We start from the raw sequence: 60,948 nt of genomic DNA, 5'->3' as shown, positions 1-60,948 counted from the left end.
CACTACTTTTGGCAAAAGAAAACACAAGATAGAATAAAATGGTAGGGATGAAGTCATAAATTGGATTAGTATTTCCCTTCTAGTAGGAAAAGAATTTGGTTATTCCATCCTTGAACTCTCTTTGCAACATTTTATGTGATATTCTTCCTTAGTAATTCTTCATCAAGGCACTTCTCTAGGGCTCTAATTTTTAAATCATCATCTCTCATTTGGGGATCATTTTGAGCTCCCATTAAGGCATCCTACACTTTATGAATATTTTGGATGATATTCCCAAAAGCATCCTTATTTCATTTCTTCATGGCCAAGCCAAAGTTTTTTATTTTTCTTACCAAATTGTACATTATAAAAAGCCTAGGTTTCCATTGTTTGAGTGGGAACACCATGCCTGTTTAAATCTAAAAGGCCTTGGTTTCCATAAATTTGTAATCAGAGTCCAACAAGATTGGGGTATAGTCTAACTTGAATTTGTTGGAAGGGTTAGGAATCAGAAATGTTTAAAATTTTTAAAAGTTTAAGATTGAGGTATAGTCTAGATCTAGTGATTGGCCGAATTTTTAAATTTTTTCTAACCCAACTCGAGAACTGATTTTTCAGTAATTTTGAAATCTGAAATTTCAAGATCTTTTGCACTAAACCAGAATAAATTTGAAACTCAAATTAATTTTTGATTATACCTGATACGAAATCCACAAACACAACTCCCAAAGTGGTAGTTCATGCCCAATGTCATACCCGAATTGGCCTCGCATTGAAGATGGTGCAACAATGAAGTGAAGTTGATTCATCAATACAACCTTTAACTGAATGAACCTCCAACTTCCTTGGGATTGATGTAGCTGTGTGAACCTTCTTAGGAATGTTGTTTTTCCTCTAAAAACTCAATTAAGAACTAAAGGAAATCAATCCCTAATAGGGCTGGAATGAACTAGGGTTTATGGGAGCAGTGGAGGTGATAGAGAGAGTTTAGAACAACTTGGTTCACCCATCCCTCTCTTCCCTTATATAGAGCACTCACCTAGTCCTACTAGGAGTTGAGTTCAAATCATATTTGAATTAGGGTTTATCCTTATCAAATAAACTAGTGTTGTCAACGGGTCGGATCTGGGTCAGGACCAACTAGAACAGGAACTGACCCGATAGGAAATACTGAGGACCCGAAACCGAACTAGACTCGATCGGTTCTCAGGATAACTGGGTTTGACCCAATGGACCTGATTATAATAAATAAATAAATATGTTTAATATATATTAAATATTAAATATTATACATTATATATTATATATATTTTTTTAATATGTATGTATGTATTATATGAATATAGCTCGAGTCAGGTTTGAATTGGTTTGGGTCTAGGTGGAACTAGTTCCGAAGCGATAATAATCGGTATAATATACTAGGACCTAGAACTGACCCATCGGTTCTAGTTCCAGGAACTAGAACCGGCCCAATAGGTTTAGGTCCATTGGGTTTGAGCTGACCCATTGACAACCCTAAGATAAACTCTATCTTATTAAAGGAATGGGTGCTCCATACCCATATGCATAACCCAAATTTTCCCTAGTCACATGTGACATGTGCATGCCTACTTAACTAATCGTATTAGTAATAGGCCTTAGGTCCATTTTCTTTAATGGCTTACTTTCTTATGCATTGCAAGGCCATGTAGTGGGACCCACAAAGGTCACACACAAGTCCACAAAAATTTGATCCCACCTTTGGAAGAAGTTTGGCTGAATTCACTACCCAAGGGTAGTGAACCCCTAATCCAATCAGCTTAGGCTCAGTTGGGGCCAACATTTACATATAAATGATCCTTGGATTTAGCCACCATATGAAGAGCCAAGGACAATGGACTTATGTAAGATAATTCCCATTAGATAATCAACTTCATAATGGTCTCTTACACCTAATCCTTAGCCCATAATCATCAAAAACACTACTCCTAGGGAAGGACCTCTTCCCTGACTGCAAAATGCAACGTTACACTCTCTACTTGGATGGATCTCGGGATTAAAACCTTTTTTTAAACATTTTTCATAAAATAGTAATATAACATATAAATATATTTATGCAAATTAGATTTCAAATACAAATGAAATCTACTATCAATAATTTAGGTTTCTATTAGAGAGAATGTAAACTCTAATATCCACTTTGTTTAACAAAGGGTCCTATTTTGTCACTATGATGACCTATTGGGGAGATTTCCTAAACTACCCCCACATTTCTAGATATTTGACCCAAGGTTCAAAGTATCGATATGTATCGGCCCATATCAGCCAATATGTATCGTGCCAATGGCTTCCTGATACACCCCTCCAGGGGTTGTATTGGGTCAGACACTAATTCAGAGGGTGGTCAGGCCTTAAATTGACCCCTCTAAACCAGCTTGAAAAAAATAAATAAAACCTAGAAAAAGTATTGATACTTTGAACATTGATTTGACCCTTAATGGATCTCACTAGTTAGCACATCAAAGACAATTTAGTCCAAAATAGTGTAGTATGATAATCAAGTTTGGGGTTAAGTGCAACATTCCAATTTTGTCCATCTTTCTCTAACGTATAGAACATAAATAGAAATTGGTTCAGGTTCAATGTTTCTTCCAAACACCCACTGGTCGTGTTTGGGTTCTAACCTAAGCAATTGAGACAAGCTGCTTCACCAATTAGATAGCACATCAGTGTAAGCCTTGTCAAGATAAACTCCCAAAGTCTATCCAATGGCTGAAGACATTTTAAATTAACACAAATCTCATAAGTGTCTAGTTTAAGGAGTAATTCACAAAAAAATACCAAATGTGATCAAGAAATAATAATGTACTTATATTATTCATAAATGTTTATATACATCAATCTGATTGGAGCTAAGGGCATACTGCATACACAGTGCAACAAAGTTTGATGAAGTGAACTACTAAAGAATTTTCAAATTTTAAGAGCCACTATATATTAGCATAAGCTTTGTCCAATCTTTTCCAAACCAAAACCCATTTCTAATCACATGCCAAGTGAAGGATACCTTTGGAAAACAAATACTAGAGACAATAGTAATATGCAAAAGAACAAGATTCCAAAACTACATTTTCACTAAGAACTCTTCCACCATCTTTTTCACCATTACTATCAAAAAATTCCAATCACCTACCAAAATCCACAGGCTTTGAATTATGTCAGCCCAGCTTCTCATTTGCTTAAACAATAACCATCTCCTTCTTTGTTTAGGGCCTCCATAAACAAAAGACCTAAACCATTCAAAACCATTGGGCCCTTTGACAACTACATGGAAAAACTAGAGATTTGAGAATAGTGAAAACAACATGAGGATTCCAAGCCAACAATAACCACCTGATCTTCCATGGACAAATTTAACATGCAAAAAACATATTTGGTTAGGCATGCCTGTACCTAATTTTGCTTTTGGTGTTAAACATTTCACTTACTTAATATTTGATATCAAGATATGCAAATTATTTCTCCTATGCAATATAAACACCATAGTATCAAAAATCCACTTGGAGAGTGTGTTGGACTCAGGTAATAGTAATCCTTGTGCATGATGATAGTAAATCTCATGGGACATGTACCTCTAAGAGTAGCATTGCTATTCAACCAATCGTGCACTAGAGTGACCTTGTGTCAGTATGAATTATGGACTAAATATGTGAGTCGGGCTAGGCCCATACTACGCCTGAAATATTAGGCATAGGCTTGTGTCTATAGCCCTAAAATTTGCAGGCTTAGGCCTAGGCCTAGGTAGGCCTCAAGTATTAGGCTCAAGGTTGGCCTTGAAATTTGTGGGCTCGATAAGGGCTTGGGCTAGACTTGGCTGAAAATTATCACCCCTAAGGCCCTATTTGGCAACATTCCGCAAGAACGTTTTGTGTGTTCCTGCTATTCTCATGGAGCAGAAGTGTATTTGGTACAAAAAAAAAAGGTGTTCTCGCATGAGAACACCCAAAGAATGTGTTCTTTGGGAGTGAAAAATTGATGCTCCCAGAGAACACATTCCCAGGGAACATATGTTGACGACTCCCACATAAGAGAAGGGGTACTTTGGGTATTTCGCACTAAATGATAGAAAGAAGCCCTACCAAACATTTTTCGTTCGACAATGAATTCCCCCAACTTGACACTACAAATCTCAGAAGTAGAAATGACTCCCTTGGCTTCAACCAAACAGCGAGCGAATAGTAGAAAGCATTGACGACATTTTTTGCCAGAAACGCATCAATAAGTATGTTGTCTCATCATTGTACTTGGTTTTCTATTGTGTGCTCTATTTTAAACTCACCCTTTCTCTGGCCAAATTCACCTAAATTCGTTTTTGCTCCCACCGCAAAGATGAGTTTTAAACAAACTATAACCGATGCAATCTAAAATCATTTTTCTTATATTATTTCGTTTACATTTGTTATATGTTATGTCGAATGGGTGTAGTTTCTTCTCTAATACCATCGATGATTATATGTTATGCCAAATGGGTGGGGATTCTTCTCTAATCCCATCGTTGTGTTTTTTTGTCTTTTGGTATGTGTTGAATATCATGAAGATTGTCCTTTGTTATGTGTTATAAACCATTGCAAAATTTATATTAAGAAATAGTTTAATTATCCAAATGCTATTTTTGTTCCTATAGAACAAAACTTCATTCCTGAAGAACAATTTGCCAAACATAGCTATTACTCCTGAAGAGCAAGAAATAAAATTCTTGTTCTAGAACAAGAATTTCTAAAAGAACAGGAACATATGGGAACAATGCCAAAAAGGGCCTAAGTTTCTAGCTTTGCAAGGTGGGCCCTATTGGTAAGCCTAGAAGAATCTATGTTTCAAGCCCATGTCAGGCCTAAAGTGTTAGGCCCACGCCCTTGTCTAGCCCTAAAACTTGCAGGCTTGGGTCATGTAGGGTTGAAAATGATCATTCCTCGGTGTTTAGCTTTGCAAGGGGGGCCCATAATAAATTGACTTTTTGGTAAAACTAATTTCAATAGGTTCTTCAATGGCTCAAAGTCAAAGATGAAGCCCTCACAAATAGGCTTATAAATTGCCACTTCATTTTGGAGGTGGAGACTTTGGCTGTCCAATTAGATTGCTCCATGGTGTTGGCTATTGGAAGAGGCAACTACATTATTAAATTGGATGCCCAACAAGTTATTGTAGAGGCATAATAAAAAAATTGACATAGTTTTCAGCTCCCTTGCTTGTCACTACCACTTTTGACAATTGTCAAAATATTTATCAAGTGCTCATTGAACATCCTTACTATATTGTGCCTACTAGATCTAGCCTTTAGTCAAAAAGGGGTTTTAGGTGAAATGGAACCGATTAGGTGATCTTTCTCGGTTTTTCTAATCTGACCCAGTTTTGAAAACCATGGGTTGAGCTATTGATATCAGTTCTCATTTAACAAGAAAAAAAAGAAAAAACAAGAAATTGATCAATTTTGGACTAAATGACTTTTCTTTTTTTTTCAAGTGACAAAGCAAAGAATGAATATGATTTATAGCTCCTTTTCTGTTGTACACTTGCACTTAAAACAAAGGAAAATGAATCATTCTTGAAAATTGTTAATTTCCTTTTTATTGAGCTACTAGTTGAGATGGTTGAATCATGCATGCACCCCCTCTATTTAGGAGGCACAAGATTAAAGCCGTGAATAGGAAAGCTCTCCATGTATTGACCAATGGGCCTCAAGGGCACCCTGATCTGCCCCATCTCCAATTCCTCCTCTATACCCAAGCTTGGGCTATATTTTTTTACAACAAGAGCTACATAAAGAACACTAAACAACAAGACAAACACAACCAAGCAAAATAGCTGAGCCATGGACTGAAAAGGCCGGAAAAACCAAGTCCAAGAGGCTATCTTTAGCCAAAGAAGCCAAATGGTAGGCTATGACATTTTTCCCTTCTCCTAACGTGCTTGAAATCACGATCACCACAACTGGGGACTAGATCTAGTATGCACAATATAGTAAGCATGTTCAATGAGCACTTGATAAATATGCTAACAATTGTCAAAAGTGGGTTTTAATGTTTTTCAAGGGTAAACTGGGGGTATTTTAAGGGACAGGTGTCAAAATATTTTCTTAGTGCTCATTGAACGTGTTCATAATGTTGCGCTTACCTGATCCAGACTGAATTGGAGACAGGGCATATCATAGTGCATTTGAGGCCCATTGGAAAATACATGGAGAGTTTGCCCATTCATGGCTTTAATCCTAAGTCTCCTAAATAGAGGGGCTGCATGCATGATTCATCCATTTCAAATAGTGGCTCATTGAAAAAGAAATTAACAATTTTCAAGAATGATTCATTTTCCTTCCTTTTAAGTGCAAGTGTACAGTAGAAAAGAAGCCATAAATCCATTATCATTCTTTTCTTTGTCACTTGAAAAAAAAAAGAAATCATTTAACCCAAAATTGATCAATTTATTGTTTTTTCTTTTTTCTTTCTTGTTAATTCAACAAGAACCAATATCATGAGCTTAATCCATGGTTTTCAAGACTGGATAGGATTGGAAAAATTGGGAACAATCACTTGACTAGTTCCATTTCACCCTAAAACGCTTTTTGGCCAAAAACCATTGATTTGGTCAACGAGCCTTTGACTTGAGTAGTCAAACAGTTGAACCATCAACCCGGACAACGGTTTTTGACCGTTTTTTATTTTTCAGTCAGAATGGGTCGTCTATTCAAACTAGATGGTTGGACCGTTCGACCCAGGAACCAGTCCTAGAATCTTCCATGTCCGGTTCAATTTTAAAAACCTTGGCTCAACCATTGCTAGTTTTTTTCCAAATTTTGCAACAAAAAAAGCCACCTTTATCGAATAGAGGTTGAGCCAAGGTTTTTAAAATTGAACCACCCACAATTAGTGTGGTTTGGTTGGGAGAAAATATTAGATCAAATAAAAAAAAGTATAATTTGAGAAATGCTCAAATCAGAACAAACCATTTTAGTATAAAAACCAAACTTAAATCAATCTGTCTAATCCTGTTTTGTTTGGGGCATTTTATTTAGCTTAATCAAATAGCATAGCACAAATAACATGCATAGCTACATAAATCACAATCTATATATATATATATATATATATATATATAAACCTAGAAGCAAATTGTTGTGCATTTCCAAATAGAATCTTTTTTTTGTATAAACTAAATGAAATTTTATAATCTTATAATCTTTCCCTTTTCGTGCTTTTAACCATTACCATTATAAATTTAATTAATTACAATGATTCCATTAAATAAAACAAAAAACCATAACTTGTTCTTTCTGCTTTTCCTCTTTCATATTTGATACTAAACACGTAATTATTTAAAATGGTATGATTACTAACTTTTTACAATGATGCCACTAAATTTTTACCTTTTCATATTTGTTAAAGTTTGTCATTATTTCTCATTTTATTTACATTCGGGTTGTGCTTCCCTCCCTTGGGATACTTTAGGGGGTCGGCCTAGCACAACCCTTGACCCGAGCCCGCGCAGGCTTATGTCGTTTCGCAGGTCGAGCTGGTCCACAGGCCAGGTTAGGCCACAAACTGGACTAATCTATGTTTTTTAAAAATTTTGACAAAAATAATGAAAAGTTAATATAAATTAAAATAGATAAAAAATTATAAAAGATCTTAAAATTTTATTTTATATGAATTTTGATGTATACAATTGTTTATATATGCAATAATAAAAAGAAATAATATAATAAATTAAAAATAAAATTATATATTATATAATTATTGTATATATTATACAGCACGACTCGGCATGGCGGCAATGGTGTCAATGAAAAGTTTGGATTGGACCCCATCCGAACCATAACTATTTGATCAATTTGAACGATTCGAACTGTTATATCGGACTAGACTAGTCCAAAATTTGATTGTCCAGTAAATTAGTGGACTAAAACAAATTAGTCCAAATACCCAATGGTCCGTTCAATTGTTCACTATCTCCCTCCGTTTCTGTCGAAGCATAAGAGAGAGGGTTATTTCTAGCAATGATTCCTTTAGTTTGAGGTGTCTTCTCTCTATCTCTCCGTTGGTATTTCAGAGAGCGTACTCAGACTTCTTTAACCGATGGCATGTACAACTTTTTCAGACTTCTTTAACCGATGGCATGTACAACTTTTTCAGACTTCTTTAACCGATGACATATTACAAACTCTCTTTCTCTCTGTCCAATAGTATTTCAGAGAGCGTTTTCAAAAGAAACGATCTCTCTTTCTATGTTACATAGGATTTATCTCTGGCAATGATTCCAGTCTGAGGTGCTCTCTCTCTCCCTCCGGCAGTATATCAGAGAGTGTTTTTAGACGATCTCATCTTTAATCACGAAAGACATATTACAGAGAAATCCAACAAGTTGGTAAGACTAATTATTATTCCCTTTTTTCTCTTTTTTTTTTTTTGTTAATTTTTTCAACTGAAGCAAAAATTGAATCCCACCTCAATGCATCTGGTTTTATGAGGAGGAATTTATTGTAGAAGTTTTGAATTTCAGTATGGTTTATTGTGATTTGCGAAAATTTATTTTCTTTTAATCTTTTTATTTTCTATTTTGATAATTTTTTTTATTTTGTGAAATATAAACTACAACAAGCCAGAACCAGAATCACTTTGGCCACCGATATTTGGGTCAGCAGTTTGACCATTTGGTTTGATTGGATGGTCCATTCCAATGTAAAAAAAATAAAATAAAATAAAAAAATAATGTAAATAAAAATTACCAAAAAGCATTGTTCAGGTTAAACGGGTTGACAGTTCAACCGCTTGGGTCAATGGATTGTTGACCAGGTCAACAATTTTTTGCCAAGATGAATTAAGGGTGAAATAGTACCACTCATGGTTTTAAAAAACAACCCAGAAACGAAACCATTCTGGCCACTGGTTTCCAGGTTAACGGTTTGACCATCCAATTTGAACGGATGGCCCGTTCTAACAACAAAAATAAAAAATAAATTAAAAATAAAAACATGACCAAAAACCGTTGAACGGGTTGATGGTTCAACTACCCAGGTCAATGAGTCATTGACTGATTCAACAGTTTTTTGCCAAGGACCATGTTTGGGGTAAAACTGAACTAGTTGCATGGACGGTTCCCGAGCCAAATGATCTGACTGTTCAGGTCAACGACGTTTTGAAAACCATGGTACAAGTTGCCTTGTCCAACCATCTGGGTCAACGACAGTTCGAAAACCATGGTTTTAATATATTTCTATAATTTTTTATATTTTTTAAATTTTTTAAATTTTATATAATTTTGTTTATGTTTCATTCAATTTGACTGAACTGGACCAAATCCGATCCATTTGCATTTAATGGGATTGCAATAGGTGTTGTAGTTTTTTATATATTTTTTTGGATTTCTCATGTTATTTTGGTGTTTGATTCAATTTGGATTGGATTGGACCCAATCCGGTCCATTTGCATTTAATTGGATTGGATTGGATTACAACTGGTGTTGTAGTTTTTTATATATTTTCTGGATTCTGCATGTTCTTTTGGTGTTTGATTCAATTTGGATTGAATTGGACCCAATTCGATTCATTTGCATTTAATTGGATTGGATTGGATTCCAAAAGGTGTTGTAATTTTTTATATATTTTTTGGATTTCTCATGTGTATTTTGGTATTTAATTCAATTTGGATTGGATGGACCCAATTTGGTTCGTTTGCATTTTAATTGGACTAGATTGAATTGCAACAAGTGTTGTAGTTGTTATATATTTTTCTGGATTTCCCATGTTATTTTGGTGTTTGATTCAATTTGGATTGGATTGGACCCAATCCGATGCATTTGCATTTTAATTGGATTGGATTAGATTGCAGCAGGTGTTGTAGTTTTTTTATATGTTTTTTTTTTGTGGATTTCTCATGTTACTTTGGTGTTTAGTTCAATTGGATAGGATTGGACCCAATCTAGTCTATTTGCATTTTAATTGGATTGAATTGAATTGCAGTTGGTGTTGTAATTTTTCTATATATATTTTTGGATTTCTCATGTTATTTTGGTGTTTGATTCAATTTGGATTGGATTGGATCCAATGCGATCCATTTGCATTTTAATTGGATTGCAGTAGATGTTGTAGTTTTCTTTATATATATTTCTGGACTCTCATGTTATTTTGGTATTGGGTTCAATTTGGATTGGATTGGACCCAATCCGGTTCATTTGCATTTTATTTGGACCAAATTGGATTGCAATAGGTGTTGTAGTATTTTATATATTTTTCTAGATTTTTTCATGTTATTTTGGTATTTGATTCAATTTGGATTGGATTGGATCCAAATTGATCCATTTGCATTTTATTTGGACCAGATTGGACTTGGTTTGTATGGATTTGGACTAGATTTGGTCCAATCCATTTATAAATGGACCAATATTGGATTGGACCAGATTGGACCAAATCCAGTCCAATTGATAGCCTTACGCATGGGCCTGTGCTGTGCCATGCACCAAGCCTTAGGCTAGGCTAAGCCACGAACCTGGTTAAGCCATGTTTTTTAAAAATTTTGAAAAAGAATAATGAAAATTTTAACATAAATTAAAATAAATGGACAAAAAATTTAAAAATATCTTAAATTTTTGTTTATATGAATCTTGATGTATACGATTGCAAATAAAATTATAAATATATTAATATATTATATAATTATTATTGAGCCACAAGCCGAGCTAAGCATTGCTTTTATAAATTAAAAAATAGATAAAAAATTAAAAAGATCTTAAATTTTATTTTATATGAATTTTGATGTGTACAATTGTTTATATATGCAATAAAAATATTATAAAATTGAAAATAAAATTCTATAATGATATATTATATAATTATTGTATATAATATACGACCTAAGTTCACGCAGGCCCATGCCATGCCATAGGCCAGGCTGGTCCGCGAGCCAAGTTTAGGCTAGGTCGGGCCACGAACTGGGCTAAGCCATGTTTTTTAAAATTAAAAAAAATGAAAATTTTAAACTAAATTAAAAAATAGACAAAAATGAAAGATCTTAAAATTTTATTTTAGTCTGAGTCCGCACGGGCCCGTGCAATGCCATGGGCGGGGCTGATCTGTGGGCCAAGTCTTTGGCTAGGTCGGGTTACAAGGTGTTGTAGTTTTTTTATATATTTTTCTAGATTTTTCATGATATTTTGGTATTTGATTCAATTTGGATTGGATTGGACCCAATCTGGTCCATTTGCATTTTGTTTGGACTGGATTGGATTTGGTTTGTATGGATTTGGACTAGATATGGTCCAGTCCATTTATAAATGGACAAATATTGGATTGGACCAGATTGGACCAAATCGAGTCCAATTGAAAACCCTACACATGGGGCAGTGCTGTGCCATGGGCCAAGTCTTAGGCCAGGCTAAGCCATGAACCAGGTTAAGCCATGTTTTTTTTTTTAATTTTGAAAAAAAATAATGAAAATTTTAACATAAATTAAAATAAATAGACACAAAAATTAAAAGTATCTTAAATTTTTGTTTTATATGAATTTTGAAGTATAGAGTTGCAAATAAAATTACAAATATATTAATATATTATATAATTATTATCAAGCCACGAACTGAGCTAAGCATTGTTTTTATAAATTAAAAAATAGATAAAAAATTAAAAATATCTTAAAAATTTATTTTATATGAATTTTGATGTGTACAATTGTATATATATGCAATAAAAATATCATAAAATTGAAAATAAAATTCTATAACGATATATTATATAATTATTGTATATAATATACGACCTGAGCCTGCGCTGGCCCATGCCATGCCACAGGCCAGTCTGGTCTGCGAGCCAAGTCTTAGGCTAGGTCGGGCCACGAATTGGGCAAAGCCATGGTTTTTAAAATTTTTGAAAAAAAAATTATAATTTTAACATAAATTAATAAATAGACAAAAATTAAAGATTTTAAAATTTTATTTTAGTCTGAGTCTGCACGGGCCTGTGCAATGCCATTGGCAGGGCTGATCTATGGGCCAAGTCTTTGGCTAGGTTGGGCTACAAACCGGGCTAAGCCTATTCATGGGCTCGGTAGCCCAATAGTTCAACCCAACCCATTAATAATGCTAAATTAATCATTGCTAGCAAAGTACGACATAGAATCATATATATATATATATATATACATATATATATATATTCTCTCACTTGATTGTCTATTTATCTCATTTATTTCATACAATTATTTATTTATTAAATTAAATTAATTATTATTTAACTATTTGAAATTATTCCACTATATAAAACAAAAAAAAAATTCATTTTAGTACCCTGAAACTTTAGTGTCAAGTTAGTAATAGAAATTTAAAATGTGTCACTATATTACCCAAACTTTTGAAAACCGTCAAGTCAGTCCTTGTCATTAGTACTCGGTTAGGTTTGTTACTCACATGATGACATGTGATGACTTAAATTTTTCAATATGTCTGAAATACCTTTTAAGCATAATTTAGAACCATTTTACCATTTTCAAATCGGTTTAATATTCCCCAAATATACGGTTGGTTGAAGCTGAAGGGTGAAGACTGGGTGCCGCCGCTGTTGCAGTAGCAAAAGTTGTGGACTTCCGATGGTTCCGACGGCGTGTATCACCTCGCCTCCGCTACGTATTATGGCATGGTGGTGCTGCCCAATTTTATCTCGATAAATGACACCAATCGCCACTTGTTTCAGACCTTGGTGCGCCTGCCGGAAAACTAAAGAGAGAGTGCGCCTGCAGGAAAACCAAAGATAGGAAAACTAGAGAGAGTGTGTGCACCTATGGGAAAACCAAAGAAAGAGATTGAGAGATTACCAGTAACAAAGCCACCATTAGCGTGGAGAGCGACCCTAATGTTGGATGAAGTGGAGTGAGTGAGATAAGGGAGGCGGAAGTGTTCTACATATGTAATCAATCAATAACAAAGCCACTATTTCCGAGGTAAAGCTTATTGTTATTGTTAATTTACCACCTATACTTCCTCTTGTTTCTTTAATTCTTTCCACTATGCTTTTTCACTTATTATTTATTCGTCTATGGATCTTCATCTTCAACTCTGCCTTTTCACTTCCCAGGTTATATGCTCAATGCTATGAAAAAAGCTCCTTTTTTTCCCTGCAAGGTCCCTGTTCTTTTTTTTTTTTTCTTGTTTTAGTTGTTCAACTGCAACTCTAAACAAATTGGATTAGTTTTCTGTTTGGTGAGTAGATTTGTGGATTTCATTGGCTTTTGGCTCCACTTAGAGAACACATATGGTTGTGAAAATTTGAGAGTGGTTTAAGAGATTCTTCTTCTTCTTTCTTTTCTTATCTCTTTGTCCACTCTTGTGCTGTCGGGTTTGGGTTTTCAAGTGTTCATTTGGGAACTCATATGGTTAAATCTTATCTAGGTTTAGTCACGAACTTCACCACCATGTTCTAACTGTCAATGTCATGATAGAGTTTTAAGGCTTCTATTTGTTCTCCAATCAGCATATCCTATTGAACAACAAATCTAACCAAGAACTGATGCTATGGAGGACTGTTGTTTATGTAAGATGTCTATAATAGAATATTTTTTACCGATGTGAATATGCTTGTAGATGATTAGAAATCTGTGTTAGAAATAGAGTGAGAAATAAGACTTGAGCTATATCATTCGATTCTACTCCACCTTACTTGAATGGTTCACCCACAACATAATGGATGGATTTTTTTTGAGTTTCCTTGGTAGTTCTACTTTGAGGACTGCTTGTTAGACAACGAGTGGAAATGAATGAGTATGTTATGTTTACTCTAACAATTTAGACCAATTAGATCTCTGTCAAGCACTCTGTTGAAAGAGAACGAGACCTGCGGAAGGTAAGAGTAACAATAGAACACACCGGGATTTTATGAAGGATAAGAGCAACCCTTCTCTGGAGAGGTTTCTCTCCGGCAACGATCAAACACACCAGGATTTCTCTTCGATAACGATTCTCAAGATGAACTCGTTGGCAGCGAACACTACAACTTCGAATAGGACCTCTGGTGTTTGTTGTTAACAGAGGTTCTCGGTCTAAATCAACAAGGGTTTGAAAGGGGTAATTTTGACATTTAAAAAATCATTCTCTCTTTTGTGGACCTCTTGGGGTATTTTTGTCATTCCATTTGTCTGTTAAAGTCAATTAACGGTTTGAGACCAAATTGACAGTTTTCGAAAATATGGATATTGCAGTAAGACGTTTTAACGTTCGATTGCTAACTTGACACTACCTTGGGTAAAAAAGTAAAATTTTCCCAAACAAAAATACAATGACAAAAGTCATCTCTCCCTCGTTCACATTTTTTCAATAATTTTTTTTAAAATATTTACCTTTCAAAATTTTTTTTTTTCCATTGGCAGCCACTTAACATCATGTTTTGCCATAAGAGGGCCTCCATTAGTATGGACAGGCCCATTATAGATTTCTGAATTCTACTTTAGATCTATAAAAATTCAAAATGTCAAATACCCCTATTTTATACATCATTGCCCATCCGTGAATTGACATCAATTCCCATATGGCACTGCTGGTGTCAATCAACCGGTTTTGGTTTGGATCTAGTCCGATCCAAACCTTATCAAATCGGATTTGGACGATCCATTATAATTATTGGATTGGGCCAATTCAAAATAAATTAGTCCATATTCTTATTGGTTTGAATTAGACCTAAACCAAATTTTCAATAATCCGATCATGAGGCCAAACCCTTGTCCAATTTGAAATCAATCAAAACTGAAAATAACATAAAATCACTTTTATGAAAATATTTTTATAAAATCACTTTTATAAAAATACTTTTACGAAAAATACTTTTACGAAAGCACTTTTATAAAAATACTTTTGTACAAAAGTACTTTTATAAAAGCACTTTTATGAAAATAAGTTGATAAAAGTACTTTTATGAAAGTACATTGATAAAAGTACCTTTACAAAAGCACTTCTACAAGTACTTTTATAAAAGTCTATAGAAGTATTTTTCAAAAAATGCTTTTACAAAAATACTTTTACGAAAGCACTTTTACAAAAGTACTTTCTACAAAAATATTTTTATAAAAGTCTATAAAATACTTTTACAAAAGTAATTTTCCAAAGAATAAAATGCTTTTATAAAAACACTTTTATGAAAATATTTTTATCAAAGTACTTTTATAAAAACACTTTTATGAAAATATTTTATTCAGTTTGGATTGGATCCAACCCTATCCATTTACATTTTAATAGATTGTATTTAGACCGGATTAGATCCATTCCATTTTTTGGTGTTCTCACATCGGACTGGATCGAGTTAGACCAAAAATCCGTCCAATTGACACCTCTCCACCACCCCAACTGTACTTTGCGCCCAACAATAACAATTCTGATCGTAGGCTGAACCGTCATTCTCCCTAAAAATACCTAGATAAATCACAAGATTCAAACATCAAAATCACTACACAACGAACTCTTTCACTTCAACTGTTCGTGCTTGGTCGATGGGAAGCTTAGCCAACAAAAACAGAGTATTGGCTTCTCACTCTCCCTGTACGAGAACTAACCAGATTGGGGCACTAGCTTTGGTAGTGACGACGTTCTTCATCACGAGGATCTTTGATCAATCCTTCAGTTCCTGTAGTTTCTCCTCCAGTGACGTTAGGAGATCTCAAGATCTCCTCTTACCCAGCAATGGGGGTTCCCTTTCTTGGCCTAATCGAGGCTATGGTTCGCATCTATCTCTCAAAATTTATGTCTACGATGAACACGAGATTGATGGGTTGAAGGAGTTGATGTACGGAAGGGACGGTAAGATCTCCGCGGATTCGTGCGTAAAAGGGCAGTGGGGAACGCAGGTGATTGTTTAGTTGCTAGAAAGTTTTTGTAGAATTCTGGGTTTTTCTCCATTTTTATTTTTGTTGAGAAAGTATTCTCATTTTGGGCGAAATTCGAGAGCATTTCATTGTTTTTCTTGAATATAATTGCTCATTGTGAAAAAGAAACACATTCTTCCTTTCATGATGAATTTAAGTGAACGTGTTGGTTTTTCTTTGAAATGCTCTTTTCTCTGCTTTTTAGGTCAAAATTCACAGGCTCCTTCTGAAATCGAAGTTTCGGACATTGAAGAAAGAGGATGCGGATCTGTTTTTTGTTCCGGCTTATGTCAAATGTGTTAGGATGATGGGGGGTCTCAATGATAAGGAGATAAACCAGACATATGTGAAGGTAAAATCTTTCTCTCTATACAAATGATAGAGGTGCATATTTCATTAAAATGTAGTTCATGTAGGTCTGTATGTCAACCAACATATTTAGACTTTTAGACTTTTGCATTCACATGATTGCTTTCCATGTCTTTGACAATAATTCCAGCTGCTTCAACTAGAATAGTTAAGGAACTGGTTTGTTCTATGTCGGATACTTTGCATCGTTAAGTGGGGGATCTAAATATTTGAAAGGATGTTTTACTTTTTGTTACTTTGAAACAACTTTTGTAGTTTCTCTTGCATTTGTTTTGAGAATTTCATTTGAGGGTAAAAAGAAATTCCGTTGGTTTTGATTCTCTGTTCAGTTTCTGCTTTCAGATTCTAAGTCAAATGCCATATTTCCGTCTATCAGGTGGCCGCAACCATATATTCATCTTCCCAAGGTATACTTTTCTTTCTTTGTTGATGGAATTTGCGGTTTCATTGTGAAATATGAAAATCACTAGATAGGTAGTTTTTAATCATTTGAAAGGATGGGAAAATGTAAGGGCTGGGCCTTTATTTTTAGTTCTTCTGTAGTGGATATGCAGTATGCTGTGTTTGTTCTGTTTTGGTATTGGAATAGTATTTGTACGTCATTGCCTGCTGCCTCCTTAGTGAGGTAGTGAAGAGATTTTTTATTTTTTTTCTAATGAAATGTTACTTATCAAAAGAAGAAAAGGATGGGAAAATGGTATCTTTTAGATATGACCCTTACACCAGTCAAAGCCAACTAGTACGAGATTATGTGTAATAACTGAAGCTTTTATGATAGAAGAAGGTTTAGACAAGGTTGCCCCCAATACCTGCTATCCCAAAATTTGACCATTTAACTCCTTAAGGCATTATGCCTATAGAGATATAACTGCCTCATTTGAACACAAGACTGAATAGTGAAATGGCTTCTATCCCAAAAAAAAAAAATATTTTTTTCTTCTCTTTTCTATATACAAATGTGAATAGATTCCAGAAAATATGATACATTTTGCTAAAACCTTTAGTTGGTCATGACCATATTAGTTCTTTAAATCTGGGAATGCATGCATGTCAAACAAGTCGCTGGCATGATACCAAATTTGAAGGGGGGGGGTGAGGGCTGGAAATAAGGGAATGAATTAGAGACCTACTCCTTTTGATCCTTGTGAATAAGGCACATATTCCACATTACTATCTTTCTAGATAACAAAGACATAGTAAGACTCTTCCCCTCTGCTCCTAGACAGTCAAGTAGTTAGTTGGGTACCTCTGCCTATGGGACATCTAAAACATAACTTTGATGGGTGCAGTCTCGGTAACCCTGGTCCCTCAAGCATAGGTGGAGTAATTGGATGAACGTGGCAAATTGTTAATATTCTAGAACTATTCTCAGGTCCGTTGAGGGTTGGAAATGCAATTTGGGCAGAGACTTCAGCAGCACTCACAGGCCTGAGGAGACTAAAAGGTTTGAACTGGAATATTGATTAAGAAAAGGTTTGAACTGGAAAGAGGTGGAAGTGGAAGGAGACTCAAGAATAGTCATAGCTTGGCTAAAAGATGATCAAAAGGTGACTTGGAGCTATAGATATGTGTACCGAGAGCTGAAAAAAACTATTAGAGGACCTGCATGCACAAGTAATGTTGACTCTGAGAGCAGCCAATGGAATAGCTGATGTATTAGCAAAACAAGGGGTTTCAAGGGACCAGTTGAATTGGGTCCAACTCATTTGAGTTTCTTGTTTCTTTGGGTGGTTATCTGAGGCTATCCTCCTATTTTGGGTTCTCCCTTCCTGATGTATCCTTACTTCTTTTATAACTAATAAACCATTTACCGTTACTCAACAAAAATTTATTTGTATATTGTTATATTTCTCTCTGTTTAAACTTGATGACCTGTATGAGAATTCCATCAGTTATACTTTGTTCCTCAACTTCTTCAATAAAAACTCTGGAAACAAGTTTTTCATTGATTTCTTGTTTCCTTTCTTTCTTTTTTCCTATAAATCTTCTGATCCTTTGGTTGGGAAATAGATATACTGGAGCTTTAGAACAGTGTAGAAAACCTAGAAGGTTGAATTGTAGGGGAATCTAATTCTCTTAGCATTTCCCTAAGTGACATTTTATATGTTAAGATAGCTGTTGAATATTTCATAAGAAACATAACAATCTGCAGGTTCTTTGCTTAGACATTTTTTTTCTTAAATTTTTAAGTATCAGTAGGTAGATCAACTAGACAGAGATGTAAGGCCAGCTATGCTGTATGGAGCAGAGTGTTGTGTAGTCAAGAAACATGTCCATAAAATGAGTGGGACAGAAATGCGTGTGCTGGGGTGGATGAGTGGAAAAATTAGAGAGGACAGGATCAGAAACGAAGTCATTTGAAGGAACCTACAAGTAGCTTCAGTAAGTGGTAAAATGAGAGACTGTAGACTAGGATGGTCTGGTCATAGAAGACCATCAGTGGCACTTGTAAGAAGTGATATTGCAAGTTGAAGGGGCTAGAAGGACTAGGGTAGACCAAAAAGGACATGGTAGAAGTAGTAAGAATTGATTTAACTGCTGTTAGAGTCAAATAAACAGGGGTAGTTTAGTCTTTGTATATCTCTTACATAGACAGGGGCATTTCTGTCTTTGTATGCCTGTTTACTAATTAAAAATGAATGGTCGACTGTGTAGGACTTTTAGACTACTCAGTTCGACATTGTTCTTTTTCTTCCTCCTCCTCCTTCTTCTTCTTCTCTCCTCTCTCTCTCTCTCTCTCTTCTTCCTTCTCAGTGCGGCTGAATACAAACTTGGAATCAGAGCACCACTGATAAAGGTCCATTGCAGCCTTCTTCCTTCTCCCTTCCTTCTCCTTTCTTCGTTTTTTTTTCTTCTTTTTTTCTGGTGTGTGAAACCTGGGTTACAAGACTGCGGCAAACCCAGGTTTCTGCTGCAACTTCTAGGGTTTTGATGGGTTGACCTCTGGTGACAGTGGACAAGTACAACAGTTGAGTGAACAGAAAAAAAGTTTTTTTTTTTTTTTTTCATGTGGACTGCTGTCACCATGCGTGACAGCCATGGTGGTCGAGTAGGTGCAGTGGTGGTGGTCTGAACCTTTGAATGAGTTGTTTCAAGGGGGATTTTCTGTTTTTTTTTTTTTTTCTTAAATCTGCTTGTTCGCAGTACAGTAGTGCTCAAAGTGGCCAAATGCATGTTAGGGCAAACTCTGCTTCTTCTTGTGTTTGTGACGGGCAGAACCAGTTTCGCAGACTGAAATGGCGTCGGCAGGTGATTTGAGTGGTGACCAGAAATCAAGTGTGATGATCTCCTCTGATTTTTTGAGTGTCCAGATGACATCCATCAAACTCAATGGTGAAAACTATGTTCCGTGGGCCAAGTCGGTGGAAATGTTTTTGAAGGCTAAGAAGAAAGCGAAACATGTACAGGAGGAGAAACCGGGTATTGAATCCTTGGGTTTTAGTGATTGGGAGCAAGAGGATGCTCAAATCATGGCGTGGCTATGGAACATTATGTTGCCTAAAATCAGTATTAATTTCATGTTTTTAGATACAACAAGGGATATATGGGAACATGCCAAGAAACTCTATTCTGGACAAGACAACACTACAAGGGTTTATCAGCTTTATTAGGAATACTCCAGTTTGCAGTAGGGAAATCAGACTCTTGAAGAATATTATGCCAGTATGAAAAATCTTTGGAATGAACTTAATGTCTATCATCCCTTAACTCCTAACGTCAAAGTTTAACAGCAACAAAGGGAACAACTAGATATTACACGGTTCTTGGTGGGACTCAAAGTAGAATATGAACCTGTCAGAGCACAAATATTGGGGGGATCTGCTCTCCCTACTCTAGAAGAAGTGTTTGCCTGTCTTCGCAGGATATCTCTTAGCCCCATAGAGAGTAACACAACTTCCGATAGATCAGCACTTGTTAGCTCTCAAGGTGGTTCTTATGGGCACAGAGGAGATGGTCATATAGTTAAGGGAGGCTATGGTAACTCTATGGGTGGTCATAGTAGTGGAGGAGGTCGTGATTCAGGGGGAGGCCATGGTAGAGGAAGGGGGAGCACAACTAGGAAGTGCACACATTGTGGGAGAGAAGGGCACATGGTTAACTTCTGCTATGATCTGCATGACCCACCATCCACATGGGCTAATCATGTAGCTGTTGGTAGTAGTGAAGTCAGTGGTACTCAACCAGTTGATCCAGTATCTTCTAACATGACCGGGACTCCAGGTTTGTTTTCTTCTCTTTCACCAATCTCTACATCAAATAATGTTACCTTTGCTAATGGATCTACTTCCCTCATTTACGTTGTTGGTAATGTGACCACAACATCTCATTCTTTATCTTCTGTTTTACACGTTTCCAAGTTTCCTTTTAATCTTATGTCTGTTAGTAAACTAACAAAGTCCCTCAATTGTTTTATCACATTTTGCCATTCCTCTTGTGTTTTTTAGGATCTAACAACAGGGAAGAAGAATGGTGGAGGGCATGAAGCTGGTGGATTGTATTATCTTGATGGGGGTGATCTACGGTTGCACTTCAAACCTCTTTGACTCCTCTTTAGTGGCGTTGTAGACTCGACCATCCATCTCTTAAAGCTCTCAAGCTTCTTGTTCCGTCATTGAGTCGTCTGTCGTCTTTAATGTGTGAGTCGTGTCAATGTGGGAAACACCATCGGGTTTCCTTCCGTCCTAGAGTTGATAGTCGTATGTTGAGTCCTTTTGACATTCAGATGTTTGGGGTCCAATTAAAATTGAGTCGTACAGTGGTTACAAATATTTTGTTATCTTTGTTGATGACTGTTCAAGAATGACATGGCCTTATTTAATGAAAGAAAGAAGTGAATTATTTTCCATTTTCAAAAAATTTCATGTTGAAGTGCATACACAATTTGGTGTTTCACTTAAAATTCTTCGTTCTGACAATGGTAGAGAGTATTTTCTTTCTTCATTTCAGCAATACTTGGAACAACATGGTATTATTCATCAGACATCTTGTGCCCACACCCCTCAGCAAAATGGGGTGGCTGAGAGGAAGAACCGACATCTACTTTAAGCTCGGCCTCTTCTTCATCATATGAATGTTCCTAAATGGTTCTGGAGTGATGTAGTACTTACTACTTGTTTTCTTATTAATTTCATGCCCACGTTCATTCTTGATGGTTGTTTTTCGTTCTCTACCTTATTTCCCACTTTGTCTCTATATCCCCCGACTCCCAGGATCTTCGGGTGTGTGTGCTTTGTTCAGAATCTTGGTCCTGGTTTAGACAAGTTGGATGCTCGCTTCATTAAATGCATCTTCCTTGGCTACTCTAGGACTCAGAAAGGGTTTAAATGTTACAATATTATTACTCAAAAATCCTTTGTTTGTCATGATTTTACATTTTTTGAATCGGTGCCATACAGGTTCCTCTTCCTCTTCCGGTGATTTCCATTATGCCCGAGTCTCCACCTTTTCCAATGCGGGAGCGTACTGAAAGGCCACCAATTCGTCAAGTGTATACTCATTGACAGAGACCAGCACCTCCACTATCTTCTATTCTGGCAACAGATTCAACTCCTTCCACAATTGGATTGCCTTCTGATCTTGACATTCCTATTGCATTGTAGAAAGGTAAACATAGTTGCACACTACATCCCGTATCCAATTATGTATTTGTATCTAACCTTTCTGCTTCCCATCGCAAGTTTATTACCCTGTTGTCCTCTGTATCCATACCTAAAGATGTTCAAGAGGCTTTTACCTTGCCAGGGTGGCAAAAAGTTATGGAAGAGGAACTCTTTGCTCTTCATCAGAATTATACATGGGAACTCACCAATCTTTCCCTAGGTAAGCATGTTGTTGGTTGTAAATTGGTGTATGCTGTTAAGTATCTACCAGATGGGAGAGTGGAACATCTGAAAGCCCGTTTAGTTGCAAAAGGGTACTCTCAACTTTATGGTGTAGACTATGTCGAAACCTTTTCTCCAGTTGCAAAGATTGGGTCAGTACATGTGTTGATTTCCATAGCTGTCATGCATGATTGGCCTCTATTTTAGCTTGATATTAAAAATGCCTTTTTCCATGGTGATCTCCTAGAGGAAGTGTACATGGAGCAACCACCTGGTTTTATTGCCCAGGGGGAGGATGGTAAGTTGTGTAAGCTTAAGAAAGCAATCTATGGGCTCAAAAAGTATCCCCGTGCTTGGTTTGGCAAATTTAGTGAAGTAGTGAAGGGGTTTGGAATGAGACAATGTCAGGTTGACCATTCAGTATTTAGCTATGACTCTGTCACCGGGAAGATCTTACTAGTAGTTTATGTGAATGACATAGTCATAACTGGCAGTGATAGTGTTGGGGTTGATAGATTGAAGACTTTTCTTCAAGATCACTTTCAGACAAAAGATCTTGGGAAGTTGAAGTATTTCCTTGGTATAGAAGTTGCTAGATCAAAGCAAGGTATAAACCTTTGTCGACAGAAATATGACCTTGACCTATTGGAAGAAACAAGGTTACTAGGTGCTAAACCAGCTGAAACTTCCATGGAATTGAATGTGAAGTTGGGAAGTGACACAGGTGAATTGTTTGATAATCCTATAAGGTATAAAAGGCTAGTGGGAAAATTGAATTATCTAATTATTAGTAGGCCTGATATCTCATTTGCTGTCAGTGTGATAAGCTAGTTTATGCAGAGTCCTCGGGTACTTCACTGGAATGTGGTTCTTAGGATTGTGCGGTATTTGAAAGGGGCTCCAGGTCGTGGATTATTGTACAAGCCAAGAGGTGATCTTGAAATAGTTGGATACACTGATGCAGACTGGGCTGGCTCTTTATTAGACAGAAGATCCACTACAGGTTATTGCACCTTTCTTAGAGGAAACTTTGTGACATGGAAGAGCAAGAAGCATACTGTGGTAGCAAGGAGCAGTGTAGAAGCATAATATAGGGCCATGGCACACACTGCATGTGAACTAGTGTGGTTGAAGAATCTATTGCAAGAAATCGGGTTCTCAATATGCAAACCCATGAATCTATACTGTGACAACCAGGTTGCAATTCACATCTCATCCAATCCAGTGTTTCACGAGAGAACTAAGCACATAGAGGTAGATTGCCACTTTGTAAGGGAAAAGGTCATCAATGGTGTGATAAGAACAGAGCATGTGAGAACAGGTGATCAATGGGTAGATTTGTTCACAAAAGGGTTAAGTTCGGGAAGAGTGAGTTATATATGTAACAAGCTGGGATTATATGATATATACTCTCCAACTTGAGGGGGAGTGTTAGAGTCAAATAAACAGGGGTAATTTAGTCTTTGTATGTCTTACATAGACAAGGGCATTTCTGTCTTTGTATGCCTGTTTACTAATTCAAAACGAATGGTTGACTATATGGGACTTTTGGACTACTCGGTTCAACACTATTATTCTTCCTCCTTCTTTCCTCTCTCTCTCTCTCTCTTCTTTCTTCTCAATTCGACTGAATACAAACAAGTGCCAATACTTTAACAATGGATATGGCATTAAACAGAATGCAATGGTGAAATAGGATTAATGTAGCCAACCCCATATATTTGGGATAGGGCTTGGATGATGGTGATGACGATCGAAATGATTTATTAATAACTCTAAAAGGGAGTACAATGAGCGCAACAAATGCCATCACACACATTGGAGCTGATTAAAAAAAAACCATCACACTCCAGCTGTGGTCTCGTTTTTTATGGCTATTCCAGAGTCAGTTGGTCATCATAATGGAATTATCCTATAGAACCCCAAAAGTAGCTGTATTTTTTATGGCAAAGACCTCCTCATTGATTCAGTAATTGGTAAGGTAAAAAGCACCTTGGTGTTTGGACTTTTATCTTGAAAGGTTTGAGAGGCTGAACCATGAGAACTTTAAATGCTGGGGGAGGGGAGTACTTTTCTAATTCTGCTTTTGATGTATGACATGCATACATTTATGTCTCTCCATGACTTATGTCTCTTTAATCACGTATTGATGATGTGAGTCCTTATTTGTGTCTATATTGATGACGGGGTAGGGGTCTTACTAATATAGGATCTGGTGGTGGGATTTATGGGGATGAACGTGGGTTTGTGGGTGATTGGAGATGAAGAATATGGATGGGAAAGCAAGTAGAATGCTTTCTGTCAGGATAATCAGCAAAGAGACGGATTGTTTAAAAGAAGAAATAAGAGAGGAGAGAAATAAAAGAGAAAAATTTCTGGCAACAACCAGAATTCACTAAATCAATCTTTGTTTCACCAAATTACTCTTCTTGAACTCCAATTACGACGTCTCTATTTATAGACTCAACTTATTAACTCGGATGTCCCCTTCTAGACTCCAATTTAGACTAGGAAATTAACCCAATGCAACTCCTAATTGCTTTAGAACTAAGGCAAATCTATTACTAACCCATTAGGACACTGTTAAAAGACTGTTATTTATCTAAGTATAGTACCGCAGAGGTACTATTGTATTTTCCTCCTTTTATTTTTTATATTCTGTCGCCCTAGTATATATATCAAAAAGCTGGCGCCACCAGCAGCACTTTTGGCTCTCAGTTCTCTCTTCTCTCTTCTTCCCTCTTTCTTCTCTCTTCCTCCCTTCTTCTCTCCTACATAACATGGTATCAGAGCAGGACTATCAGATCCAAAAGGAGAAGTCGAGTGAACAGTTTCTTCCACCAGATTTCCAGATCTGCCACCCTCATCTCCTGTTCGGCTGATTGAAGATCAAGGTTTTCTCACTTACTGAAGTAACTTCTCTCCTTCTCCTTTTTTCTGGTTGTGTGCCAGGGCAGAACCTGTACTAGGTCTGCTGGTTGGACGTGAGGTGATCAGCCCCTCTTTCTTTCCTTTTTTGTGGAGTCGACTGATCCTTGTATAAACTGTAGGTCATGAAGACCTTTATGTGCTGCAGTAGCAGTTTTCTATGGTGGACTGAAGGTCAGAGAGTGACCTGTACTTGCTGTAACAACTTTCCTGTTGATGCGTAGGTCAAGAGATGACCTGTATGCACTGTGACAGCACTTGTGTTGATTCTCTAAGTCAAGGGATGACCTGTTAGTGCTGTGACAACACCTGTGTTTTATAGAAAAGAGTTGTGTTTCCAAAGAAAAAAGGGGTTTCCTTTCTCCCTTGGTGTTAGACATTTTTTTTTAAGGTTTCGTACCCACTTTAAGAGTGTTTTTGAATCTGTAATCATGAGTGGTGAAGATTCTGCTACATCTAGTGTTTCCTCAATGCAAAATGGAATGAGTGGGGGTGTGGACTTATCCTTTCCCATGGCTGTTATTTCTCTCGATGGTTTAAATTATTTAGAGTGGTCAAGAGGGATCAAACTGTACATCATTGCAAGGGGAAATATATGTTATATAAATGAGAGAATCAAAGAACTCAATTTTGGGAGTGCTAAATATGACAGATGGAACCAGGAAAACATCATGGTCATGTCCTGGCTTTTAGTGTCTATGCAACCTCAAATAAGAAGGAATTTTATGTGGGCTGAAATGGCAAATGAGATATGGGAACAAGCAAAATCAACCTATTCTGAACTGCATCACTATGCAAAAATCTATCAGTTACAGGCAGAATCGTCCACTTGTAAACATGGGGAGAGGTGTCTATCTGTGTACTACTCAGACTTGACCTCTATCTGGAAGGAGTTAGGCCATTATCAGAGTGTGGATTGGAAGTGTGATGAAGATGCAAAATTGTACAAAAAACTTGTTTCCCAGCAGAGAGTGTTTGCTTTCCTACATGGCTTGAACCCTGCATAAGAATCTATCAGAGTCTAGATCTTAGGTAGCAAGGATCTTCCATCCGTCTAGGAAGTTTATGCTCTTGTACAATCAGAAGAAAGAAGAAGAAACTTGATGAAAAACTGTGGTGTACTCATTGCCAGAAACCCCGACACACCCGAGACACATGCTGTGATCTTCATGGGAAGCCGAAATGGCCTCAAGATCTGAGTAAGAAGCAAGGTTCAGATATGAATAAAAGGTTAGGACAACAAGATACAAGAAAACACACTATGGCAAATATGGCTACTCAGGAGAATCAGCCCCCCCATTACTACTATGACTCAGACACATGCCTCTGGATCTGACCCAAGGGAGGATATTATCAATTCATTCCGTGACGATTTAGAACTTTATGGTAGAGCAATTTGTCAGATGGATGCTCCTCCCTCAACTTCATTTGCGTCTACATTAGGTAACTCTGCCATAGCTTTCCATGTAGCATTTCATTCCCCTGACACTCCTTGGATCATTGATACTGGAGCGTCTAAACACATGATTGGTAAGTCCTCTTACTTTTAAACTTATCACCTCCTTTCTAGAAGAGAAAATGTGAGAATAGTTGATGGATCATACTCTACCATAGTTGGTCAATGAACCATTTCTCTTCCCTTTGGCCTTACCCTATCTAGTGTTTTACATGTCCCAAAATTTCCCATTAATTTGTTCTCTGTTAGTAGTATTACTAATTCCTTAAACTGCTCAGTGACCTTTTCCCCTTTTCATTGTGTGATCTAGGATCTGGCCTCGGGGAAGATGATTGGTAGAGGATGTATGGTGGATGGGCTTTACATGCTGGAGAATAAGGCTGGTCTTCAAGTCATAGAGTTTAAGAGTCAGTCTTGTAAGAGTCAGGTCTACTTATGGCACAGTCGTCTTGGTCATTTATCTTTTGAGTCTTTAAAAATTGTGTTTCTAGAGTTGTTTAAGTCAGTATCAGTGTCGGAATTTACTTGTCAAACTTGTTAATTGAGTAGCCAGTATAGAACTCATTTCTCTTCAATGAATAATAAATCTGAATTTCCTTTCCACATTGTTCATTCTGATGTTTGGGGCCCTGTTACTTTACCATCTGAGAGTGGCTACAAGTATTTTCTTACCCTTATCGATGATTACTCTAGATTTACATGGGTATATCCCATGCGAACCAGGGATGAAGTACCTAAAATTATCCAAGATTTTCAATGGATGATCTTTATCCAATTTCAAACTGAAATCCAAAATTTTCAATCGGATAATGCCAAAGAATATTTTCATAGTGATCTTATGGATTTTTTTGCTTTGTGTGGCTCACTTCACCGTAACTCTTATGCCCGGACACCACAACAAAATGGTGTTGTTGAAAGAAAGTACCGACACCTTCTCGAAGTGGCCCGGGGGTTACTATTTCATATGAATGTCCCGAAACGTTTTTGGCTTGAGGTTGTCCTTTGTGCTACCTATCTCATCAACCACATGCCCTTTCGTTGGTTAGAGTGCAAAGCCCCACATCGGCTTGAGGTTACTATTCCTCTTTGTGTGTTTGGTTGTTGTTGTTTTGTTCAAAATCTGTCACCCTCGTGGAAAATTAGATCCTCATGCCATTCCTTGCATCTTCTTGGGGTACTCCTTCACTCAGAAGGGATACCAGTGCTTTGATCCTGTTTCTCGGAAATTTTATTGTCTCTATGGATGCCTCCTTTTTTGAGAGTGAGCCTTTCTTCCCTGTTTCTCCTCAGGGGGAGTGTAGGAATGAGGAGAAACTAGTTCAGCTCCATCCTCTTCCTGCTCCTCCTCCTTTCGTGTCTTCTTTCGTCGTCACAAAGGCCAACTGTGTTCAAGAGCTGTGGGGCACCTAGAAGCTGTACTACCAATGCCATTAGACTCTCTGGGGGCGGATCATACCCATTTAGGTACATTGGTTCCTGTTGATGTTCTTGACTCTATTGTTATTGATACTTCTGCTGCTAATGATCTTGACCTTCCTATTGTTCACTATAAAGGTGTTAGATCTTGCCCCACTAAACACTCTATTTTCCACTTTGTTTCCTATGAAAACATTTCACCCTCCTTTCGGGCCTTTATCTCTTTCATTGACAGTATCCCTATCCCTAAGAATGTGGTAGAAGCTCTTTCGGTACCTGAATGGATAGATGCTATGAAGGAAGAAATTAATGCGTTACATAAAAGTGACACATGGGAATTAGTAGATCTTCCTAAGGGGAAGGATCCAGTTGGATGTAAATGGGTTTTCATGGTTAAACACAAGGTTGATGGCACCGTGGAACGGTATAAAGCTTGTTTAGTGGCAGAGGGGTTTACACAAGTGTATGGAGTAGATTATGCAAAAACATTTGCACCTGTTGCTAAGATGAACTCCATTAGAGTCTTTTTCTCCCTTGCTGCTAATCTTGATTGGGATCTTCATCAGCTTGACATCAAGAATGCCTTTCTGAATGGAGACCTTGAAGAGGAAGTATACATGGTACAACCCCCTGGTTTTCGAGCTTAAGGTAATGAACAGAAAGTTTGAAGGTTAAAGAAATCATTATGCGGGCTGAAATAATCACCAAGAGCCTGGTTCAACAGGTTCCATGTAGCAGTACAACAAAGAGGATACAAGCAGTGTCAATCTGATCACACTTTGTTTGTGAAAAGAGGGGAAGGGAATATTGTAGCACTGATGGTATATGTTGATGATATAGTTACCACTGGTGATTGGAAGGATGAAATTCAGAAGTTGAAGAATTTCTTGCTACCCAGTTTGAAGTGAAGGATCTAGGTCCTCTAAGGTACTTCATTGGGATTGAAGTGGGCCGCTCACAAAGGGGTATCTTCATTTCCCAAAGAAAGTATGTCCTAGATCTACTCTAGGATACAGGAAAATTGGGAGTGAAACCAGTTGATTCCCCTATTGATCCTAACCACAAACTAGGTGACTGTTAAGGTGAACCCATCAAGGATGTGAAATTGTTCCAGAGACTTGTAGGAAGACTGTTATATCTTTCTATGACTCGACTAGACATAGCTTATGCAATGGGAGTTCTTAGCCAGTTCATACATACCCCTAAGACTACCCATCTTGAAGTAGCAGAAAGAGTTCTCAGATATCTTAAGAAGTTCCCAGGCGCAGGCTTGTTGTTTCAAAAGCATGGACATTTGAAAGTTGAAGTGTATATTGATGCAGACTGGGCAAGATCCCTGAATGACAGAAAGTCAACTAGTGGCTACTGTACCTTTATAGGAGGTAATATAGTTACTTGGAGAAGCAAAATGCAGAATGTGGTAGCTAGATCTAGTGCTGAAGCTGAATATCGGGCAATGTCTCATGGAGTGGCTGAAATTATGTGGCTAAAAAATTTGTTGAGTGAGTTGGACTTTCCAGTTGATGGACCTATGACTCTATTATGTGATAACAAAGCAGCCATAAACATTGTTGCTAGTCCATTGTTGCATGATAGAACTAAACACATCGAAGTCGACAACCTCTTTATCAGAGAAAAGGTTGTCACAGGGGAAGTGTGTACTCCTTATGTTAGCTCTGAAGATCAACTTGCAGACATCTTTACAAAAGGGTTACACCACTCACGTCATCATGATTTATGTGACAAGTTGGGCATGATTGACATCTATGTCCCTACTTGAGGGGGAGTGTTAAAAGACTGTTATTTATCTAAGTATAGTACCACAGGAGTACTATTGTATTTTCCTTCTTTTATTTTTTATATTCTGTCGCCCTAGTATATATATCAAAAAGCTGGCGCCGCCAGCAGCACTTTTGGCTCTCAGTTCTCTCTTCTCTCTTCTTCTCTCTCTCCTTTCTCTTCCTCCCTTCTTCTCTCCTGCATAATAGGCACTTAAATAATGACTCCAACTTCTAGACAACTCTAATAATACTTTCCTAATCCCACTAAAACTACAATAATTTATGGACATCAGAAATTACAAAAAATAATAAACCACAATCTTACTAAAATAGTAAGTACGAGAATTACTACCACAATAATTTAAAGACATCAGAAATTACAAAAAATAGTAAACCACGATCTTACTAAAATAGTAAGTACGAGAATTACTATAAATAGTAAGTCCGAAAGTTACCTTAAATGGTCATCTCAATATAACAGAATCTAAGTAGATTCTACTCTTTAGTTTTTTCCAAATCTTCTCCCAGAAAGAATGAGGCCAAAAGTATTTTCCAGACCATTTCTTCCTTCTCTTTAGAGCTGTTAGCTTCTTTTTGAGTTTCCAAAGAGGCTCACACTGATTTAACCAAATGCACGTGCTACATCATATATTCTATGATATACTAATATAATCAAATCTTCACCATTCATCAAAAAAAACGAGTGCAGTGAGTAGAGACTTCCCTAACTAGATAGACTAGACCCAAGACTAACAGACCAACCCAATCCAAATACCATCCATTGGAAAATTATTACACCCAAAAGACTGGAATGGGTGATCCACTGATCCTTCTTTCCACTCTGTACTTCCTCAGGATAAGGCAACAGCACATCTGTTAGCTGATCTTTGTATCCATCCAAACTAGACATAGTCTATTAGTTAAATCTTAACAGAATAGAATGGTGAAACGGGATTCATGTAGCCAACCCCATGTAGTTGGGATAAGGATTAGATAATGGTGATGATGAATTAAATGTCTAGCCCTGATAAAATGAAACAAAATTGAAGGGCTCACACTATTATCCTGCTCCAGTGCTCCTTCAAAAGTAAAATTTTTTGCTTGGGTTACAGCCTTGGAAAAGTGCCTCACTAGATGCTTCAGAAGACAGGTTTCAACATTACAGACGTGCTGTGTTCTTTTTGTAATTGGGAGGTAGAGACCTCAAGTCCTCTTTTCTTGCACTGTAACTTCAGTAGAGATGCATGGAGTCATTTTCTAGAGGCAGTAGATCTGAAATGGTGCTTTTCCAATCTAGTGAAAGCACAGTTAGAAGAATGACAGGTTGCCAGAATGACAAAAAAAGGGAAAGTTTGCTGGTTGGCTATTTCCTTGGCAATCTTTTGGGCTATTTCATTGGAAGCAGTAGTCATTAATATGGTGGTTGGACTTCTCAGAGACTGATTGTCTATTCCAAATTCTTTTAAGGATGATATCTTGGGACTTGGGTGTTTCTTTTTTGTGGGTGAATTTCTTTTGAGGTCCTTTTTTTGGGATATACTTGTACAAAATCTCATTATACAGTGGACCATTTTTTGTTAAGTTAATTCGTTATACTTTACCTTTCTTCAAAAAATTATCCTGCATCCACTGAATCACCACTTGGGAGTTCTCGTCAACCTCCAGCCTAGTAAAACCTAGGGAGTGCATCAGATGCAGTCTGACATATTCTTAGATTGAATAAATACTCAAAGCCTATATAACCAATGCATACTAGTAAAGTTTCATCCCTCATAGGCTTTGAATGCACCTCCAACTCCTGAGTTCCTTAGTTCTCAAGGGAGCAAAAGTCCAAGTTGAGTTTCTTTGCTCCTTAGGTAGGCAAATGATGCCACATAAGATCATTCCCTCACAGCTCATCAGTAGTGAAATCCTTGAGCTCCTATATTGTCTAACCTAGCAGAGTTCAGATGCACATAATTTGTTTTTTTCAACTATTGACATGCAACATGATTTGGTTCTTGCAGCTTTGGCATGCAGCATTCACATTTTTAAATGCACACGTACAGTTTTCAGGAGCCTTGGAAAAAATATATTTTTTATTTCATGATTCCATGCAAAAAAGCATTTCATGGGTTAAGTTCTTTGGTAGAATTATGATAAATTTCTCTCATAACAGACTAAAGCTCTAGTATATGGAGGTATATTTAAAAAGTTATCTTTCATTAGTGTATCCATTCATTTCATTTGCTTATCTCTGAACTTTCATATCATTGATGATTGTGTGGTTTTTTTCCCTATAAATGCAGTGGTGCTGGTGCTCACTTGTTTCGGTCTTGGGCAACATATTTGAACCGATCCATCATTCTTACACCTGAGGTATATGAATTTTCCAATCTCAGTTCATCCATAAGCTCTATTGAATAGATGCTAGACATTGTACTTTGGTCTTCATTGGTTCCAACCAATAAAATAGTTAGGTTTGACCAGCCCATAAAAGAAAACATAGTTCTTTTACAACTTCGATAAAGAATGTAAGAGAACTAATTTTATGGCCAATTTATTGAAAAGTGGTCCGCACTGCTAGGACTAGCTCAAGACAAAACTAACTCACTTATTAGATCCATTGACTTTCAAAAGAAATAAAAGAGATAACTGAAAAACTAGGAATTGACATGTACCGAGAATATACTAGAAATTATCAAACTGCCACAAAGGACCACATCTGAGGGGAATCAGATTTCTAACACATGAATGAAACATTATCTAAGATCAAGGCATTCTTCCATATGTTTTGACAAATGGCAATTCTTAATAGTATTTTTTATTTAGTTATCATAGCAGTAAACCCAAGACCACTTGCTTTGTTTGGAACATACACCTTGCCCAATCATCCAGGTGGCACTTTCTCTATCCAATATTATCCACCATCATCATCTAAGCCTTGTCCCAACTAATATGGGGTTGGCTACTATAAGAGTTTGCGAAAAGCTTTAATGCTGACTGCAATCGCCCACCTGACACACCCTCCTTTATCCATGCTTGGGACCACCAGTGTGAGGCAAACTCATACTGATGGAGTTATGGCACTTTCTCTATCCATTGCCAAATAGTTTCCTTCTCTAACTTTCCTAAATTTTTGAAAAAAAAAGAGAGATAATTGGATAGGAAAATTGTAGAATTTTCCAAAATTCAAGTTAGATACCCATTGAAAGATGAGGACTTCCCAACACTACTTTCAATTCTCCTTGTCATTGGATCTCAAATAACTCTAGGATGATACTCTTTTTGGGTAATAAATAAAAAAGCAAAATTTATTCAGGAATAAAGAAAGGATTACAACAAGGGATAAGCATCATCCTATATATACTGCTTGAGGAAGTTTCCTTCTTCCTTATTTTGAAAAGAAAACAATGGGGCAGAATAAGCTTCTAGGACTGTATTGGCATGATGATGCCAATACATTGATGATAGATGTAGGAAATACGAAAATTTTCCCCTCCCTAGCAAACGGGAGAAGACGGAAAAACCAAATTTCCAGTATAGAGGTGGAGGGAAGAGTAATAACTGCAAAAGATGAAATTGAAAGATGCTTCGTGGATCATTTTAAGTCAATCCTAGCATCCTCTAATGAAAACGTTGCAGAATTGGGAGATTTACAGTGGGACAAAGTGCCAGAATCTGAAGTTGTCCTCCTAGAAAGAGCCTTCACTATTGAGGAGATACATGAAGCAATATTCTCGATGGATAGATCTAAAGCTCCGGGGCCGGATGGATTTTCAATGGCTTTCTATCAGGATTGTTGGGAAATTTTGAAAGATGAATTAATGGATGTATTTGTGGAGTTCTATCAAGAAGGAAAATTATCGCCTGGAGCAAATGCAACTTTTATTGCTTTAGTGTCAAAAAAGGAGGCCAAAACCCATAAGGATTACAAGCTGATAAGTCTAATGGGTAGTTTATATAAAATCATTGCTAAAGTTCTGGCTAGTAGGTTGAAGATTGTACTGCCCTATGTTATCTCTCAGAACCAAGGGGCTTTTGTAGAAGGGAGACAGAATGTGGATCAAATCTTTGTGGCAAATGAGTGTGGCAGCTAAGAGAAAATAAGGGAGCAAAGGTTTGATTTGTAAATTGGACCTAAAAAAAGCTTATGATATGGTGGATTTGTCCTTTCTGTTGAATTTAATGGAAAAGATGGGGCTAGGTGAACGATGGCGGATGTGGATTAAAGAATGTATTAGCTCAACACACTTTTCTATTTTGATGAATGGGGTAGCAAAGGACTTCTTCCAAGCTAAAAGAGGACTAAGACAGGGTGTTCCTTTATCTCCATTCTTATTCACCTTTGTGGCTGAGGTTTTGAGTAGACAAATCATCAAGGCTGATCAAGAAAACCAGTTTAAAGGTTGGAGAATGGGTAGATTTGAAGTGGTGGTGTCTCATTTGCAATTTGCTAATGTCATAATCATTTTCTATGAAAGCTATGATGAATCCAGTCTAAGGAATCTGAAAAGATTGGTGGATGAATTTCAATAGGCCTCTAAATTGAAAGTCAATTGGGGAAAAAGTTGTGTAGCTAGAATCAACATTGAGGGGGGGGGGACATTCAAGCCATGGCAAATCTGCTAGGTTGTGAAGTGAAAAATTGGCCTCTTGAGTACTTAGGTATGCCCTTGGGTGGGAATCTGTGATAGACACATGGCCCATGCAGGTGTGTGACGTGGCGTAGGGAGAAGAGCAGCAGATTTCCTCCCTTTTCTCTTCATTTTCTTGTTAATTTATTTCTGCTCTATTTCCTTGTAACCTGTATGTAGGAATAGGTCAATAAAGCCAAGGAGTTGGCCTTAGGAAGTAGTCAATTTGGTTAAGTAGTTATTACTTAAGAATAAGTCAAGTTGTTAGTGGTTAAGTAGTTATGTTCCTATGACTTAGGGATAGACTAACTACTAGAGAAGCTAATCCCTTAATCCGTGGCTATGTTAGTGGAAGGAATTTGAGAATTTTCTTATATTTAAACACCACCCATCCAACATTGGAGGGCAGTTGAAGTTAAATAAATTTTATGGTTTTATTCTCACCTTAAGAAGAATAGTCTTTCCTTTCTAGCTTTGATTGAGACCTATCATTGGTATCAGAGTAGGCACCATGGCTACTAACAAGGAGAGAATTGAGAGCTTAGAGGTTGGACTTGGAGGACTCCAAGATAGCTTTAGTCGTATGGAGGCGGGAGTAGCTGATAAGTTCCATCAGTTAGAAGATGCCATCAACAAATTATCAGAAGCTCTACTCTCCAACCGTGCTGCATCAATTGCCAACAACCTTAAATTTAAGGCAAACTCTCCTACCGGGCGTTCTCGCAACATGAGAGAAGAATCTCGAGACAACTCCGAAGTGGGATGACAACTGTTCTCTTCCAAACTAGCCAAATCGGAGTTTCCTCGATTTGCGGGAGATGATCTCACCGAATGGTTCACAAGAGTAGATCAATTTTTTGAATACCAAGGCACTCTTGAATCTCACAAGGTGTCATTGGCTTCTTTCCATTTGGAAGGCGAGGCTAATCAATGGTGGCAATGGTTGAGAAGATCTTATAAGAAAGAAGGCAAAGAGGTGATATGAGAAATTTTTCAAGAGGAACTTTGGGCAAGACTTGGTCCTACCGAATGTGAAGACTTAGACGAAGCATTGTCAAATATTACACAAGTGGGCTCCTTATGTGATTATCAAAAAGAGTTCGAATGGCTGGGAAATCGGGTATAAGGGTGGACTCAAAAGGCATTGGTAGGCACCTTTATGGGAGGTCTTAAAATTGAAATAGTTGATGGGATTCAGATGTTTAAGCCAAAATCCTTGAAGGATGCCATCAGTTTAGTTAGGATGCGAGATGAGTAGCTAAACTGTCAAGAGAAGGCTACTTAGTGGTTAAGTAGTTATATTCCTATGGCTTAGGGATAGGCTAACTACTAGAGAAGCTAATCCCTTAATCAGTGGCTATGTTAGTGGAAGGAAGTTGAGAATTTTCTTGTATTTAAACACCATCCATCCAACATGGGAGGGCAGTTGAAGTTAAATAAATCTTATGGTTTTATTCTCACCTTAAGAAGAATAGTCTTTCGTTTCTAGCTTTGAGCAACTTGACCTATTCTTAAGTAATAACTACTTAACCAAATTGACTACTTCCTAAGGCCAACACCTTGGCTTTATTGATCTATTCCTACGTACAGGTTACAAGGAAATAGAATAGAAACAAACTAACAAGAAAATGGAGAGAAAAGGGAGGAAATCTGTTGCTCTTCTCCCTACGCCACGTCACACACCTGCATGGGCCATGCGTCTATCATTGCCCCCGTCTTTCAGAGGGACCTTGTCTTCAAGGTCAAATTTGATGTATCTGTTCCATAGCTCGTCAAAGGTTGGTGTGAACTCCCTCTTCATCATCTGTTTCACTTTCGTCATAATTTCCTTCAAGCAACAACAACTGCGGCCCTTTGCATTTGTGCTTCGGTACAAATTTCTCATTGCAATTAAAACAAAGGCCTTGAGCACGCCTCCTTTGCATCTCCGTCCAAGTGAGTCGTTTCATTGGTGAAGCGGACTTCAGTTTCGTTGGAGAAGAGTCGATAGTGGTCCTATTGAATGGACATGTAGCCTTCTCTTGACGGTTTAGCTGCTCATCTCGCATCCTAGCTAAACTGATGGCTTCCTTCAAGGATTTTGGCTTAAACATCCGAATCCCATATGCTATTTCAATTTTAAGACCTCCCATAAAGGTGCCTACCAATGCCTTTTGAGTCCACCCATGTACCCGATTTCCCAGCTGTTCAAACTCTTTTTGATAATCACGTAAGGAGCCCACCTGTGTAATCTTTGACAATGCTTCGTCAAAGTCTTCACATTCGGTAGGACCAAATCTTGCCCAAAGTTTCTCTTGAAAAATTTCCTATGTCACCTCTTTGCCTTTTTCCTTATAGGATCTTCTCAACCATTGCCACCATTGATTAGCGTCGCCTTCCAAATGGAAAGAAGCCAAGGACACCTTGTGAGATTCAAGAGTGCCTTTGTATTCAAAAAATTGATCTACTCTTGTGAACCATCAGTGGGGTCATCTCCCGCAAATCGAGGAAACTCCAATTTGGCTAGTTTGGAAGAGAACAATTGTCAAACCACTTCGGAGTTGTCTCGAGATTCTTCTCTCATGTTGCGAGAACGCCCGATAGGAGAGTTTGCCTTAAATCCGAGGCTGTTGGCAGTCGATGTAGCACGGTTGGAGAGTAGAGCTTCCGATAATTTGTTGATGGCATCTTCTAACTGATGGAACTTATCAGCTACTCCCGCCTCCATACGATTAAAGCTATCTTGGAGTCCTCCAAGTCCAGCCTCTAAGCTCTCAATTCTCTCCTTGTTAGTAGCCATGGTGCCTAGCTCTGATACCAATGATAGGTCCCAGTCAAAGCTAGAAAGGAAAGATTATTCTTCTTAAGGTGAGAATAAAACCATAAGATTTATTTAACTTCAACTGCCCTCCCATGTTGGATGGGTGGTGTTTAAATACAAGAAAATTCTCAACTTCCTTCCACTAACATAGCCACTGATTAAGGGATTAGCTTCTCTAGTAGTTAACCTATTCCTAAGCCATAGGAACATAACTACTTAACCACTAACAACTTGACCTATTCTTAAGTAATAACTACTTAACCAAATTGACTACTTCCTAAGGCCAACACCTTGGCTTTATTGATCTATTCGTACGGTTACAAGGAAATAGAACAGAAATAAACTAACAAGAAAATGAAGAGAAAAGGGAGGAAATCTGCTGCTCTTCTCCCTATGCCACGTCACACACCTACAAGGGCCATGCGTCTATCAATCTGAAAGCCGAAAGTTTATGGAAACCGGCGGTAGAGAGGTTCATAAAGAAGTTGGCAATGTGGAAGAGAAATTATACATCCTTGGAGGGAACAATCACCTTGATAAAATCAACCCTAGCAAACCTACCCACTTATTTCCTTTCCACATTTAAGATCCCAGTGAAGGTAGCTAGGAAGTTGGAGAAGATTATGAGGGACTTTTTGTGGGAACCAGGTGAAGAAAAGAAAGATCATTTAGTGAAGTGGGAGCAAGTCTATTACCCTAAGGAGCAGGGTTGGTTAAGTATAGGGAACCTATTATAGAAAACAAGGCCCTTCTAGGGAAATGGCTATGGAGATTCCCTTGTGAAGAAGAAAGATTGTGGCATAGGGTCATTAAAAGCTTACATGGTGAAGCAGAGAACGGCTGGGATGCAAAACTAGCCCCCAATGTAGCTCCATCTCCCTGCAAGGCAATCTTTGATTATATCCAACCTTTCTTCAATTTATCAGGTTTGAAGTTGGTTGTGGTAACAAAGTTTTATTCTGGGAAGACCTTTGGGTTGGGGAACTGCCTCTTATGATCAAATTCCCAGACCTCTACTCCTTATCAAACCATAAAAACAAAACATGTTGCTAGGCTTTGGTGTGCTTTCAGATTCAGGGATCTCTTGGGATTTTGGTTTCAAAAGAGGGTTGAGGGAAAATGAGTGTGAGTCTCCAGTGCTTTTGATTTCAATACTTGAGAAGGTTTACTTGGACCAATCTATAGCTGATTGTAGAGTTTGGTCCCCAACTTCTGATGGTTTATTTTCCTGTGCATCTTTCTTTGGTTTGCTCACTCACATTGATCCTATGGGGGAGAACTTCCCAGTGAGAGAAATCTGGTCTAAACCGATCCCTCCAAAAGTATAAGCTTTCTGCTGGGAAATGTTCCTAGGGAAGGTAAACACTTGTGATGTGCTACAGAAAAGGAGGCCAAACAATTGCCTCTCTCCTCATGTGTGTGTCCTTTGTTTGGGATGTGGTGAAACCCTAACCCATTTACTTTTATCCTGCTCTTTTACTTCTGATATTTGGAATTTTGTTTGTTCTCTCTTTGGATGCAGATGGTTTCCCCCACAGGATGTGGTAAAAAAGGAAAGTGCTTATGGAAGGCAGTAAGAGCAGCTATAGTATGGACTATATGGGAGGAAAGAAACCTAAGAATCTTTTCTGGAAAAGCAAAACAAAGGAGGAAGCTATTGAAGCCATAAAAATCAGAACTGCACATTGGGTGAAGACCATGGAGATATTCAGAAACTACTCCACGAATGAGATCCTAAGAAATTGGGTTGAAGTAGCATAAACAGATATACCCAAAGTACTTGTATGTATGGAATGGAAGCCACCAGCACTGAACAAATTAAAACTGAACTTTGATGGGAGTTCTCTTGGCAACCCAGGAAGGGCAAGCTTAGGGGGTGTGTTCAGAAATCAGTTGGGCGTGGTGGTGGCACTCTACTCAGGACCAATAGGTTTTGGTGATTCAATACAGGCTGAATCTCTAGCCCTACTTCAAGGTCTAAAGATGGCTGAGCAGATAGGAACAACAGACTTAGAAATAGAAGGAGATTCACTATTGGTCATCTCTTGGGCCAAAAACATCACATCAGCACCTTGGAAGCTCAAATTTGTCTTCAGAGAAATTGACACACTTGCAAGGAAGTTCAACTCTCAGTTTGGTTGGGTCAAACGGGATGCAAATGGGATGGCGGATACCCTAGCAAAACAAGGGGCAAATAGATCTTCCTTGTACTGGGCAGAATTGTAACTAATTACTGGAGATTGCAGTCAGTCCGTCTGTAATCTTTATCTATAGTAACTTAATTTCTCTGTTATTAATGAAAGCTATTTTGCTGATCAAAAATAAAAAAAAATGTAGAGAGTGATGGTGGTGATGAAAACCTTTCTTCCAAAACTTAGTTTTGGTCCACCAAACCCCCACCTCCCTTCCCCTTACCTCCCCCACAAAACAAAAATAAAAAAAAGAAAAAAAAGAAATAAAGAAATAAAGAAAAAGTGAAAAAGAAAAAAAGAGGAAAGGAAAACCCTCTGATGTGGGGATTGGCATCTCTGGATTTGTTTACAGGGACCATGCTTATCTTCTCTTTATGATTCCAGTTTTACTGACTTCAAATGGATCACATCCATGTTCCACTATGCAAGAGATGCCATGTGGGTTCCAATTCATGGGTTGGACTTATAAGGTTTGTCATTCATCTTTTGGAGGCTGATCAAGTTGTAGTATTTTGTTGTTCTCATTCCATGTTTCACAAATGTTTTTTCTGGTAAGAGTTTCACAAAAGCCTAGGAATTAAGTAGGTCAGAAGTTTATAGTTGGAGTTAAGTAGGTATGCTATTTTGATTTTTCTAGTTTCAAGCAGAAATCAGATAGCAGTAAGCCTTCTATCCTCTACTTTTTCTTTATTGGGTATGTGGGTTTATACCTAAACTGCCTCTTCTTCCATCCTTTTATGCTTTTCTGACTTTTGAAGTTCATATTGTCCCCTGTTTTTTTTGGCAAATACTTAAACCTCCCATTTCTTTAACCTCTGCAATAACCTCCCTCCACATTTCAAATAAATATGCAAATCAGTCTTGCTGTTAATTTTTCTGTAACAGAGATGTTGAAATTATGACTATGCCCTTGTTACCTTTAACATTTAATTTTTTTACTTTTTCCTTCATAACTCAGTTCAGTTCATCCACATATATGAATCAGATTATTTAGTAAACTCACTTAAATAATTTGAGTCACCTTTTTTAGGGTAATTTGGTACACTTTCATCCCACTAAAGTTTCTTATGGGAAAAATGGGATTTTAAAAAATTCAGAGCAATATGTTAGTGTTTTCTATCAAGAAAATTATTGGAAAGGGTGCATTTGCATATTTATTTGGAATGTGAAAAGGGAGGATTTTGCAGAGGTCAAACTACAAGGGAGGTTTAAGTATTTGTCAGAAAATCCAGGGGAGGTTTAAGTAGTTTTCCATTACAAATTTTATTCTATAGAAATTTTGGCGGAAGTGCATAAATGGGAATTGCCTCCAAGGATGTGATCAAGCAAATCCAAGCTTTGATGGATGAAGTGGCTGAGCCATTGAAGAATACATTTCAGTACCTGATGGTCTTGGAGAGGCATTCACATCTTGATAGAAAGTTTGATGGTTGAACGGCAAGTTGGTGATGTCTATGGCGATGATGACGAAAGGGGCTTCTGTGAGAGAACTAGGTTTGGTAGAATGGTTGGAGTTTCTGAGTCATTGCCTGGTAGGGAAGTTTGTTCACTCTGACTCTGATATCAGAGATGTGGAGAAATGGGCAAGCAATGGATGGAGACATCTAAGTTTTTCTTGTGTTAGGACTTAAGTGAATGCATGCATCTTTATTTCTTTCAGTTTCAGGTGGAACGAAGATATGGAGAAAGCCCTAGTGAGAGATAAGTTGGGGATTAAAAGGGATCCTGAAATTTTCTTTAAAAGATAGACACCATTGTTGGGGAAAAACATTGTTTCAATGAGTTTTGTTTGGATTGATGTCTATGGGATTCCTTTACATGCATGGAGTGCAGAAGTATTTAGGGCTAAGGAAATGCATGTGGAATCTTTAAGAGATTTGACTTCAGAAATAGGAGATGGGAGAATATCCAATTTGCGAGGATTCTAGTGGAGAGTGAGGAGGTTAATGTGATCCCAACATTGCTGGATTTATTTTACATGTAGAAGGTTTTACATCTGAGAATAGTTGTTGCTGGATCGGATCCTATGTTTCGGATTAATGAGATCTAGCCGCTTTTTTCATCAAATGTCAGGCCCTATCGTTATCCTAGATTCCAGAGGGAGATGGAAAAATTGTACAAGAATTATTAGAGAAAAAGTTCATACAGCCTAATTCAAGCCCATATTCAGCATCAATCCTCTTGTTCATGAGAAAAAGATGGAATGTGGAGTTTTTGCATTGATTACCAGGCTTTAAATCAGATTATAATAAAAGACCGGTTTCCCATTCCTCTTTGTTATGAACTACGGGATGACTTATATGCAGCCACTCTATTCTCTAAGCTTGATCTACGGTTGGGATACTACTAAACATGGATGCACCCGGTGGATATACTAAAAACTGCATTCCATACGCATGATGGCCATTATGAATTCCTCGTCATGCCATTCGGATTGACAAATGCATTGGCAACATTTCAAGCCATCATGAATGAGGTATTTTGTCCCTATTTGCATCGTTTTATTTTAGTCTTCTTTGATGATATTTTGGTGTATAGTGTTGATTGGGCTTCTCACATACACCATTTAATCATTGCCTTGGAACTTCTGAGATGACATCAATTATACGCAAAGGCCTCATGTTTTTGAACAAACATAGGTCCAATACCTAGGTCATGTGGAGTAAAGGTCATGGCCGATCCTGACAAAATTGCTTGCATTCAAGGATGGACACCACCCACATTAGTTAAGGCCCTAAGGGCCTTCTTTGGCCCCACAGGTTACTAGAGGCGCTTTATACCACATTATGCTTTAACGACAGCACCGCTCGCTTATTTATTACACAAAAATGCATTCTAGTGGGGTGACTAGGCTCATCAGGCTTTTGCCACTCCAAAGCAAGCTATCTCTACTCCACCAGTTCTCTCATTACCTGACTTCTCAAAACAGTTCATACTTGAATGTGATGCGTCTGGGATGGGTCTAGTAGTTGTGTTAATGCAAGACGGGCAACCATTGGCTTATTTTAGTAAAGTGTTGTCACCATAGAACCATGCTAAGTCAGCATATGAGAAGGAACTCATGGTAGTTGTACTCGCAGTCCAAAAAGAAGAAGAAGAAGAAGAAGAAGAAGAAGAAGAAGAAGGAGAAGAAGAAGGAGAAGAAGGAGAAGAACTCGTACCCGGGCTCCAGCTATCCTGAGGGAAACTTCAGAGGGAACCAGCTACTAGACGCGGTCGCACTTGCTGTGTTGAGCACTGCGTGCGTTGCCGCAGCCTTAACAGTGTCGTCCTGCTCGTGCTTGTGAACACGCGTTTGTGGGTTAGCGATGCCGGGTTAGGTGACGTGCAAGGTGTTTGGCAATTGTGCTTTGGGCAATGTTTGTGTTGATTAAACCCTAACAGATAAGAAAATAATAAAAATAAATTAGTATATAAACACACAAAATGAATATTTTAGTTTAAAATGTCTGTTTTATAATTAAAACCTCAAAAAAATTAAGAATATAAAAGTTTTTTGTAACACGCTATAGAAAACTGCTTGGCGATTAGGCTAGGCGAGCCTCCAAGGACACCTTGTTGCCTAGGTGCCCACCTAGGCGTTGCCTTGACAACTATGATGTTAGCCTAAAAGTTTGTTCTTTTTATTTCAGGTCTCTTTTTACTGTACTTGATTATGCTTGATAATGTATTGTGGAATTACTGCTGTTTGCCTTTCTATAATTGGTCGATAGGTTTAAGATTCTTTTATTTGATCATTTGTATTGCACTTGTGAATTGTGACTAGCTATAAATATTTATAATAGTATTAATAGCATAGACAGTACTGACTTTGGGTGAGGTTGAAATAACTGACCTTTTAGTCTCTCTCCTTCAAGAGGGTTTTACATTTAACAGATTCTGTTAATGTTTTATGTTACCACAGGGAGATCGTACAGATAAGCGGGACACAAGTGCCTTTAACACATGGAAAGATATCATAATTCCTGGAAATGTTGATGACGGGATGACAAGAGATGGTTCTGCCATAGTTGAACCTTTACCTTTGTCAAAGAGAAAATATTTAGCAAACTTCTTAGGTCGAGCCCAGGGAAAAGTTGGACGTCTCCAATTGATAGAGCTTGCAAAGCAGTTCCCAGATAAGGTTTGTTTTCTTCCATGTTGTGTGGGTTTTAACAATTTAAAAGGGATGCTGAATCTTTTATATTGAAGTTTTGATAGAGCAGTAAAAAAGCTCGGTAAATGCAAAAGTCAAAAATGACTTAGTAAGCAGGTTTCTTTGTTTTGTACTGTGTTGAACCATGAACAAGATTATCTGTGATTTGCATTATGTTTAGTTGTAATAAGTCAAGAAATGCAAGGAAACATAAAAAACAACTTTTTATTTTTTAAATTATTGCAGTGATAAGCACTTTCTGTGACAAATAATAATCAATCCACAAGTTCAGTTCCATCTTGATTTTCCTCCATATTTTCTGGGAACAAGCTTGTGCATGGAATCCAAGGTTCCAATTAATTACTTTGTTGAGGCATGTGCTGCATTCTGGTTGATATGGAAAATCCTAACTATCTCCAGAAAAATATTATACTTTTTCTATAAACATCTATCAATTGAAGAAATATTTATTCCATTAACTATTATTTTGGTTTGATTATTTAAGTGATGAAATCATTACTTATTAGCAGTTAATTGTGTCCAGCTACAAAATTTTATTTTATTTTTGGGTGAGAGGGTTAATATTTGTTTCCCAACGCTGGTAACCTGTTTTGGCTCTTGGAGTTCCCATCAAATGTGCTAATATAGTCATTTGAATACTAGATTTTGTAAACTTAGAACGGAATAATTTTCTTCACATCATTGAAAAAGAACATAGTTGTCTTGGCATGATTCTATATCTAATAATATTTATGTACTTGCAATCTATTCATAGTAGAAGTATTCAATATGCACTTCACATATTCTGGATGATGTGACAAATAGAAAGTTGTTGCAACATAGGAACTGATTTAGTAATAACGAATAGATTTAACATGGTGAGTAGCAAAGTATACATGCCATAACAAGTACTAGGATTGGTTCAGTCATGTATCAATAGGAGTGACAGCATCTGGAAGCATTCGGGAATCAAAGGTTAGGTTTTGTCCCTGCTAAATTTTGAATTCAAACTAGCTTTATGTTCTGATAATAACAGGATAGGAAGAAATGACAGGATTCTTTGTGGTAAAATTTTGAATTCAAAACAAGCTTTCTGTTCTTGTTGTTCAGTACTTAATATCAAGCTCTGTTGTTCAAAACTTGTTTCTGAATTTTGATTGCTATGGATTACAATGATGGAGATTTATCCCCTGCTAGTTATAGTTCATTTCAGAGAGCATGCATTTTGATTTTATGAACAGTTGGAATCTCCAGAATTGAAGTTTAGTGGCCCTGACAAATTGGGAAGGATAGAGTATTTTCAACATCTGCGCAATGCCAAGTTCTGCCTTGCACCACGTGGTGAATCATCATGGACTCTTCGTTTTTATGAATCATATTTTGTGGTATGCATTATTCTCTCCCTCTCTCTCTCTCTCCCCCCTCCCTCTCTCCAGCAAAATCCATTCCTAATATTGTTATGGAAAAAGGTTTTCTATCTAGATGGATCATATACATCTGTTTTCTGCACGGCTCACACACACTAAGGACAAATGGGCGAGCATGGTCAATCCAGACCATCTCTTGATTTTTTTAATTTCCAGTTTGGCAGTTCCATGTTTACATCAGCTTAGCAATCCAACATATATTTGACTCTGTTCCTTGTAATATGAAACAGTTAAATTTGTTCTTTTTTTCCAACAAGTCCTATGAAAAGGCAACTGTGGTTAATGATGATGATGCCAATGATTTTCTAATGATTCCTATGGGTATACCATGTGGACATTCAGTGGTTGGTACTTTTATTGGGAATGACAACTCTACTAGAGCTGTAGTTGTTTCTCTTCTTACTGGGGTTAGGATTGCCGGGTAGAGACATTTAATCTCCATGGCGGTTGGAGGTAGACCTGTTCATAGGCCAGGCTTCAGGCTTGGCTTTACACTATTTTGGGCTCAGGTTTTGGGCCGGGCCCATTCAAAATTTTCAAAAGCTAAGCCTGAGTCTGGTCCATGAACAAGTCTAATTGAAGGTAATTCCACAAATGCATTCAGGTGAAGTCTATGTATGGTGAGGCGGATCTTTAGGATTAGTTCACTACCTTAACCAGATAAGGGAGTACACCTTACTACTTTCATCTACAATAAGATGGATTCTCACCTCCTGGAAAATTGAATTCAGCTTTACAGGAATAGGTGTTTACAAGGCTGTATTATATAGTGATAGCTATCTTTTTAGTTTTAACCTCTGACCTGAAAAGGGTCTCTCTCTGTCTGTCTCTCTTCTGCGTGTGTTTTGTACACTGGGGGTTCTTTGGGCCACATGGGTCACTGTTGGTTCTGAAAAATTCCACATGAGGATTGAGATGGGGTGGAATGTCTAAACACATTCTATTGCTGCCATCCAAATGGCTGCATTTTTTATTGCTGAATCTTATAGATTCATCTACTACATGATTTGTTTGACGAAAGCTCTCAAACCCCATCATTGGAACATGCTTTGTTTTATAGTCAATTTATACATGCTGGATGTCTCTAATTAGTCATTATATGAAACAGGAATGCGTTCCAGTCATCTTATCCGATCAAGTGGAGTTGCCTTTCCAGAATGTCATCGACTACACCCAGATATCAATAAAGTGGCCATCCACACGTATAGGACCTGAACTCCTGGATTACCTGCAATCAATTCCAAGTAAGTGAATGCTTTACAGTCTCTCCTTACTCATGAATATGTCTTCTGACTTAGTTGCATTCTACGCTCAGATGAAGAGATAGAGAGGATGATAGCTCATGGTAGACAGGTGAGGTGCTTGTGGGTTTATGCTCCTGAAACTGAACCTTGTTCAGCAATGGTTGGTGTGATGTGGGAGCTTCAGAGGAAGGTGAGAAAATTCCACCAGTCAGCAGAAACATTCTGGCTACACAACATAACTATTGTAAACAGAAATTTGGTGGAGTTCCATAATTGGAAACCTCCTATGCCATTGCCTTGATTTTGCTTCTGCACGTGCTTCTGTCTCCTATGCACATTGCTTGGATCCCTTGCAATGTTTCCCTCGTTTAATTGTTTGTATCTTTGCCAGTTGCAACTGGAAGAAATGCTTTTGATTCTCTGCAGCAAGTTCTCTTCATTAACGGGATTTCTGTCAGATGAATGTAGTCATGTAGATATGAATTGACGTATGTATACTCATATCAAGAAGAAAAACAAATTGTATTCAATATATTTTTCACTATATTTTCTGGCCAATTTGAGCTTAACAAAGTTCATATAAAACATAATAGCAACCATCCAAATCTGTAAAATGTTGACTACTGGTAAAATATGGGTAATAAGCCTGTTAGTCGAGTTGTCTAAGTGAAGAAGTTCTCATTAGTATAAATGTTTCAGCATCAAAAAAGACAAATCTGTTGACATTTCCAAAATATGACCTTTCATGGATATTTTTAAATTAAAAATTTTGCATCTAGGCTGGATAAAAGCTTCAATACGAGATTAGATATAGGGATTATGCCAATTGCATCATCCTGACCCATCTGTTACGACTGTTATAATAATTATTTGATGCGTAGTCTTGATTGGCACCTTGATCCATCATGGCAGACGGGTGATCTCATAAGGTAGCTTTCATAATTGACCCGATTAGGACTGGCCGGGCCCGGCCAAGATGGGCCAGGTCTAACCAGATTTTAGAAGCACTGGTCTAGACTAGCTTGTTCTTAACCCCGCTTAGCTATAGCTGGGCCAAGGTGTTTCATGCAAGTTACCACTCATACATCATTCCAGAAGTGGAAACTTTTGATTCCTTTCCTACATTGAAGGGTTCGACACGCGTATGTCTGATGGGTTTCTTCCACTTGGGTGAATTGTGGCTTTGAATAGTACAAAAAAACGCTAATGTATTGACTTCTATTGAAGCAAGGTAGAATTCTTCAACAAATGAAATGAAGTTGAAGATCTGTGAGCTTGTGTTTCTCCAACAACTAAAGAGATCACCTTGTTTCTTCTTGATTCTTTTGCTCTCAAAAGACCACCAAAATAGAGGTCTTCTCGTTTTACAGAGGTCAAAGAAATCATCTACCACCATAGCCCTCTTCCATACAGAGATTATCATATAAGGGTTTTTCTAAAAATATTCCTTGCTAGAGATTCCCAACTTATGGAACAAATTGCTTTGCGAGTAATGGAAAACCAAACCAAATATCCATCATAACTAGTTACTTTAGGTTATTGGGAAGACTGTGCTATGAGTGGGATCAACCCATGTACGTAAGACTCCACTCCACAATTGGGCCTCTTAAGAAATCTATCTGCCCAGCCTACCTAGGCTATCCACCTTCCCAATTTCACACCCCATTCTACTGTTGACCTCTAAACGACATGCCTAAAACCTGTGGTCCACAATTGTGTTTCTCTCTCTCTCTCTCTCTCTCTCTTGTCTGGCTTAACGTATTTGTGAAGCTCCCTCTCATGTACGCCTCTGCTAGTGGCACCACCATTCACTTACTGAAAAAAAAGGGGAAAGTTGGTGAAATGTAAGACTTGCGTAAACTTAGCACTAAAAGGGTCTCTTGCGATTTCAAATAAATGATGACTTTGGTCAATATGCTCTTGATCGATCGATGAGGCGTCAAAATCTACTGATTTGTACATCATACAGAATTCTGATCATTTACGATTTACCCCAACTTGGATGCCTAAAAAAACAGGCTCCATTTAATGCGTCTCATGACTTGCACCGAGACTTTGATCCTCAGGAGCTCCTAAGTTGGTTGTTGCCATCGGAGTGGGCAAAGAAACGATTCAAAGCCACTAAGTCAAGAAATGGATCGAAGCCCATTATAAGAAGACTTGCACATTGCAGCAGACCGGACTTGGGTCTGTCAACGCCTCTCAAGCAATTAGTGGATGCTGCATCCTATAAACTGAGTGATGCTGCTGGTGTTGAGGACATTCATTTGTGCTACCGAACATCATTTCGGCCACACTGATCGTGAAACCATTAATATATATTAGTGTGCCACAATTCAGTTCCATTCACTTCTGCTATTTTCTATTCCACATGGAGCTATAAGCCATATGAGCAAAATTCACAAACAGTTTGTAAACGTTTTTTTTTTTTTTTTAATTTTATTTTTTAAAACCTAAGTTTACTCAGGTGGAGGGTTAACCTCCTTAAATTTTATTAACCATTATCAACAAGGAGATAAATCAATAATAGAGCGGAGAATGTAAACCGCCTTGCCCCAAAACCCAACAAAAAAATGGACACAGCTTCACTCTCTCAACCCAGCCCATTACAAGACTCTGGAACCAACAAGACAATACCAAATAAACACAAAGCTGAGCTTATAAATTGGGTTTAAATTTTAGTAAGGAGAAGCAAGTAAATGAAAATCCAAGGGAAAAATTCGTACTAGGGACGGATGATTATGGGCCAAGTCTGGTCATTGGCCTATATATCGAACCTATCTAATGTTTTATCATAAATAACCTCATCTATTTCTGCTACGTCGAGAAATTCTGTAGAAAATCTCAGTCGTTCATCGATGGAAAACCCTTTGGATTGGCCAAGGCTGTATTTGGTTTGATAAGAACTGAGAAACAAAAAGTTGAGGGATAATTGTTAAATAATTTCACGACATTTGTTAAGAACTTTCCTTCAACCTTATGTTTCTCTTTTATTTATCTCATGAAACCAAAGACAGCTTAAAGGATGTTCGGAAAGAAAAGGAATTTTGAATAAATTGGCAATGGATGTTTGCTGGTTAATTATAAAGTAGACTTTTTCACTAAAAGAGTGGATTAGCGAGCAAAGCTGCTTCTATATTGTTCTATTGATTATATCGTATATTTTGCTTACTGATATGCCTACTTTAAGATGCTTTTAGAAAATTCTTCTTTTAATAATTAAAGAACACTAAAAAACCCCTGTGAAATTTTGGAAAAAAAAAAACCTAAAAATAAAGTGCAAGGTTCAAATTAAATATCAACACATCCCCGCCTTGAATTAAGGATATGTTTGGTTTGAAGGGAAAGGTATAAAAAAAAGATAAAGAAAATCTATACAAGATTTGTAAATGTTTCCATATTTTTCCCTTCCTTTCACTACTTTTTCCATCAAACCAATTACAGCCTAAGGGTTTGAGTATAATTCCAGGTCTCAAGGATCAGAACGGTAGGAAATTTTCTGACTCCAATGAGAACACTAGAAAGGTTCTTCACTTTGGCAAGTTGCGTGGTTGAGGGCAGTGAGTCATTAGAGAGTTTTCTGGGTTCAACGAAATACTAGGCTGTGTTTGGTTTGAAGGAGAAACGCAGGTAAAGGAAAGGAAATGTAAGAAAAACTATACAAAGTTTGTAAAAGGTTTCTACAGTTCTCTTCCTTTTCTTCTTTTTTTCCTTTAAACCATACACAGCCTAAAACTTGAAGGTTTCTTTACTTTTCTTTTGTTAAATTTTTGGAATGCTCAAGGCAGGTAAGATGGCATTCAACCTTCTTGTCTGGATCTCGAAAGTTTCTCTCTCGTGCGTGTTTTGCAGTTAAAGTAATAACCAAAACATCTTCTTCCATATAGTTATGGACGTTGTCTGATATGGGTAGACCCAAATTTGGTCATTTATATTTGGGTTCGAATCGGATCTTACCATCTGATTCGAAGCGATTGGGATAGCAATTGAATATTAAATAGCATCTATAAATTAAACTAAAAGCAATCAAAATATTACATATTATTAATTAAAATAAATTAAAAATGACTTTAATATTGTATTTCATAAACAAAATGCATTGAAAATAATTTGTATTAAACTTGAAAAATATGACAATTAAAAGGAAAAATCTATATGAAACTTGAAAATACAACAATTAAAAGAAAAATCTATAATACCAAAAAGATATGATATCAAAAGAGTTTTGATCAATCAAAGTCTACTCATTAATTTTGATAAATAACACTGATTGGCTACAATCAAATTGGATTTGAATTCAGGTAAAGATTTGATTCAATTATAAATGAATCGAATTCAGGCAAATGGATACCGTTTTCCAGACCTATAAATCTGGTTCTAAGTTGGGATCCAATTGAGAGCACGCATCATAACTTATGACTTGATTTTGCTGACCAAGACCCGAAACAGGGTCAGCAGTCAACCCACAAGACTCTGAAGAATCATTCTTTCTCTCTTACTTTTATATTTGATGGCATCTTCTTTTTGACATATCAGAGCTAGAGGTGTAAACGACCCTGCTGCCCTTTTTTGGGATAACTTTGGGGGTCGGTCCAACACAGTCCATGGCCTTAGTCCATGCGGACTTGTGCTGTGTCGTGGGCTGGACTGGCCCATGGGCCAAGCTTTGGGTCAGGTCAGGTTGTCGATCGAGCCGAAATTGTTTATTTAAAAAAATAAAAAAAAGCTTAAAATTTTAATTTTATATGAATCTTGATGTATATAGTTGTATATATATACAATAATAAAATAACTTAGTATAATAAAATTGAAAATAATTATTTATTCTATTAATATATTATACATTATATATTATTATATGATTATAATTAATATAATATATTATATCTATATATAAATATGTATAAATAATATATATGAGCCGTAGTAGGTTGGATGGTACACGGGCCGTGCCAGCCCGACCCGCGAACCTAAAACCAGTCTTTTTCCTTTTTTGTGGATCTTCTTTTAATTTAATTGATATTACAAACGGGCTCCGTGTAATGCACCGGAAAATCCATTGTTCAATTGGATAGACGAAAGGGATCAAAAGTAAATATAAACCCCAATATGTTGGTCTATGAAAAATCTTGGTTTCAGACAATGATGAATGGCAAAGGGCCTCAGGACCTTTATATATTCAACAACTGTAAAGTAATCAACACCCTAAAATGGATAGTCCAATGCTCATTGATTAAATATCTTGGCCTGGCCTATGATGAATGGCACATGGTCGATATAGAAAACAGAAGGATAAGAAGATTCCAATCATATGGACACTCTATGCCTAGTTATCAATAGTAAACTTCAAAATATAATTAATAGAAGGAAGAATAGTAGAATGGTCATGCGTTGTTCGTGGAAATTTAAATTTCAATATTATCTCCTTAACCATGAGTGAAATTCAAACTGATTATCGCTGGATCCAATATAAATCCACACCTATCCATATAATCTGATTCAACTATATTTAAAATAATGGATTACATCACTTTCTCACCAAGCAATAAGTCAGCATGGTAAAATTACCATTAATTAATGATATTAAAAAAACTGAGACAAAGAAAGAAATTTCTCTACTTCAAGCCATGAAGCCAATATGTCAGCATGGTTAAGCAAAATTCTAATAATTACTTTCGATTAAGCAACCAACCAAAATTCAAAATTTCAGGGTTTAATTTCACATTGAATTATCAGATGGTTCTTTAATGTATTCATGTTGCCAAAATATTGTTATTAGTAAATACATAAACTGAATGCTTTATGTCAGTAGAAACATTATTAGGATAAGTTAAATGTTGCCCTTTGGCAAAAATAAAGACAATCAAATTAAAATTATTAGGATAATTTTACATTGACTTTGTTGACCAAGACCCTAAACAGGGTCAGCAGTCAACCCACAAGACTCAAGAATAACTCTTTCTCTCTTACGTTTATATTTGATGGCATCCACCTCTTGACATATATCCTCTTTTAATTGATGTACCGACCTCTCGCCACGCTCCTTTCTGCCTCATATTAAAAAGCTTCTCTACGCGCCTTAGAGACGAGAAAATTGCTATCCCTAATCTTATCATTTAAAATACAAAAGAAAAAAGAACACACACGAGAAATTTGGATGTAATGAGGTTGGATTTAGTTATCCGATCCAATTAACAAAATTATGCATTCCAGTCCAATCCGAAATATAAGGCGAATGGGTTTTGAATTTGATCCGGCTTCTCTTTATTGTGAATGAAATAATACAACTAAAAAATAATTATAATTTAATTATATAATATAATAATAAATATAAAATATTGTATATATTTTTAAAGCCAAATAGATCTATGATACCAGAAAAGCTTTGATCAATGAAACCACACCGTAAATTTTGATTAATACCTCCTGATTGATCATCACTTTTGTACTGATTGGCTGTAAACTTTTCCAGTATTATCTTTTCGGTATCAAGGTTGAACACTAAAATATTATATATAATTTATATAAATTTAAATTCGATATAATCCGTTGACAGTGTAATTGAATATGAAAATTTGATGCACATGATTTGCACAAAAAGAAGGATTAATTAACAATAAAAAACAAGCCTATGTGGGCTACCATAAAGAAATTGGGTAGTGGACAGTGGTATATATTTAGGCCGGTCTAGAGAGCCATCATTTGGGTCAGACTTTCATTTTTTTTTTATTTTTTTTTTGGCGGGCCCACTCCTCAAACCATTGTTGTGAGAATTAGACCGGACATCAACTTGTTTTGGCTAGTGGGTCATTAGTCATGAATCATGGACCAACTTGTTCGATATCCATCCACTAATTGTTTAAATAAAATCTTTTTTATTTCTATGAAAAGGGGTTATTTACTTATATATATATATATATATATATATATATATATATATATATATATATATATATCCCTTATAGTTTTAACGTATTTATTAAAGTCTATCCTAATATCCTCTACCAAGCCAACTCGTAACTTTGATATGTCTTGGTTCAGTTTAAATAAAATACTAATATGTTTGAATTAAAAAGTTTAATTTGAACTACTCTATTTTTTGAATGAGTTGGGTTCCATTAAATAATTGATAAATTTAACTTTAACTCGAGAGCTCAAAAAACTAATATATTTTATATTTTACAATATAATATAAATATATGCATATATTATAAAATACGTTTTTGTATTATATAATATATATTGAACCAAGTACCTAAGCTTTTCAGCGAAACCCTTTTTTGGTCGAACTTGAAGTTAAAGTACCTAATCAAACTATCCTAAGGGAGCGGATTAACTGGAGACAAATACATACACATTCGGCTGAACCATCTATCATAATTGAACGAGTTCAGATGTGTGCCTGGCAAGGGAGCGCCCTACAGTGTCCTATAGCACATCCCAGTGTGTATTGAGAATATCTCCCGATGATGATCGGGACTGATATTGTTATTGGGAAATGCTCTCAATGCACGGCGGAGATGTTGATGGAGGCCCATCCCAAGGCCCATCTCACTCCTAGGGGCGGCAGCTCCTAGGATAAGGCCAAGAGTCCAAGATAATTCAAGAATTCAAGAATTATCAAAATTCAAGAATTCAAGATCCATCAAGAATTCAAGAATTCAAGACTTATCGAAATTCAATAATTCAAGATCCATCAAGAATTCAAGAATTCAAGATCCATCAATAATTCAAGAATTCAAGACTCATCAAGAATTCAAGAATTCTAGATAATCCAAGATTCATGCATGGATAAGATCAAGGAGATCGGACGGGGGAGATCAAGTCAAGAAGAGTTCGATCTTATCTACAAGTCAAGAAGAGTTCGATCCTATCTACAAGTTTGAGATGTTTAGATCAAATCTAATTTCTTTTTCTAGTTCTTTTATAATTTCTCAATGTATTATAAATACTGCTATTTCCCAGAATTATGAATCAATTCATACTTCAGATTTTCAGAATTTCTTCAAGTTCTCTTCTTCCTATTTTCGCTACATTTTTCTCTCTCCTAGAGAAATCGGTGTTTTTCGCTAGGTGCTAGCGGACGCCCGGTGCTTGCATAGCCAGCTCCGGTTCTCATTGCTTCCATGCTGCGTCAGGTGGTATCAGAGCAGGGAATTCGCCCAGTCATGTCCAACCCAGACGGTAACAGTCGCAACCCACCCCGTGACGGAGATCAGGGGTTCCCAGCTGTTTGGAGAGCAATCGAAGAACAGCGTACGGCCACACGTAACACCGAACAGCAGTTGACAGAGGTGGCTGAACAATTGCAAACCTTGTTACGGGAGGTTGTCCCACGAATCTGGGAAAATCCACAGTAGATCGCAGGAGACGACCACGACAGACCATCCGTCGCTACTGCGTCCCGACGTCCAGTTTTTGACGACGACAGCGATGATGATTTCGAATTTGGTGGCGCTCCAATTCTTCCCGACAACGACAGAAATGATAGAAATTGGCACAATCAAGGTAATTTCAACCCCCGTAGGAATAATGATGAATTTAAACTCAAGGTAGATATTCCTACTTTTAGTGGAGATCTTGGTATAGAGGGACTTTTGGATTGGATCACAGAAGTCGATAGGTTCTTTGATTACATGGAAATACCAGAGGAACGAAGGGTAAAATTAGTAGCTTTCCGATTAAAGGGAGGCGCATCTGTTTGGTGGGAACGGATGAGAGAGACCTGGATGAGAGAAGGAAGGGGTCCTGTTCGAACCTGGAGGCGCATGAAACAATTAATTAGAGGTAGATTTTTACCTCCTGACTATGAACAATATATGTTTGAATCTTATCAGAGGTGTGCGCAGGGTCCTCGTAGTGTTAATGAATATACATCTGAATTTTTGAGATTAGCTGAAAGAAATCAATTATCTGAAAGTGATAACCAGCAGGCAGCACGTTATCTAAGCGGTTTAAGACCGTCTATCAGAGATAAAATTGGTGTACAGATGGTTCTTAGTGTGCAGGAAGCAAGGAACCTAGCCTTGAAAGCAGAATTAATGTTCCAGGACAAGGCATGCAGTGATAATTATCGCCGGTACAGCGGAAGCGACAACAGACCGGCAACTGTCGACAGGAACAAGTTAGTTCCGACAGCACAACCTTCTCACCCGGCAAGTACAAGTAACGCCGGTAAGGCTACTACAGGAGGACATACTCGAGGTAATCCTTCCAACCCTCCTAAACCCAGTAACCCTTATGCAAGGCCTGCTCCTATTAAATGTTTTAAATGTAATGAGGTTGGACATAGATCCAGTGACTGTCCCAGGAGGAAGGCAGTTAATATGGTAGAAAGGGAAGAGGAAGAAGATATTGAGGAAGAGGTATATTGTGGACCTGATGGGGAGGATGAAGAGGGTCCATACGAACATGAGGAGTATACTTGTGTGGTAAGAAAATTAATGTTGTCCGAGAAAAATAAGGATACTTCTCAATGACACAGATTATTTCGTACCAGATGTACTATCAAGGGAAAATTATTTAATTTAATTATTGACAGTGGTAGTCAAGAAAATATTATTTGCAGGGATGTCATCCAACAATTACAGCTGATTCCTGAAAAACATCCCAACCCATACACAATTGGGTGGATCAAGGAAGGAGGCGGCGTACGAGTGGAAGAACGCTGCAAGGTACCTTTTTCAATTGGTAAGTACAATGATGAAGCATATTGTGATATTGTAGATATGGATGCTTGCCATATTTTGTTAGGGAGACCTTGGCAATTTGATACAGATGCAAGGCACATGGGTAGGAAGAATACCTACCAATTTGAAAAAGAAGGTACACGCTATACTTTGTTACCCATTGCAGAAAAAAAAATGTTACAAATACTCCAAAGGCATGAGAAAAATTTCCTTACCATCACTCATCATCATGCTGAATTTGTTAAAGAATGTAAGGATACTCATGAGATACATTTGTTAGTAGTAAAAGGAGAAGATGTTAATGATGAAAATACAATTCCAGCTGAAATACAGGGACTACTGGATGAATTTAATGATGTAGTTTCAGAGGATTTACCAAATGAACTCCCTCCCATGAGAGATATACAGCACCATATTGATTTTGTTCCAGGTGCTAGTCTACCAAACCTCCCACATTACAGGGTGAGTCTCAAGGAGAATGAAATTTTACGTGAAAAGGTAGAAGAATTATTGAAAAAGGGACACATTCAAATCAGCACGAGTCCTTGTGCAGTACCTGCCCTATTAACACCTAAGAAGGATGGCAGTTGGAGAATGTGTGTCGACAGCAGGGCCATTAACAAGATCACCATTGGGTACAAATTTCCCATTCCTCGGCTGGACGACATGCTGGATCAACTAAGCGGAGCTGTAGTTTTCTCAAAAATAGATCTCAGGAGTGGATATCATCAAATCAGGATCCGTCCCGGAGATGAATGGAAGACAGCCTTCAAGACTAGAGATGGCTTGTTCGAGTGGTTGGTCATGCCCTTTGGACTAACCAATGCACCCAACACTTTCATGAGGCTGATGAACCAGGTATTGCGCCCCTTCATTGGTAAATTTGTGGTAGTCTATTTTGATATACAACAAATCTATCACTAAGCATGTGGGACATATTAGGGAGGTCTTGCAAACATTGAGGGAAAATAAATTATATGCTAATTTGAAGAAATGCATATTTATGAATGATAATTTATTATTCCAGGGATTTATTATAAGCAAGGATGGTGTGAAAGTAGATGAGGAAAAGGTGAAAGCCATTAGGGAGTGGCCGACCTCATCCACTGTCACAGATGTCAGGCGATTTCATGGGTTGGCAACCTTCTATAGGCGTTTTATTAAGAATTTTAGTAGTATCATGGCTCCCATTACTGAATGCTTGAAAAATGGGAAATTTCAATGGGGAGAAGAACAAGAGCAAAGTTTTGCTCTCATAAAAGAAAAGTTATGTACTGCTCCTGTTCTTGCCTTACCTGATTTCAATAAATTATTTGAAGTTGAATGTGACGCCAGTGGAGTTAGCATAGGGGCTGTATTGTCCCAAGAAAAAAGGCCCATTGCTTTCTTTAGTGAAAAATTATGTGAAGCCAGGAGAAAGTGGTACTATGACAAGGAATTTTATGCTGTGATAAGAGCCTTGAAAACATGGGAACACTATTTAATTGCAAAAGAATTTGTTCTCTATACTGACCACCAGGCCCTAAAATATCTTAGTAGGCAAAAGCAATTAAGGAGTGATTTACATGCCAGATGGTCTGCTTTCCTAGACAAGTTCCCATATAAAATTGTGTATAAGACAGGGCAGCAAAATAAAGTGGCTGATGCACTTAGTAGGCATGTAGCTCTCATCAAGACCCTCAGCGTTGAGATCGTGGGTTTTGAGTGCCTAAAAGACTTATATGCCCGAGATGAAGACTTCCAACAGGTATGGGAGAAATGTGTGAATAAGCAGCCAGCGGAAGACTTCTTTATTTATGACGGGTTCCTTATGAAAGGGGAACAACTGTGTATCCTTTGCACCTCCCTCCGCGAAAAGATCATCGGGGATTTGCATGGGGGTGGACTAGCAGGACACTTGGGAAGGGACAAAACAATAGAAGCTGTTAAGGGGAGATATTACTGGCCGAAATTGAGAAGGGACGTCTCTACCATCGTAAGCAAGTGCTATGTTTGTCAGACAGCTAAGGGACAAACCCAGAACACAGGTCTCTACATGCCCCTACCCGTTCCTACTGCTATATGGGAAGACTTGTCCATTGATTTTGTTCTCGACTTGCCAAAGACCCAGAGGAACATGGACTCCGTCTTCGTGGTGGTTGATAGGTTCTAAAAAATGGCTCACTTCCTCCCATGCAAGAAAACTGCAGATGCATCCGCAACAGCCAAATTATTTTTCAGGGAGATTGTTCGCTTACATGGGGTACCCAAGACCATCACTTCAGATCGCGACACACGGTTCCTTAGTCACTTTTGGATGACCCTGTGGAGGTTGTTCGATTCATCACTTAATTTTAGCAGTACAGCCCATCCGCAGACAGATGGACAAACAGAAGTGGTAAATCGAACCTTAGGGAATTTAATTCGCAGCATATGCCAGGAACGGCCGAAACAGTGGGATTTCGCCATAGCTCAGGCCAAGTTCGCCTATAGCAATGCAGTGCATAGTTTTACAAGCAGATCCCCATTCTCCATCGTGTACATGAAGGTCCCTAACCATGCACTGGATTTAGTGAAACTACCCAAGGCACCCAGCGCCAGTATCTCAGCAGAACAGATGGCAGAACAAATCCGGTCCGTCCAAGACGCCGTGAAGCAGAAGCTAGAGCAATCCAACACCAAGTACAAGATGGCCGCAGACAAACACCTCCGACCTCAAGTGTTTGATGTAGGTGATGAGGTTATGGTCTTCTTAAGAAAGGAAAGAATTCCCGTAGGTACCTACAACAAGTTGAAGCCTCGGAAGTATGGTCCATATAAGATCGTGAAGAAGATTAATGATAATGCCTATATAGTAGACCTACCAGATCATATGGGTATATCCAAGACCTTCAACGTTGCTGACCTTCACCGGTACCTGCCAGAGATAACACTTGCCTATCCTCGTCCCGACTCGGGGTCAAGTTCTCTCCAAGTGGGGAAGAATGATGGAGGCCCATCCCAAGGCCCATCTCACTCCTAGGGGCGGCAGCTCCTAGGATAAGGCCAAGAGTCCAAGATAATTCAAGAATTCAAGAATTATCAAAATTCAAGAATTCAAGATCCATCAAGAATTCAAGAATTCAAGACTTATCGAAATTCAATAATTCAAGATCCATCAAGAATTCAAGAATTCAAGATCCATCAATAATTCAAGAATTCAAGACTCATCAAGAATTCAAGAATTCTAGATAATCCAAGATTCATGCATGGATAAGATCAAGGAGATCGGACGGGGGAGATCAAGTCAAGAAGAGTTCGATCCTATCTACAAGTCAAGAAGAGTTCGATCCTATCTACAAGTTTGAGATGTTTAGATCAAATCTAATTTCTTTTCCTAGTTCTTTTATAATTTCTCAATGTATTATAAATACTGCTGTTTCCCAGAATTATGAATCAATTCATACTTCAGATTTTCAGAATTTATTAAGTTCTCTTCTTCCTATTTTCGCTACATTTTTCTCTCTCCTAGAGAAATCGGTGTTTTTCGCTAGGTGCTAGCGGACGCCCGGTGCTTGCATAGCCAGCTCCGGTTCTCATTGCTTCCACGCTGCGTCAGATGTGTTATGGGGCACAGATGTAAACTTTGATTGGACACCTTAATATTCAGTACAACTGGATTCCAAATGTGATCCACAGTCAATCCTGATAGGTAATTCTGCCCAATTCATCCGGACTGCTACCCTAAGATTTGAATTTGACCTTAGCTTATTCAAGCTCTAGACATCATAAAATAACATATATAGTTTTCTGGAGGGGCAGAGAGTAGATTAGGGACCTAATTTCTGGCCTGGTGGGTTGGGCATTAGTTAAATTAGAGGGGTTTAGACGCACCACCGAATCAATGTCGAACTCTTAACTAAGGTTTTTAAAAGTGAATTTGACAACGAATCGGTCAGGGGTCTGGTTCTTAGGTCAAATGGTCAAACCATTCGAACCGAATGGACCACCCATTCTGACAAAAAAATTAAACAAATAAAAAATATAAAAAACAGCTAAAACCGTTGGACTGTTTGAATGGTTCAAATAGTTTGACCACCGGATCAGCGATTGGATGACTAAATCAACAGTTTTTATCAAAATAATGGTTCTGGGATAAAATAGAACCAGTCAAATGGCTGATTCCCAATTTTTCTGGTCCAACGGTCTGGTCCGGTCCGGTTTTGAAAACCATTTCCCCAAGTCCTAACATATATCATTTTTAACTCAAATAAAAAGACGATCATGGCCTCATGGACCGCATATAGCAATAACATGTCCTTTGTACGGTATGTTTAAAGAGGGGTTAGAAGGCACCAACCAACCCCTTCATACTGTCTACACCAAAATTAATATTAAGGTGTGATGATTCATTTAACAGAGTCAATCTCTCAAGTGGGAAATTGTTCAGCCGCAGTTTCCTCATCCTATCTGTGAGACTTGAACCAACTGTGCAGGTTATTGTGGACCCTAGGCCGGTCTATGCGTCCACATGATGACATGATCACTGATCAGAAAATGAGAGGCTCCCCTTTGAATCAGAGATCAAATAGACAAGATGATTTAATTGTTTTCCATTCACTTCTCCTTACTCTTCCTTTTACTTCTTCCATACTTTGACAACATAGAAATAATTTAATCCGACGGTTTTAACCTAACTGAAACCTCTTCGACTTGATTGACTGGTTTCATTCTAATAATTTTATAACGAAAATCTTGAGTCTTGAACAAGAAAAGAAGACCCATTTGAGATGGTAAAGATTATTTAATTAGAGATGAAATGGGTCTTCTGGAAGTGTATCACATTTTTTTCCACTAATTGCCAAGAACTAACAACCCATGATGGTCACCTTATTACTGTTGTTTTCCTTCGTCGTGTAATGACTAGAGAAGGTGATAGACTACCAGAGGAAGTCACGACTCACGAAGTACTGTGAAGACATTTTGACAGTTGAACTCTAGAAATGAATGAATTTTTATAAAATAAAACTCTTGACTAAAGAAAGAAAAAAACTGTTCAACATCTACAAATTAACGTCATTTGCCAATGTCATTGGAACGTATGTGCATGCAAATTCTTTTCCTTGCAAATCATATCGCGCCAAATAAATTTCTGCAGACTTTGGTAATTTCAACTGGGTCCCACAATAAGTGCTTGTGGATCCCCCGCAACCATCAGCACGCAGAAGATTTTCCAAAAGGGGGAGGAAAAATGTCTAGAAATTTCCAAATCA

At 37.5% G+C, this 60,948-nt stretch overlaps 1 protein-coding gene and 1 long non-coding RNA gene across 2 annotated transcripts; both read left to right on the top strand.

The window, feature by feature from the left end:
• Positions 1-12,535: 12,535 nt before the first annotated feature.
• Positions 12,536-13,281, top strand: LOC148876139 (uncharacterized). Its single transcript, XR_016105584.1, has 2 exons — positions 12,536-12,935; positions 13,070-13,281. It is a non-coding gene; the product is annotated as an uncharacterized LOC148876139 (long non-coding RNA).
• A 1,958-nt stretch (positions 13,282-15,239) lies between these two features.
• LOC148876138 (putative glucuronosyltransferase GUT1) lies at positions 15,240-46,586 on the top strand. Its single transcript, XM_088966216.1, has 8 exons — positions 15,240-15,824; positions 16,048-16,194; positions 16,554-16,618; positions 31,903-31,972; positions 43,127-43,345; positions 44,599-44,742; positions 45,893-46,028; positions 46,100-46,586. Exons 1-8 carry the CDS (start codon positions 15,471-15,473, stop codon positions 46,327-46,329), a joined length of 1,365 nt encoding a protein of 454 aa, XP_088822342.1. The 5' UTR covers positions 15,240-15,470; the 3' UTR covers positions 46,330-46,586.
• The last annotated feature ends 14,362 nt before the right edge of the window (positions 46,587-60,948 follow it).

Source organism: Nelumbo lutea, chromosome 1 (genome assembly GCF_056320005.1).
Source record: "Nelumbo lutea isolate HS-2025 chromosome 1, American lotus-T2T, whole genome shotgun sequence".
NCBI lineage: Eukaryota > Viridiplantae > Streptophyta > Magnoliopsida > Proteales > Nelumbonaceae > Nelumbo > Nelumbo lutea.
Note: the sequence above shows the minus strand (reverse complement) of the source record. Positions and strands in the feature narration are given on the sequence as shown.

Excerpts from the sequence above, each read along its gene's own strand:
- LOC148876138 (XM_088966216.1), top strand. The coding sequence starts at position 15,471 with ATGGGAAGCTTAGCCAACAAAAACAGAGTATTGGCTTCTCACTCTCCC. Across the intron at positions 15,825-16,047 it reads AAGGGCAGTGGGGAACGCAG|GTCAAAATTCACAGGCTCCT; the intron begins GTGATTGTTTAG and ends TCTGCTTTTTAG. Across the intron at positions 31,973-43,126 it reads CCATCATTCTTACACCTGAG|GGAGATCGTACAGATAAGCG; the intron begins GTATATGAATTT and ends ATGTTACCACAG.